Source organism: Stomoxys calcitrans, chromosome 1, assembly GCF_963082655.1.
Source record: "Stomoxys calcitrans chromosome 1, idStoCalc2.1, whole genome shotgun sequence".
Lineage (NCBI taxonomy): Eukaryota > Metazoa > Arthropoda > Insecta > Diptera > Muscidae > Stomoxys > Stomoxys calcitrans.
The window spans coordinates 126,597,906-126,669,994 of record NC_081552.1 but is presented as its reverse complement, the minus strand read 5'-3'; the positions used below and the strand labels follow the sequence as shown (position 1 = coordinate 126,669,994).

Here is a 72,089-nt window from a genome sequence, read left to right as displayed (position 1 = left end):
CTTTTTATATGTATAACTTATCTCGATATCTAGTTAGACTTTAATTTGGATACCAATTGAAATAGCAATTTAGAACCTTGTACGATTTTCTTACCATTGGACAAAAGATTTGGATTTCGACATCTTTAAAAGGCCATATCGGATAAAAGAGTTATATCGAAATCTGTGCCAATTTTAATGACACATACTGGGACGTCAAATAGAGCATCTCACGCCCAAGATTGTAGAGATATGACCAAACTTGTGGTTTTTACTGCCTTAAAAGTCCATATCCATATTGAAGGCCACCGTAGCGCAGAGGTTAGCATGTCCGCTTATGACGCTGAATGCCTGGGTTCGAATCCTGGCGAGACCATCAGAAAAAAATTTTCAGGGGTGGTTTTCCCCTCCTAATGCTGGTAACATTTGTGAGGTACTATGCCATGTAAAACTTCTCTCCAAAGAGGTGTCCCACTGCGGCACGCCGATCGGACTCGGCTATAAAAGGGAGGCTCCTTATCATTGAGCTTAAACTTGAATCGGACTGCACTCATTGATATGTGAGAAGTTTGCCCCTGTTCCTTAGTGGAGTATTCATGGGCAAAATTTGCAATTTGCAATTTGCAAAAGTCCATATCAGATGAAATATACACATTGGAGCTGTATCTAAATTAGGGCTGATTTTAATGAAATGTTGCGCACGTATTGGAACGTCAATTTAAACGTCTCATGTTAAATCGGGCGAAAATTGTGGATTCTGCATCCTTAAAAAGCCATATCTTATGAAAGATATGCATGGAAGCTATATCTAAATCCAAACCGATTTTTATGAAATTTTGCACACATATGAAGACGTCATATAAAGCTCCTCATGCAAAATTTTGTAAAATCGGACCAAAATTATGGCTTCTACAGCCTTAAAAAACCAAATCGGATGAAAGTTATATTTGGGAGCTATATCTAAATCTGAACCGATTTTTATGAAATTGTGCACATACATTGAGACTTCACAAAAACTGCTAATTTGGTAAAGATCGGACCAAAAATTGTGGATTTTACAGACATATGGAGACGTCAAATAAAACACCCCATGTCAAATTTTTAAACATCGGTAAAAAATTGTGACTTCTACAGCCTTAAACCGCTATATCGGATGAAAGATATATATGGGAGCTGTATCTAAATATGGACCGATTTTCATGAAATTGTCCACACAAATGTAGACCTCAAATAAAATGCGCAATGCCAAATTTTGTGAAGATCGGTCGAAAATTGTGGCTACTACAGCCTTAAAAAGCCATATCGGATGAAAGATGTATATAGGAGGTATATCTAAATCTGAACAGATCTTTTTCAAAATCAATAGCGTTTGTCCTCGAGCCAAAAAAGTGACATGCGCAAAATTTCGTGACAATCGGTCAACAAATACGGCCTGCACTTTGATTACAAGAATTCATGGACTCACAGACGAACATGGCTAAATCGAATCAGAAAGTGATTCTGAGTCGATCGGTAAGCTTATCAATGGGTCTAGCTCTTCTTCTTCTTAGTGTTGCAAACAAATGCACAAATCTATAATACCCAGTACCACAGTGGTGGTGCAGGGTATAAAAAGGAACGAAATAGGTGAACTTTGCACAGGGCGGTAGGGCTCGAACTTCGAAATTTGGCTTAAATGATTGTTGTTGCGAAATAAAGAGGGTTTAATAGAAACATGTAATAGCGTGCTAAGTTCGGCCGGGCCGAATCTTATATACCCTCCACCATGGATAGCATTTGTCGAGCTCTTCCCACGGGATCTCTTTTTAGGCAAACAAAGGATAAAAGAAAAGAATTGCTATGTTATTGGAACAATATCAAGTTATGGTTCATTTCGGATCATAATTGAACTGAATATTGGAGACCATAGTAGAATTCATTGTGTAAAAATTCAGCCAAATCTTGTAAGAATTGCGCACTTTAGGGGCTGAAGAAGTAAAATGGGGTGATCGGTTTACAGGGGAGCTGCATTAGCCGATTCATGCCATTTTTATATTAAAGATCATAAGAGAAGCCGTTGTACAAAATTTCAGCTAAATCGGACAATAATTGAGCCCTCTAGTGGCTCAAGAAGTCAAGACCCCAGATCGGTTTATATGGAAGCTACAACAGGTTATGAACCGATTAGAACACTTCCTAGCACAGTTGTTGAAAGTCATAACAAAACACCTCATGCAAAATTTCAGCCAAATCGGATATTAATTACGTCCTCTAGAGGCTCAAGAAGTCAAAACCCCAGAACGGTTTATATGGCAGCAATATCAGGTTATGGACCTATTTGAACTATTCTTAGCATAGTTATTGAAAGTCATAACAAAACACCTCATGCTAAATTTCAGCCAAATCGGATAATAATTGTGTCCTCTAGTGGCTCAGGAAGTCAAGACCCCAGATCGGTTTATATGACAGCTATATCAGGCTATGGACTGATTTCAACCATACTCAGCACAGTTGTTGGAAGTCATAATGAAACATTTCGTGCAAACTTTCAGCCAAATCGGATAAGAATTGAGCCCTTTAGGGGCTCAAGAAGTCAAGATCCCAGATCGGTTTATATTGCAGCTATATCAAAACGTAGACAGATATAGCCTATTTACAATCCCAATCGACCTACACTAATATTTGTGCAAAATTTCAAGCAGCTAGTTTTACTCCTTCGAAAGTTAGCTTGCTTTCGACAGACGGACGGACGGACAGACGGACGGTCATGGCTAGATCGACATAAAATGTCGCGACGATCAAGAAAATATATACTTTATGGGGTCTCAGGCGAATATTTCGAGTAGTTACAAACAGAATGACGAAATTAGTACACCCCCCATCTTATGGTGGAGGGTATAAAAAGGATATAAGTAAAGATTTGCTCTGCTATTAGAGCGATTTTAAGATATGGTCCGGTTTGGACCACAATTAAATTATATGTTGGAGACCTGTGTAAAATGTCAGCCAATTTCAAGAAGTAAAATGAAGAGATCGATTTATATGGGAGCTGTATCGGGCTATAGACCGATTCAGACCATAATAAACACGTATGTTGATGGCCATGAGAGGATCCGTCGTACAAAATTTCAGGCAAATCGGATAATAATTGCGTCCTCTAGAGGCTCAAGAAGTCAAGATCCCAGATGGGTTTAAATGGCACCTATATCAGGTTTTGAACCGATTTGAACCTTATTTGACACAGTTGTTGAAAGTAAGAATAAAATACGTCATGCAAAATTTAAGCCAAATCGGGTAGGTATTGTTGCCTCTAGAAGCTCAAAAAGTCAAGTCCCCAGATCTATTTATATGTCAGCTATATCAGGTTATAAACCGATTTGAACCATACTCGGTTGAATATCATAAGAAAATACTTCCTGCAAAAATTCATTCCAATCGGATAAAAATTGCGCCCTCTAGAGGCTAGATTTGAACCATACTTGACACAATTGTTGGATGTCACAACAAAATACGTCGTTCAAAATTTCATTCCAATCGGATAAGAATTGTGCACTCTAGAGACTCAAGAAGTCAAGACCCAAGATCGGTTTATATGGCAGCTATATCAGGTTATGGACCGATTTGAACCATACTTATCACAGTTGTTGGATATCATAGCAAAACACGTCGTGCGAAATTCCATTCCAATCAGATAAGAATTGCGCACTCTAGAGGCTCAAGAATTCAAGACCCAAGATCGCTTTATATGGCAGCTATATCAAAACATGGACCGATATGGCCCATTTACAATACCAACCGATCTACGCTTATAAGAAGTATATGTGCAAAATTTCTTGATCGCGACGATCAAGAATATATATACTTTATGGGGTCTCAGACGAATATTTCGAGTAGTTACAAACAGATTTGGATATAGCTGCCATATAGACCGATCTCTCGATTTAAGGTTTTGGACCGAAAAAAGGCGCATTTATTGTCCGATGTCGCTAAAATTTGGGTCAGTGTGTTATATTAAGCCCCTTGATGTACTTCTGCAATATGGCACAGATCGGTAAAGATTTAGATGTAGCTGCCATATAGACCGATCTCTCGGTTTTAGGTTTTGGGGCCATAAAAGGCGCATTTATTGTCCGATGTCACCAAAATTTGAGACAGTGAGTTGTGTTAGGCTCTTCGAAAAAAGACCCACTCTCCTACACATTTATGGGAGGTATATCAAAATGTGACCCGATTTCGATGAAATATTGCAGATATATTAAGATCAGTAACAAAACAATTAATGCGAAAACTTGTGCAAATCGGTTGAAAATTGTGGTAACTACGGGCATTTAAGTGCAAATCGGGCGATACACATATATGGGAGCTATGTCAAAATCTGAACCGATTTAGATGAAATCATGTAGATACGTTAAGATCGGTAACAAAACAATCCGTGAAAAATTTTGTGCAGATCGGTTGAAAATTGTAGTTACTACTGTCATTTAATTGCAAATCGGTCGATATATATACAGGGTGGCTGATGAAAGCCGCTACCAAAAAAAAATGTAATAACTTTTTTTCTATTTAATAATAATAATTTAATAATTAATTTAATTAATTAATTAATTAATTTAATTAATAATAATTTAATAATTAATTTAATAATTTAATTTAACATGAATAAAAGAAAAATGTATTCCATACACCGAAAAAAAAATGTAGCAATATTCATCATTGTAGCAATATTCATCAGCCACCCTGTATGTGGGAGCTTTATCCAAATCTGAAGCGATTTTAATAAATATTTCAGTCACGTTAAGATTAGTAACTAAACAATCCGTGAAAAATCTTGTGCAGATCATGCGATACATATTTATGGAGATACATATATTGTATATGGGAAGCTATAGCAAAATATGACCCGATTTCAATGAAATATTGCAGATATATTAGGATCAGTAACAAAATACTTCATGCCAGATTTTGTGCGGATCGGTTATATGAAAGCTATATCTATTGTACATCTTAACCGATTTTTACCAAAATTAATAGCGTGACAAACGGATTACAAGAACACATGGACTCACAGGCGGACAGATGGACGAACGGACATAGCTACATAGAATCAAAAACTGATTCTGAGTCAATCGGTATACTTATCTCCTTCCTAGCGTTGCAACCCAATGCACAAACCAATACCACAGTGGTGGTGTAGGGTAGTATTATCAATATTTATAATAGCATAGTAATTTTTTCGTTAAAAATATTATTTCAAATCTTACCGTATTAAATATGCAAACGACAACTATATTATTTTGTTAAATTTTGAACATATTCTGGAATTTCGTTGGTTGTTGTTGTTTTATATGGTCATAAATTAATTTATATGACACAAATTGCAGTAAATATTTTACCATAACCATGGCATTGTCGCGACAAGAATAATATGCTAAAAACTAAACATATAAAATCATAAATTTTCTCTACACAGAAAAAATTAAAAACTAGGCTCAATTAAGAAATTTGTACATTCAATTAAAAATATATATAAAAATTTTGAAATTTGTGGTTATTAACTCCATAAACCAATTATTTGAAAGTTGCCCATTCTTTAAAGAAACTTTTGTACTGTTTAAATAAAAATAAATAATTGATTTAATAATAAATAATAATGATGATAAATAATGACTTAATAAAAATTAATAATTGATTTTGAGCTTGAAACTTGAATCCGATTCATTGATATGTGAGAAGTTTACTCCAGTTCATGGGCAATGTTCATGGGCAAAATTTCCAAATAATTGATATTTTTCAGATGAATAAAAAACTTCTAATGGCGTATAAAACTTGCAATATATTGCTTAATAAAACATATACATACCTTATTTAATGATCCCAGGCTTCGAAAAAAAAAGAAATTTTAGTTTCCATTATTAGCCTCTCTTCATTGTTGGGGACTTGGTATGTTATTATAAACAAATGAATTTATACACTTATTGGAATTGAATCGTAATAAATTCCAAAATAAGCATTTTGCGTACAATACCACGAAATCTAGAACGGCATATGAAATCTCCCGTCCTCATTCTCTATCCAACATTTTGTCCGATATGATACGAATAAATGCTTAATGTTGTCTTCCAGTGCGTCAATTGAAGCGGGCTTGCCTGTATAGACATAAGCTTTAACAAAGCCATAAACAAGTAAAAACGTGCTAAGTTCGGCCGGGCCGAATCTTATATACCCTCCACCATGGATCGCATTTGTCGAGTTCTTTTCCCGGCATCTCTTCTTAGACAAAAAAGGATATAAGAAAAGATTTGCTCTGCTATTAGAGCGGTACCAAGATATGGTCTGGTTTGGACAACAATTAAATTATATGTTGGAGACCTGTGTAAAATGTCAGCCAATTCGAATAAAAATTGCGCCCTTTGGGGTCTCAAGAAGTAAAATAGAGAGATCAATTTATATGGGAGATGTATCAGCCTATAGACCGATTTGGACCATGAGAGGATCCGTCGTACAAAATTTCAGGCAAATCGGATAATAATTGCGATCTCTAGAGGCTCAAGAAGTCAAGATCCCAGATCGGTTTATATGGCAGCAATATCAGGTTATAAAGCGATTTGAACCTTATTTGACACAATTGTTGAAAGTAAAAATAAAATACGTCATGCTAAATCAGCCAAATCGGATAGGAATTGCGCCCTCCAGAAGCTCAAAAAGTCAAGTCCCCAGATCTGTTAATATGACAACTATATCAGGTTATGAACTAATTTGAACCATACTTGGCACAGTTGTTGGATATCATAACAAAATACTACGTGCAAAAATTCATTCCAATCGGATGAGAATTGCGCGCTCTAGAGGCTCAAGAAGTCAAGACCATAGATCGGTTAATATGGCAGCTATATCAGGTTATTCACCGGTTATGCATACTTGACGCAGTTGTTGGAAATGATACCAAAACACCACGTGCAAAATTTCAGTCACATCGGACCAAAACTGCACCCTCTAGAGACTCAAGAAGTCAAGACCCAAGATCGGTTTATATGGCAGCTATATCAAAATATGGACCGATATAGCCCATTTACAATACCCAGCGACTTACACTAATGAGAAGTATTTGTGTAAGATTCCAAGGCCGTTGTGCCAAACCGTTTCAAATGATTTTTCGACATCGAGACGAATCAAGCCTGTTGATTTTCTTAGTCGCTTATTTTTAATCAATATGTTTTTTATATGGCCAATTTGGTGAACAGTGCTGGGTTCTTTTTTCAACTGAAATTATTTTTTCTGATATGATGTTGTTCAAAGTGGCAAATTCTTCCAATCTGAGGTAAACCCGTTTTTCGTATACTTTTCCAGGTTGCTAAATAAACTTATGGGACGATAACTGCTTAGGATGTTAGCAGGTTTGTTACGCTTTTGGAAAATAGTTTAAGCGTATATTAAATAAACAAGTGAGTAGTTTCACGCCTCTCTTTGGAAGTTTCATAAGGAGAATGCTTTGTACATTATCAAACCCAGGTGATTTGGATGACTTGAGGTTTGCAACAACATGAGACAGCTTATTCGCGCAAATATGGTAGGCATTTTCGGTTGTAGTATCGGTTTACTGTAGTATCAACGGAGTAATTGTAGTTAAGGGAGAGAGTGTGGACTTTACTGAAGCTGCTAGCCAGTCTCATTTCTTTTTGGATCTATAAATTTACTCAAACATTTAATTATTTGATCATATATTTCATAATGGAGAGGGTCTCTTGTTCGCTGTTGCTTCCGTTTTAAAGTTTTCCTTTTACGTATATATTTAATGATAATTATTTAATTTAATAAGGCAGTTAAGAAATTTGAGATACATTTCTGGTTGGCGTGGAAATATTTTTGCAGTAGAGACAACTTCAACGAATTTAGAAATGTCTTTATCAATTCTGTTTTAACTATGGTGCAAAGTTAACCGTAGATAATGTAATATTCCTATCCACAATTTCACGAAAGGTATTCCAATTTGTGTTCTTACCGACGTAAATGAGCGGCTCCGGCATTTCAAATGATTCATATTTAAATGAACATATGATTGGTCGATGGTCCAATGCTCTAATATTTAACGGGAGCGAAAAGTTACTCAAAACAATATCAACAGTAAAAGGTTACGCTACTCTAGGATGTGGATATAGAGTTTGTTGGTTAGGGGAATAAATAATGAAATTTCGGGACTGTTGGAAAAGTTAAAGCTGTACACCTGGCATATTATTGCACGGGCAGTTCCGTGATACATGTTTAGCATTTAAATTTTCGAGTGAAATAAATTCTTTATTAGTTGACGTTAAAGTTTTAATATCAATAGTAAAAGTAACAGTGTATTTTAGAGAGTACGCTGTTGTTACGATAATCTTTCTTTGATTTATTTGTATTTAACCGATAAATTTTCAAAGCATGAAGTTTTGGCAACGAAATTAACAGGGCTACACCCCGGGATATGTTATTAGTTCTGTTGTTACGCAGAAGAGTATAATTTTGAAAATACGGTGATTCTCTTTAAAAAACGTTTCATTGAAACCCGCTTTTTGAATATTGCTTTCTAACAGAAGGTATTCCATTTGTTAGATATGTGATTATGTTGTGAATCTATTTGCATTCTACTGTAAAATAGAGATAGTGTTATTATTTAATGGCATAAGCATACCTTAAAAGAGACATTACAACCTGCATTTGTTGTACTTTAGTATTGCATCTGCTGAGTTTCTCAAGATCGTCTTGACATCTAGCCATGTTCTTTCGTCTATCCGTCTGACTACCGAAATCACGACTGAGGTGGAACGAAAAAAGTTAGCCACTTAAAACTTTGCAAATATACTTCTTATTTATGTAGGCCATTGGAGATTGCAAATGGACGATATCTGTCCAGATTTGGATAAAGCTCCATATTGGCTTCTTGAGCCCTTAAAGGGCGCAATTGTAATTCGACTTGGCTTTAATTTTGCACAATGATTTCTCCTACGACCTCCAACATCTGAGCCAAGTATGGTTTTAATCGGTCCAAAACCTGATATAGATTTATTGCATTTATTGAGCCGCTAGAGTGCGCAATTCTTATCCGATTAGGTTGAAATTGTACAAATGCACAACGACTTGCCGTACTACTTCCAGCATCTATACTAAGTATGGTGTGAATCGGTCCATAACCTGATATAGCTCCCATATAAACCTATCTCTCAATTTGGCTTGCACCATGTTAAATAAACCTTTCGCCTGAGCACCGACAGTGTTTCCAAAGAAATGCAATATCTCGTAAAGTTGCAGGTGGACGCAGATAATTAATGCCGCAAAATAATCTCAACACAACATATTAATTTGTGGAAAGATACTATAATAAATCCCCGAGAATCCCTCCAAGTTCCAGTTCATGGAAGTCATAATTTGTATATTTTTGGAAGTTTCTTTTTCAAGTTAATATACAAATTTTTGTGTAATTAGTTGACACAAACGCAAATTTATAACCTGTTTGATAATGCAAAAAAAAAACAAGTAAAAGCGTGCTATGTTCGGCCGGGCCGAATCTTATATACCCTCCACCATGGATCGCATTTGTCGAGTTCTTTTCCCGGGATCCTTCTTAGGCAAAAAAGGATATACGAAAAGATTTGCTCTGCTATTAGAGCGATATCAAGATATGGTCCAGTTTGGACCACAATTAAATTATATGTTGGAGACCTGTGTAAAATGTCAGCCAATTCGAATAAGAATTGCTCCCTTTGGGGTAAAAGAAAAATAGAGAGATCGATTTATATGGGAGCTGTATCGGGCTATAGACCGATTCAGACCATAATAAACACGTATGTTGATGGTCATGAGAGAATCCGTCGTACAAAATTTCAGGCAAATCGGATAATAATTGCGACCTCTAGAGGCTCAAGAAGTCAAGTTCCCAGATCGGTTTATATGGCAGCTATATCAGGTTATGAACTTATTTGACACAGTTGTTGAAAGTAAGAATAAAATACGTCATGCAAAATTTCAGCCAAATCGGATAAGAATTGCGCCCTCTAGAAGCTCAAGAAGTCAAGTCCCCAAATCTGTTTATATGACAGCTATATCTGGTTATTACCCGATTTGAACCATACTTGGCACAGTTGTTGGATATCATAACAAAACACGTCGTGCAAAATTTCATTCCAATCGGATAAGAATTGCGCACTCTAGAGGCTCAAGAAGTCAAGACCCAAGATCGGTTTATATGGCAGCTATATCAGGTTATGGACCGCTTCAACCATACTTGGCAAAGTTGTTGGATATCATAACAAACACGTCATGCTAAATTTCATTCAATTCGGATAAGAATTGCGCCTTCTAGAGGCTCAAGAAGTCAAGACCCAAGATCGGTTTAAATGGCAGCTATATCAGGTTATGGACCGATTTCAATCCTACTTGGCAAAGTTGTTGAATATCATAACAAAACACGTCGTGAAAAATTTTATTCCAATCGGATAAGAATTGCGCATTCTAGAGGCTCAAGAAGTCAAGACCCAAGATCGGTTTATATGGCAGCTATATCAAAACATGGACCGATATGGCCCATTTACAATACCAGCCGACCTACACTAATAAGAAGTATTTGTGCAAAATTTAAAGCGGCTAGCTTTACTCCTTTGGAAGTTAGCGTGCTTTCGACAGACAGACGGACGGACGGATGGACAGACGGACGGACAGACATGGCTAGATGGATATAAAATGTCGCGACGATCAAGAATATATTATGGGGTCTCAGACGAATATTTCGAGTAGTTACAAACAGAATGACGTAATTAGTATACCCCCATCCTATGGTGGTGGGTATAAAAACCGTGGCACAGTGGGCCAAATGGCAAAAAAATTGGAAATAAGTCTACAACTTTTTATCTGTTGATTTTAGCCATACAAAATGTTCTAGACATTTGTAGAGGAGGACATAGGCTTTCAGAAAAGTGCTGTTGTTGGTCCATATCTTTAATACAGGGTGAGCTACAGGGTGTCAAAGTTGACCACTTTTGACTTCTCCAAGCTTCTGGGGGCCATAACTTTTGATCTACTCAACCGATTTACATGATTTAGGACTCTAGAGAAAGAGCTTGACAAGATCTAAAAAACTTATGCATAAAGTACCATGCCATCGTGTACTGTTAAGGAGTTATGAATTGTTTAATTTTAAAATATGAAAATTTGGCCTTGGTTTTTTTCAGTGTTTTTTAAATAACTCCGTCAATTTTAAAGCTATAAACTTCATACTTCACACAAATTATGCCAGCATATGTGTGCATAAAATACAAAAGGAATCACGTGAATATCTTTGGCGGTTTAAAAATGGCATCGTTTTCAATATGAAAAATATTTTTTTTGTCAAAAAATTGCAAAATTTTTCAAAAAAGATACTCCCATTTCCTTTAAGTTTTCGCAAACTTTGGCCGTCAAAGCATTATCATTTCTTTCCATTTTCACAAAGTCGAGGTATTAAGAAAAGTTTTAAGTGCTAATTTGGCTAATTTCGATATCAAACAACACCGTTATCTTAAGACCAAAATGGCCAATTTTTTTACTAAACTTCAAAAGTTTCTCACTGGAAAAAAAGTTCCACGGGGATTCTTTCGCTTTTTTTGAACTTAAATGAAAGCTTAAAATGTTCCCAACATTTTAAGGTATGTCTCGCCATATCCTAGCCATAAATGAGATCGTAGCGATCAAAATACTGAAAAAAGTCAATTTTCAAGTAGTGCTATATTCATTGCTAAAAAACAAGTATTACGTCACATTTTATTGCAAAGATGTTAAATAAACTTTTATTTGGTAACACTTCTTCTACAAAACACAAAAAGAATCATGGAAATATCTCTATTCTATTCCATTTTATGGAACCGGCAATAAAAAAGTCAATTTTTCAAAAAAGTCGAATTTCCCAAATTTTGTTTTTGTTGTCCTAATTGCACATGACACACTATAGCCATATTTACGCAACATACCTTATCGTAAAGGAAATTTTCATACCTTTCCAACAATGTATAAAACATTTCTCAACTCGGATTCTATCTACTCTAAAATTCATTTACACTTCATTAAACTCTATATAAAAATGTCTATTTGTGAAATGGAACCTTATATGGGGCCTACACTAAAACATTGATAGATTTGCCCAGGGTTTACAATACAAATGTGTTAGAATAAAAAAAGGTCTCCTGCCAAAGTTTAAAAAAATTGGAATAAAAATATGTGTTTTAGAGCGAAAACACTTCGCATCGGCGTGCGTTTGTATAGTACCTACATCTATTTTTAATGTAAGCTGATGATTTTTGAATAAAAAGTAACCTAGAAATATACCTGCATATATATATATATTTGTGTTAAGATTTGATGCAGACAAATGTTACCTGTTTCGCTATGTCGAATTCCCAGGAAATCCACCGTATCAATGAATGTGAAAAAACCTACCCATAAAAAATTCATTGTCATTTTTTTTAACCAAATTCGAGTCCAGGTAAATAATTATAGAAGAGTAAGTAAAAAGAGGCACTTTGGACCCCTTTTTACGATTGCGTCTGATACCTGAAATGGGTCATTAATTGTGAATATATTGCATAAATATTTGAACAAAATCCAAATTTTCTTCATTATATTTTGTAGAGGCGTAAAGGACATTTATAAGTTATGGAAGTCATACTGAAGTATTCCACTCTTTCGAAAATTGTATGGGACATCAAAAATGATTCCAAATCATACACGGAGTCATTTAAGGAACTTGTTTACACTTTGGACCACATATATGGAATAAGGCTAAATAAAGACGCTTTAGACAAACTTGAAAAATTCTACAAATCATTTGAGAGAAGGTTGCCAGAATGTTCATTCGCAAAAATCAAGTTTTTCAAAATGTATGAGAAGTGGCTGAAATCGGATCTACTTATTGAAATTAAACCGCTGATTCCCGGCCGGCCTAGCAAAGCATACGACGAAGTTACGGAGAAAACCAAAAAGAAAAAACAAGAGGAACTATTGGCGGCACATCCGCCAAATTTAATAAAAGATACGTTCAAAACAGCATTGTTAAAAACACAACCAAAAAATGTTGGACGAATTGTCGATGTTTTACCATTAGCATCTCCGAAAAGGGTAAAGAGAATGGTAGAAAGTATTCCAACTCCAAAATCGACTACAGAATTCACGGAGGAAGATGCACTGGCCCTGATTTTGAACCTAGGCCTCTCAAGAAACAAATACTCAACAATGAGGAAGGCTCTTCGTGAAAAAGGATGGGGTTGTTTACCCTCAAAACATAAATTGTACAACACCAGGACGAAAATGGTGCCATCAAATATATACGTGGACGAATTAAAAGCAAGAGTGAAACTTGCTGATCTTGTTGAAAATACAGCTGTTAGAATTATTTCTAATTTTACTGAAGAACAGTTGAACACATGTAATAATTCCGAAGTGGTTTTGATCAGCAAATGGGGTTGTGATGGATCATCTGGATTTTCCGAATATAAGCAACAAACAGAAATAGATACCAACTTCGCATCAATTTTCATGGCATCATTAGTACCATTGAGAATGAGATTGTACAAGGACCAATCTTCATCATCGAAAGAAAATGCATTTCAAGATATATGGATAAATAGAACACCTGGGTCAAAATATTTATGTCGCCCAATTCGGTTTGAGTATACAAAGGAAGACCGGAACACAACACGATCTTTGGTGAACGAAATAAAGGAAGAAATTGCTGCATTACCCATGATTGTTATAAACCAATTGGGAAGAAATATAAAAGTTTCGTTTCAACTACAACTCACTATGATCGATGGAAAGGTGGCAAACGCATTAACTGGCGTTATGTCCAATTGGAGATGCAATATTTGTGGCAAGAAGAATGGGCAATTCGAGGACAAGTCTGATGAAAATTTAGTAAACGAAAATGCGCTCAATTTCGGTATTTCGCCCCTGCACTGTAGAATTCGATTCATGGAGTATTGTTTGCATTTATCGTATGACCTTAAATATCGGACTAGCCCTGGAAACCGCGATGTCTCTGCTAGAAACAACCAAGATCTTCACAAAATGAGGCAGGAAGAGAAGAATCGAATCCAGTTGGAGTTTAAACAAAAGGGACTTATAATAGATAAACCTCTTTACGGATACGGAAGCACAAATGATGGCAACTCGGCAAGGCGGTTTTTTGAGGACCCCGTATCGACATCTAAAATAACCGGTCTTGATGAACACTTGCTAAGACGATTCAAAGTGATTTTGGCTGTAATCAATAGCAAAAAGATGATAAATTCAACCAAATTTGAAGCTTATAGTAATGACACAAAAAACATTTTATCTGATTTATATTCGTGGAAAGCTTTAACACCGACAGTACATAAAGTCTTACATCATGGCAAGGAAATTGTGGAATACAACATACTTCCGTTAGGAGAACTTACAGAAGAAGCTCAGGAATCCCGTAATAGAGATGTTAAACAGTTCCGGCTTTTCAATACCCGAAAGAGCACCAAATTTAACCAAAATTATGATTTACTTCAATATTTATTGTTATCGTCTGATCCGGTACTATACAGCATCAGAACTAAATGGCTACCAAAAATATGTGACGATATAGATAAGGACGATCCCGATGCCATTCAAATTAAAGAGCTTTTAAATTTTGATACCTTAGATTATTTGGTAGAGAATAAAATCAAATAATACAAAACTAAAATGCTTTTTTATTTTGGGAGTAGCTAATATACATATAAACGCACGCCGATGCGAAGTGTTTTCGCTCTAAAACACATATTTTTATTCCAATTTTTTTAAACTTTGGCAGGAGACCTTTTTTTATTCTAACACATTTGTATTGTAAACCCTGGGCAAATCTATCAATGTTTTAGTGTAGGCCCCATATAAGGTTCCATTTCACAAATAGACATTTTTATATAGAGTTTAATGAAGTGTAAATGAATTTTAGAGTAGATAGAATCCGAGTTGAGAAATGTTTTATACATTGTTGGAAAGGTATGAAAATTTCCTTTACGATAAGGTATGTTGCGTAAATATGGCTATAGTGTGTCATGTGCAATTAGGACAACAAAAACAAAATTTGGGAAATTCGACTTTTTTGAAAAATTGACTTTTTTATTGCCGGTTCCATAAAATGGAATAGAATAGAGATATTTCCATGATTCTTTTTGTGTTTTGTAGAAGAAGTGTTACCAAATAAAAGTTTATTTAACATCTTTGCAATAAAATGTGACGTAATACTTGTTTTTTAGCAATGAATATAGCACTACTTGAAAATTGACTTTTTTCAGTATTTTGATCGCTACGATCTCATTTATGGCTAGGATATGGCGAGACATACCTTAAAATGTTGGGAACATTTTAAGCTTTCATTTAAGTTCAAAAAAAGCGAAAAAATCCCCGTGGAACTTTTTTTCCAGTGAGAAACTTTTGAAGTTTAGTAAAAAAATTGGCCATTTTGGTCTTAAGATAACGGTGTTGTTTGATATCGAAATTAGCCAAATTAGCACTTAAAACTTTTCTTAATACCTCGACTTTGTGAAAATGGAAAGAAATGATAATGCTTTGACGGCCAAAGTTTGCGAAAACTTAAAGGAAATGGGAGTATCTTTTTTGAAAAATTTTGCAATTTTTTGACAAAAAAAATATTTTTCATATTGAAAACGATGCCATTTTTAAACCGCCAAAGATATTCACGTGATTCCTTTTGTATTTTATGCACACATATGCTGGCATAATTTGTGTGAAGTATGAAGTTTATAGCTTTAAAATTGACGGAGTTATTTAAAAAACACTGAAAAAAACCAAGGCCAAATTTTCATATTTTAAAATTAAACAATTCATAACTCCTTAACAGTACACGATGGCATGGTACTTTATGCATAAGTTTTTTAGATCTTGTCAAGCTCTTTCTCTAGAGTCCTAAATCATGTAAATCGGTTGAGTAGATCAAAAGTTATGGCCCCCAGAAGCTTGGAGAAGTCAAAAGTGGTCAACTTTGACACCCTGTAGCTCACCCTGTATTAAAGATATGGACCAACAACAGCACTTTTCTGAAAGCCTATGTCCTCCTCTACAAATGTCTAGAACATTTTGTATGGCTAAAATCAACAGATAAAAAGTTGTAGACTTATTTCCAATTTTTTTGCCATTTGGCCCACTGTGCGTGGTAATGTAAGCTTATGCACCTGCTGAAATATATGCTGGGTTTGACAGCTTACGGTTGTTCTACTGGACCAAATCAATCAATGTAGAATCGATTTGTAAGATCAGTGGAATGTTTGTGAAAATTATTCATTTCGCCCATAGCGCGGCGGGCAACAGTGCGACACTTCTTAGTGAAGAAGTTTTTACAGCTACGTTATACCTTACGGTACAGTACCTCACCAAAGATGCCAGAGTTAGGAGGGGATGTGATACAGTTTGTATTGTATTGTATGAAAACAGGAACATAATTTGCATTGATACAGTTGCTGTGTTTTATTTTTATCTTATGAAGTGCAAGTCATATCTTCTGGAAATAATTTCAAAGTAAAGTTGTCCTGGATAGTTATAGGAGTGGTTTACTTTTCTCCAAGAAATTATAACATTGCATATGCTAATATTATGCAGTGATTTTGGGTTAAAAGTTTTGTGTGAAAACTGGGCTTCAGTAATAGCTTTATTATCGAAACTGGATCGGGTTTGTATCTTTATAACATGTTTAGGGGAATGATTATAATTTAATAATGCCCCCATAATATCTTTAGTATCCAATTTTGGAAGACAATACAAAAGGTAGTGTAAAACCGATTCTCTTTTCAATAAGGAGAGTGGAATTCAATTTTGTTGTCGTTGCAATTCTTGTACAGTAACACAGAATCCATATTTTTCGTTCGTCTTTGGAACATTTTGGTGCCAATGTAGGTTCTTTTGTATGTATAATCCTTTCCCAAAATATGTTGTATTTCTGGCACGATTAGTGGAGGTTTGAAAGATCTTACCACTGGAGTTATATTGGTCTCAGTTGTTTCATCCATATCTTTTTCGTCGGTAAGGCTGTTGAATCTGTTGCGGGTTGAAGAGGTAGCTGCTAATGATCCCAGGTGTATCTGTGGACATTTGACAGAACAACTTATGTCGAGATAAGACAATTTTTAAGAATTTTTGTTATAAATGTATCTTTTGAAGGTGGTTATTTCGTCTAATCAGGGTCTTTCTACCACTTCTGGTTCCAGAGCTATACATGAGGTCAAATCAACATATCTCCCCTTATTTTTTTCAATTGCATATAACACAAGAACATAAATCGAATTAGTTGCCCGTTTTTCAAAAGATTCAGAAAAGCCCCTTTGACAAAATAACTTATTTCAATGTATGCCCTATTTTTGGTATAAAGTGCTATTGACAAAACAACATATATCGATATATTTCCACTTTTTATACCCTCCACCATAATATGGGGGGTATACTAATTTCGTCATTCTGTTTGTAACTACTCGAAATATTCGTCTGAGACCCCATAAAGTATATATATTCTTGATCGTCGCGACATTTTATGTCGATCTAGCCATGTTCATCCGTCTGTCCGTCCGTCCGTCCATCTGTCCGTCCGTCTGTCTGTCGAAAGCACGCTAACTTCCGAAGGAGTAAAGCTAGCCGCTTGAAATTTTGCGCAAATACTTCTTATTAGTGTAGGTCGGTTGGTGTTGTAAATGGGCCATATCGGTCCATGTTTTGATATAGCTGCCATATAAACCGATCTTGGGTCTTGATTTCTTGAGCCTCTAGAGGGCGCAATTCTCATCCGATTTGACTGAAATTTTGCACATAGTGTTTTAGTATTACTTTTAACAACTGTGCTAAGTATGGTTAAAATCGGTCCATAAACTGGTATAGCTGCCATATAAACCGATCTTGGGTCTTGACTTCTTGAGCCTCTAGAGAGCTCAATTCTTATCCGATTGGAATGAAATTTTGCACGACGTTTTTTGTTATAATGTCCAACAACTGTGCCAAGTATGATTCAATTCGGTTCATAACCTGATATAGCTGCCATATAAACCGATCTGGGATCTTGACTTCTTGAGCCTGTAGAGGTCGCAATTATTATCCGATTTGCCTGAAATTTTGTACAACGGATCCTCTCATAACCATCAACATACGTGTTTATTATGGTCTGAATCGGTCTATAGCCCGATACAGCTCCCATATAAATCGATCTCACTATTTTACTTCTTGAGCCCCCAAAGGGCTCAATTCTTATTCGAATTGGCTTACATTTTACACAGGTCTCCAACATATAATTTAATGGTGGTCTAAACCGGATCATATCTTGATATCGCTCTAATAGCGTAGCAAATCTTTTCTTATATCATTTTTTGCCTAAGAAGAGATGTCGGGAAAAGAACTCGTCAAATGCGCTCCATGGTGGAGGGTATATAAGATTCGGCCCGGCCGAACTTAGCACGCTTTTACTTGTTTTGAATGATGCTGTTTTATGTGCTTTTTCGATCTCCTGTAAAATTGGTATTTTCTAGATATGTTGTTTGTTAAATGTCCATAGATATGTTTTCTGTGTATATCATAACTTATGTCTTAAAAATAAAAAAAACAAGTAAAAATCGGCCGTGCCGAACATTAGATACCCACCACTTCGGGTATATATGTAAACCACTTTTCATCAAAATCCGATGAAAAATACAAACCTCATGCCCCATAGCGAAATATGTTCTGATTTTGACCAAATATTTATGAGTACAAGTCATTGTTCAATTGTGTATAAACAAAATATTGGTCTTTTAAGTAGCTATATCTAAAAATAAACCGATTTGAACCATATACGACACGGATGTTGCAAAACCTAACATAAGCCTCTGTGTCAAATTTCAGTGAAATCGGATTATAAATGCGCCTTTTATAGGACCAAGACTTTAAATCGAGATATCGGTCTATATGGCAGCTACATCCAAATCTGAATCGAACTGGGCCAAATTGGAAGGACTGTCGAAGAGCCTAACACAACTCAATGCCCCAAATTTCGGCGACATCAAGATATGGTCCGGTTTGGAACGCAATTAAATTATATGTTGGAGACCTGTGTAAAATATCAGCCAATTCGAATAAGAATTGCGCCCTTTGGGGGCTCTAGAAGTAAAATAGAGAGATAGATTTATATGGGAACTACATCGGGCTATAGACCGATTCAGATCATAATAAACACGTATGTTGATGGTCATGAGAGAAACCGTCGTACAAAATTTCAGGCAAATCGGATAATAATTGCGACATCTAGAGGCTCAAGAAGTCAAGTTCCCAGATCGGTTTATATGGCAGTTATATCAGGTTATGAACCGATTTAAACCCTATTTGACACAGTTGTTGAAAGTAAGAATAAAATACTTCGTGCAAAATTTCATTCAAATCGGATTAGAATTGCGCACTCTAGAGGCTCAATAAGTCAAGACCCAAGATCGGTTTATATGACAGTTATATCAGGTCATGGACCGATTTGAACCATACTCTGCACATTTGTTGGATATCATAACAAAACACGTAGTGCAAAAATTCATTAATATCGGATAAGAATTGCGCCTTCTAGAGGCTCAAGAAGTTAAGACCCAAAATCGGTTTATATGGCGGCCATATCAGGTCATAAACCGATTTTAACCATACTTGTCACAGTTGTTGGATATCATAAAAAACTACGTCGCGCAAAATTTTATTTCAATCAGATAAGAATTGAGCACTCTAGAGGCTCAAGAATTCAAGACCCAAGATCGGTTTATATGGTAGCTATATCAAAACGTGGACCGATATGGCCCATTTACAATTCTAACCGACCTACTCTAATAAGAAGCATTTGTGTAAAATTTCAAGCGGCTAGCTCCTTCGGAAGTTAGCGTGCTTTCGACAGACAGACGGACGGACGGATGGACAGACAGACAGACACGACTAGATCGACATAAAATGTCGCGACGATCAAGAATATATGTACTTTATGGGGTCTCAGACGAATATTTCGAGTAGTTACAAACAGAATGACGAAATTAGTATACCTCCCATCATATGGTGGAGGGTATATAAAGGATATAAAAAAAAATTGCTCTGCTATTAGAGCGATATCAAGATATGGTCCGGTTTGGACCACAATTAAATTATATGTTGTAGATCTGTGTAAAATGTCAGCCAATTCGAAGAAGAGTTGCGCCCTTTGTGGGGCTCAAGAAGAGGCTCAAGAAGGATATAAGAAAATATTTTCTCTGCTATTAGAGCGATATCAAGATATGGTCCGGTTTGGACCACAATTAAATTATATGTTGGCACTCTAGAGGCTCAAGAAATCAAGACCCAAGATCAGTTGATATGGCAGCTATATCAAAACATGGACCGATATGGCCCATTTACAATACCAACCGACCTTTACTCATAAGAAGTATTTGTGCAAAATTTCAAGTGGCTAGCTTTACTCCCTTGGAAGTTAGCGTGCTTTCGACAGACAAATGGGCATGGGTAGATCGACATAAAATGTCGCGACGAAAAAGAATATATATACTTTATGGGGTCTCAGACGAATATTTCGAGTAATTACAAACAGAATGACAAAATTCGTATACCCCCCATCCTATGATGGAGAGTATAAAAATCAATTTGTGTTTGTTTGTAGATTTGTTTGCTTGTTTGTTTGTATGTTTGTGTGTTCCTTATAGACTCAGAAACGGCTGAACCGATTTTCTTGAAATTATCACAGATGGTTCATATTGACCCTGTTGTAAAAATAGGGTACTACATTTTTTGATATTTGAAGGGGGCGGGCGCGGACCCACCCCATATAGTGCCCTACAAATAAAAATTTGGTATCCAAATACCGGATGTTGTACCTAGGGGGGTGCCCCACCCTAAAACCTACCAAACATATATTTAGACCAATCACGACAATATGGGACTCACATGAAAGGTATTTAGGATAAGAAAACGTATCTGATATCCAATTGTCGGACCAAGTGCTAGGGGGACCACCCCAACCCCAAAAACACCCCTAAATCGGACATATTTACCGACCTTGGCAATATGGGACTCAAATGAAAGGTATTTACGAGTAGAATGCGAATCTGATATCCAAATGTAGGACCACGTTTCTGGGGGTCCACCCCTTCCCCAAAACACTCCCCGAACAGGACTTATTTACTGACCATGGTAATATTGGGCTTTAATAAATGGTATTTAAGTATAGAATTCGAATCTGATATCTAAATATGGGACCAAGTGTTTGGGGGGGCCGCCTCTCCCCAAAAACATCCCCCAACGGGCACAAAATTACGACCATAGCAATATGGAGCTCAAATGAAAGGTCTTTGGGAGTAAAGCACGAATCTGATATCAATATTCGGGAAAAGTGTTTATGGGACAGCTATATCAGGTTATCGACCGATTTGAACCATACTTGGCACAGTTATTGGATATCATATCAAAACACATCGTGCAAAATTTCATACCAATGGGATAAGAATCGCGCACTCTAGACGCTCAAGAAATCAAGACCCCATATCGGTTTATATGGCACCAATATCAGGCTATGGACCGATTTGAACTATTCTTAGCACAGTTGTTGAAAGTCATAACAAAACACCTCATGCAATATTTCAGCCAAATCGGATAGTAAGTGCGTCCTCTAGTGGCTCAAGAAGTCAAGACCCCAGATCGGTTTATGTGACAGCTAAATTAGGTTATGGACCGATTTAAACCATATTCAGCACAGTTGTTGGAAGTCATAATAAAACAACTCTACACATGCTATCACTTCCCGCGCCGATTTTACATAAGTGACCTCGTAGTTCTATGTGTCCCGTCATAATACCAAGAGTTACAGTGACCTCCTTCTTACTTCCTTTCAGTAAATCCTCGTCTTCTCACGATCTGGATCCCCTTATAGAGTTTTCGCCATCCGACCGTTTTCACTGTGTTGCATGCGCGTTCGCCGCCCACGACATTAAATAGGACTGCGTCGACCCGAAAAGCTTCCGATTAACCAAGTTTGTTGTCGGTAGTCCTCTGGCCTTCACCCACAAATCGTCTACCCTTTCATTCCCCCTTTCTCCGTTATGGCCCGGCACCCAAACCAAGCGGATTTAACCATCATCAGAGAAGGCGTTTATCTCCTTCTTACACTGCAAGACTGTTCGTGATGATGAACCTGTTGTATGGTCCTTATTTTGCACTTTTTCTGCATAGCAGTCCACCAAACTACTGATGCGTAAGTAAGTGTTGTGGACGCCTCACACTTATTGGGTTGCCCAAAAAGTAATTGCGGATTTTTCATATAGTCGGCGTTGACAAATTTTTTCAACGGCTTGTGACCCTGTAATTGCATTTTTTCTTCTGTCAGTTATCAGCTGTTACTTTTAGCTTGCTTTAGAAAAAAAGTGCGCGAAATTTTGTTTACATTTGTTTGTTTGGCGTCAATTTTAATATGGGTACCACATGTATTGAAAGAAATTCATTTAACAAACCGAATCAACGCTTGTGATATGCACCTTAAACGCAATGAATTCGATCCGTTTTTAAAACGAATCATAACTGGAGATGAAAAATGGATTGTTTACAACAACGTTTGTCGAAAACGATCATGGTCCAAGCATGGTGAACCAGCTCAAACCACTTCAAAGGCTGATATCCACCAAAAGAAGGTTATGCTGTCTGTTTGGTGGGATTGGAAGGGTGTGGTATATTTTGAGCTGTTCCAAGGAACCAAACGATTAATTCGGATGTTTACTGTCAACAATTGGACAAATTGAAAACAGCCATCAAGGAGAAGCGACCAGAATTGGTCAATCGTAAAAGTGCCATATTCCACCAGGACAACGCTAGACCGCACACATCTTTGGTCACTCGCCAAAAACTGAGTGAGCTTGGCTGGGAACTTTTGATGCATCCACCATATAGCCCTGACCTTGCACTATCAGACTACCATTTATTTCGATCTTTGCAGAATTCCTTAAATGGTAAAACTTTCGGCAATGATGAGGCTAAAAAATCGCACTTGGTTCAGTTTTCAGGACACACAATTTATCCATCTGTGCCTTGGCATATGGTTTATCCAGTCTCTCAGGACCGGGTTCACCTGGCCATACCGCCAGTGTGCACGTTTTGGCATCGAAGGATTTTTCTTTTTAAGGCACAACAACGTACAGGGCAGTCTCCACCGACCTTCCCTTGACATAGGAATGCTGTTTGTATTTGAGCAGTTCGCTGGATGTCCTACTCTTTATCATGGTAACCACAATACGTTCCATGGTTTGTCTTAAATAAAAAGGACGTAAGGCTTATGGGTCTGTAGGCCTTTGGTGTCGCATACTTTGCCTTGCCGTGCTTGGGTATAAACACCACCCTTGACTATTGCCAGGCTTTCGGAGTATATGCAAGTCCTAGGCATGCTGTGGAAATTTTGGTCAGATGAGGCGCCAGATATATTCCATCAGGTCCGGGTGATTTAAATGGTTTGAAGCTCTTCAAAGATTCCTTCACCTTAAATTCCGTTATTATAAACCTTCCAGGATTCCGGTGCCTCCGTGAGTCCCGTCGTATCTTGTGGAAAAGCGTTTCTATCAAAAGCCTCAACATGGCCTCCGTTGTCACTGCTCTCACTCCCATGTCGTCTACTAACTTTAAGTTTGAACATGGATTTTTGAGAGAAAACTTTTCATCTTGGCGCGTCATTATCGTTATCGACCTGGTCTCAGAAAAGCTTCCAGGAGGCATGTTTTGCCGCTTTGTTATTCTTATTGCATTCCTTGAGCCGTATGTAATTTATACACTCTTCCAATTTTTAAGGGCGTGATCTGTTAAAAAGTCTGCCGACCTCTTTTCCAATATTACGAATCTCCCCGATCATCTAAGGTTGGGTTTTCTTGGGCTGATTTCGTTTCCCGAATAGGACAACTATCTTCGAAGGGATGCTTGGATAAAATCAAATTATCTTGCCCAAGTCTTCTTCTAAGTAGTCTTCCGAATTTTGTCCAGTTGGCTTTCAACTTATTCCGGAAGCTTATCGGATTCGGCGCTGGCCATGCATTTCTAAACAATATAGTGATGATCAGAGAAAGAGTGTTCCATGGAGACCTTCCAATCCTGAACCTAGTCGAATAGATTTTCCGAACATATCGTCACATCTAATACCTCCTCCGTAATCCTATTAACGAAGCTAGCGGTGTTTCCAATATTAAGTTTTATTAGGTCGTTAGTATTCAAGGACTCTGCCAGGGCTTGGCCCCGCTTATTAGTGTTGGAACTACCCCACGAAATGTGTTGAGAGTTCGCATCGCACCCTATTAGTACCTCGTTGCCTGTCTTATTTGCTCTCCTCATCAGCCGTCGCAGCTCCGACGTGGGTGGCGGTGTCGGAGAGTCGAAAGGCAGATAAAGTGATGCCAGGTATGTTCCAACGTCTCTCAGTCTCACCACTGTTGCATCCGACGTTGACAACTCTGGGGAAAATATACAATATAATTCAAATTTTGATAACAAACAATGCAGGTCCTCGTGCGAGTACCAGTGTTAACATAGAATAATTTTAAGTTGGTATGGCTCAGTCCATAAGCTTTGCTCCGGGTCGTCCATGGCTGCTGAATTGAGGCAATATGAATCTTGTCCTTGATGATTTTCTCCATCAGAGCGTGTGTAGCAGTCTCAATGATTGGTCCTCCAGTAAATGGACATCTTGTTAGTAGGTGATGATCTCATCGTCAGCTCCCTGTCTTTTAAACTGCATTGACTTTCCTGTCACTGCACTGCCTGATGTCATCGTTTTAGGTTCTTTGCCTAGTCTAGCCTCCCCACTCTTTATAAAGTCGGTAATGGTTTCATCGTCGGATCCCGTCCGTTCGTTAGACTGTATTGGGTTTCCTATCTTAGTCTTTCAAATCCCAAATAAATGGGCTTCTTGGGAGTTGGTGATGGTACCATCATCGGCTCCCTGTTTGTTGCGTTGGCTAATGTTCTATATTAAGATCTTTACCTATTCCAGTATTCCGAATCTTGAAGTCGGTGATGGGTTCGTCGTCGGGTCCCTGTTTGTAAGGTTGTGTTGGGTCTCTCGCCACTGCACTGCCTGATATTTTAGTATTAGGATCGTTGCTTATCCTAGTCTTTCCCATATTGAGAGAGGCCGTAATTATCTCGTTGTCAGCCCCCTGTTCGTTGGGCGGTGTTGAGTCACCTGCTATTGCAAGGCATGATGATGCCCTAAAATGAGAATTTCTGCCTATCCTAGTCTTTCCAATCTTGAAAAATACAGCTTTGCTCCAGTCGTGCCTTTAGTCTTAACCAAACTAGTCGCGGAGACATGATCAATGCCAACCACAAGGAGAGTTCCTTCCTCCATCTCCACCCTGTGGAAGGCCTCCCACTTCCCTGCAACCAAACCCCAAAAAGGCTTTAACAATTTTCGTAACAGGTATTTTTCCGAGTTACGGATATTTTTTTTTTTGAGGATCGAAATAAAAACATGCTCGCTCCACTCAACGGCCACAATAATTATAAAATTGGACTAAGTGCATGGACCATTTGAGACGCAGTCACGGTCAACATTTGCATGAAATAATCTTAGGTTAGGTTAGGTTGAAAAGAGGGTGCAGATATTACTTCACCCCATGCCACTATGGACATACACCTAAGCCATTAGTCGGCTTATTGAGTACTTTAAAAACTAACAAGTAAAAGCGTGTTAAGTTCGGCCGGGCCAATCTTATATACCCTCCACCATGGATCGCATTTTTCGAGTTCTTTTCCCGGCATCTCTTCTTAGGCAAAACAGGATATAAGGAAAGATTTGCTCTGCTATTAGAGCGATATCAACATATGGTCCGGTTTGGACCACAATTAAATTATATGTTGGAGACCTGTGTAAAATGTCAGCTAATTCGAATAAGAATTGCGCCCTTTGGGGGCTTAAGATGTAAAATAGAGAGATCGATTTATATGGCAGCTGTATCGGGCTATAGACCGATTCAGACACGTATGTTGATGGTCATGAGAGGATCCGTCGTACAAAATTTCAGGCAAATCGGATAATAATTGCGAACTCTAGAGGCTCAAGAAGTCAAGACCCAAGATCGGTTTATATGACAGCTATATCAGGTTATGGACCGATTTGAACCATACTTGGCACAGTTGTTGGATATCATATCAAAAAAAACACGTCGTGCAAAATTTCAATCCATTTCAATTTCAACACGTTTGTATGGCAGTATTATCAAAACATGGACCGATATGGCCCATTTACAATACCAACCGACCTACACTAATAAGAAGTATTTGTGCTAAATTTCAAGCGGCTATCTTAACTCCTTCGGAAGTTAGCGTGCTTTCGACAGACAGACGGACATGGCTAGATCGACATAAAATGTCGCGACGATCAAGAATATATATACTTTATGGGGTCTCAGACGAATATTTCGAGTAGTTACAATCAGAGGGACGGAATTAGTATACCCCCATCCTATGGTGGAGGGTATAAAAAGTAACCTCGAAAAAGAAATTGTTATGTTAGGAATTCTGTGCTACTTACAAAATCCTAAATTATTTTCCATACCACCCCACTAAGTTGGTTCATGTCTGGTTTTGTGTCGCCACCTAAGTACCTGTGTATTTTAGCAGCGGAAGCCGGGCAATGACATAGGAAATGCTCCAACCTGTCATCATCTTCCCCTCATGCCCTATACATGCTATCACTTGATTCAGCGATTTTGCTGAGTAAGCTTGACGTGTCCCGTTATGATATCAAAAGCTACACTGATCTCCTTCTTCTAGCCTTTCATGGATCTGACGATCCGGATCACCCCATAGGATTTTCGCCGTCCTACCGACTGTTTCGCTGTTCCACAGTGTGCATGTAACACTGTGGAACAGCGTTCGTCGCCCACATCCTTAAATCGGACTCTGCCGACCCGAAAGGCTTCGGGTTAACCAAGTTTAATGACGGGAGTTTTCTGGCCTTCACTGCCAAAATGTCTGCCCTTTCCCTTTACTCTGTTAATTTTCAAACATTAAACAAACATGATTGTTTAATGAAAAGGATGACCCCAAACACTTGAGGTCATATTTTTATGTCAGATTCGTTATGCCTTCCATTCTAAACCCCATATTACCAGATCGCGCTACATGCCGCTTTGGTTTAATCAGTCGGCAGACAATCCCTCACTCATCTTCCTTCTGATATGGAAATATTAAGTGCATTATTTTCATGGCGTGGTCATTTTTAACTATCTGAAATAAATGTAAGTCTATACGAACATAAAAACATATAATAATATATTGGTTTTTCACCTTAAACATATGGAACCCACCACATAATGTAAGCAAAAATACTGCATCCTCTCTCCTTTACTCGTTTTAACTCTCCACTAACTATTTCATTCATTCATTGCATAGTGTGGCCACACAATTATTTACATTGACTCCTTTTAATGTTTACTTCAATGTTTTAATAAGTGCGTTGCCAAAGTTGTATTGCCAAAATATTAAACCGCAAACGTCTTCGTCCATAGCCGCAGCTTACGCTACTGACTGACCTTCATGACAAAGAACACCAAGTAGGGTCATTCGCATCACACCCGCAACGCAATAGTGACTTCTTTAAGCATACTCTTTTTCCAGAACATAGTAAACGGATGCTTAAGTAAAAATCGACAACAATTTATTGTGGTTCTGCTTCTTCTTCTTTTATAGAAAACAATTCCTCATTTTCATGGATTTTTTTTTCGCAAAATAAATTTTCAAATATATTACGCACATCTCTGGAAAAATATCTTTCGATTGATGCCAATTTCATTCAATTTTATTCTGAGGTTTTGCCGTAATATATACCACAAACTCGCCTATATTAAAAACACCTACTGCATATGACCTGTAGTTATAAAATTTTTGCATTGTTGTGCAGCCTCGCAAAACGTATACAAAAAAATCAACAACAACAAGTAAAAAGGAGTTAAGTTCGGCCGGGCCGAACTTTGGATACCCACCACCTCAGGTACATATGTAAACCACCTTTCATCAAAATCCGGTGAAAGTTTTTTCCCATATCAGTTATATCAAAATATGTTCCGATTTGAACCAAATACTAATAAGTACAAGTTGTTGTTCAATTGTGTGTAACAAGATATTGGACTTTTTAGTAGCTACATCTTAAAATAAACCGATCTGAACCATGTACGACATGGCGAAAAGCCTAATATAAGTCACTGTGTCAAATTTCAGTGAAATCGGATTAAAAATGCGCCTTTTATGCGGTCAAGACTTTAAATCGAGATATCGGTCTACATGGAAGCTATATCCAAGTCTGGACTTATTTTTATCTAGCTAGACCGCGCCCGCTCCATTGTGCCTTCTTTTACTTTATATGGAGCACAATTTTCCTTTGAATATTTATTTTCGACAATTAAAGAGCTTTTAGTGAAATACCATGCTACGCTTGACAAACAGTTTAACAATATAAGTGCCTTTATCTGAATCACATGTGATATTTATTGGTCTACGAATTTAAGTTTGGATGTAAGGTGTACTCCATTCTTAAAATATTTTATTTCACCCCGATATTCTCCTAATGTCTGATTTAGTGGTGTTTTCGGGGGTGAGGTCCCCCAAACACATGGCCCCAAAATTGGTTATCAAATTCGTTTTCTAAACTAAACTAACTTTCATTTGAGCCACATATTGGCATGGTCGAAAAATTGTTACCCTTTGGGGGTGTTTTGGGGAAGGGGTGATGCCCTAAATACTTGGTCCTACATTTGGATATCAAATTCGTATTCTACTCACAAATACCTTTATTTGAGGGGAATTTTGGCAAAGGGATAGACTCACAGAAAATTGGTCCCGAAAATGGGTATCAATCTTGCTCTACCCCCAATACCTTTCATTTAAGCTCCACATTGACATGGTCGATAAATATGCGATTTGGGGGTGTTTTGCGGATTAGGGTGGTGCTTCAAACTCTAAGCCCGGAACATATATCAGCAACGATATCGATATATTGTTTATTTGAACCCCATATTGCCATTTGCCTCAAAATTGGATATCAAATTCGTTTTTTAATCTCATTTAAACTTCTTATTGCAAAGGTCAGCAAATATGTCCGGTTTGGGGTATTGGCCCTAAAAACTATAAATTATTATTTCCACTCTCTGTAAGACCCAAATTGTCTTTGTGAGCAAATACGTTCTATTTGGGGGTTGTATGGTGGGACATCCCCTAGACAGTTGGTTCCTAATGTTGATACGTGGTCTAGTCGCAAATACCTATAATTTGAGCCCCATATTTCCATAGTCGACAAACATAACCGGCTTGGGGGGTGTTTTGGGGGATCGGCGGCACCTTAGTGAGTTCGCCTTGAAAATATATATCGGATTCGTGTTCTACTCTAAAAACCCTCTTATTTGCCTCATATTTCAATAGTCAGCAAATACTTGGCCCCATAGACACTTTTCCCGAATACCGAATATTGAAATTTTTATTTTTAGGGTACTATATGAGGGCAAACAAAATTTCGCTTAAATCGCACCACCCATCTCCAAGATCTGGCGTTTCTGAAAATTAGGGTAAGAGGGAGGGTCCGCCCCCCTTCAGATTTCAAAAAATGTAGTACCCTATTTTCAACACAGGATCATTATGCACCATCTGTGAAAATTTCAAGAAAATCGGTTCAGTCGTTTCTGAGTCTATAAGGAACACACAAACAAGCAAAAACAAATAGATTTTTATATATAAAATTCCTGATTTTTTTACAAAAATGTATGGTAAGTTTTTAAAAAAAAAATAATTTGTGGCAAAGTACCTAACTTTTTCGTTCAATATTCGTTAAATATAAGTTCGAAATGCAGCCCTAAAAAGAAACTCAAAAAGATATGTTGATACAAGATCGTGAAAATGGGATGAAATTTAAAGCTTTGTGTTCCAAGTATAAAATATCAGAATCTGGGGTCAGAAAAATTATTGCTTTGTATAAAATAAGGAAGTCAAATAAAAGTTTGAATGAATTTTGTGTCAGAAAACGTAAGGCGACGAATCATGAGGATGATCATATTGTAATTTCTATAGAAATTCCTTTACGACAGCTAGAGATATAAAAGAGAAGTCAGAATTAAATATTTTGACTCGAAATGTCCAAAGAATACTTAATGAAAGGGGCCAATAGAAAAAAACGATTGGATTTTGAAATAAGTATATAAATATGCCTGAATCATTTTAGAATAAAGTTATTTTCACAGACGAGTCAAAATATGAACTAAAAAATTGCAAAAGTCGGAAAAGAGTATGGTGTGAACCAACAGAAAGGCTTAAATCGAAAAACCTTATATTGGGTTGCCCAAAAAGTAATTGAGGATTTTTCATATAGTCGGCGTTGTCAAATTTTTTCACAGCTTGTGACTCTGTAATTGCATTCTTTCTTCTGTCAGTTATCAGCTGTTACTTTTAGCTTGCTTTAGAAAAAAAGTGGAAAAAAGTATATTTGATTAAAGTTCATTCTAAGTTTTATTAAAAATGCATTTACTTTCTTTTAAAAATCTGCTATTACTTTTTGGGCAACCCAATACATACTGTAAAACATGGCAGAGGAAGCCTCATGGTGTGGGGATGTTTTTCCTCTTCAGGAGTTCGTAGGCTCGTAAAAATTGACTTTCAAATGACTGAAGAGCACTATGTAAATAATTTGGTAGAAAATCTTTATAGCAGTGCTGAGGAAATGGGCTTGGGAGAGTTTATCTTTCAACAAGTCAACAACCCCAAGGACGCTAAAAAATGCTTTGGATAAAATAACGTTGGAAAGTGTTACTTTATTTTGTCACTTGAAATTCCTTATACTATATACACTAGTTTGTATTATAAATAGAAACTATAAAGTAAGAATTCAAAGTTAAGTTCATTATTAGATAAAATATTAAATAAATATTAAACATTTGAAAACCAAAAAATATATGATTCAATCAAAAATTTTAAAATATTTAAAACCGCACTTAATTTTGTCCGATAGTGTATCTGGTTATAGAGTGATTTGGACCGTGCTTGGTACATTTGTCATAACAGAACATTGTTTGCAAAATTTTGGCAAAATCGGACAAAACATTGCAGCTTGTTAAGACTCAAGAGTTCGTAGGCTCGTAAAAATTGACTTTCAAATGACTGAAGAGCACTATGTGAATAATTTGGTAGAAAATCTTTATAGCAGTGCTGAGGAAATGGGCTTGGGAGAGTTTATCTTTCAACAAGTCAACAACCCCAAGGACGCTAAAAAATGTTTTGGATAAAATAACGTTGGAAAGTGTTACTTTATTTTGTCACTTGAAATTCCTTATACTATATGCACTAGTTTGTATTATAAATAGGAACTATAAAGTAAGAATTCAAGGTTATGGGTGTTATATCAAAATCTGAACCGATGTGGCCCATTCTCAATCCCCAACGAACTTCGTCAATATTAAGTACCTGAACAAAATTTCAAGCGGCTAGCTTTACGCGTTCGACTGTTATCGTAATTTTGACCGACGGACGGACGGACATAGCCAGATCGACTCGAAACGTCGAGACGATCAATAATATATATACTTTATGGGGTCTGAGACGAATATTTCGCGGTATTACAAACGGAATGACTTGATTAGTATACCCCAATCCTATGGTGGTGGGTATAAAAAGTTGAAACTGTTACCTGCAAGGCTAAAAAAAATTATTAAAAAATCAGCAAAGATTATTTGCTCATATCAGAATACTTATTTCTCTAGGTCGTAAACAACTCATCGAATTCACACTCCTCTCTCATATACCTTTCATATACGATCCCTATAGCTATTATCAGGCTACGTGAAGGTTTTTGGGGGACACTCAGGGAGCTGTACTGATACTTGACCTAAATTGTTTATGTTCTCACTTCTAAATGACTTATATTAAAGCCAAAATGTTATGATAGAGTTAAAGGTCCGTTTATTGATATTCTAAGGAGATTTGGGAGCAAAAATACTCTACTTTATATGGCCAAAACACTTTTATTTGATACCTAAACTTTTATTTGATACATAGACTTTTATTTGATACCTAGACTTTTATTTGATACCACTACTCCCAAAACACTTTTATTTGATACCTAGATTGACGGTCCTTGAAATACTTATGTCAAAATTTGGATTTCATATGCCGATCTTGAATTTGAACCCCATATTGTCTTATTAGGTCTTTGGTCGCCTTACCCCTAATAACCTCAAATGTACTCTTTGAATATGTTAGTGGAAAGGTGACTTCCCACATAGCCCGCTTTTCCATCACAGAACCATTCTTCACTGCGAACATTTCAAGAAAATATGTTTCATTGCTTTTGAGTCTATATGGACACACAAACAAACATAATTTAATTTGTTTACATAATAAAGATATGAGCCCATCATATAATGCAAAATACTTACTTACTTACATGTCACTTTTCATGTATCACTAACTGAACGGGACCCGCTCCGCTGCGCCTTCTTTTACTTTTTATAGAATGAAATTATTCCTTGAATATATTTTCGACAATTAGAGAGCTTTTGATGGAATACCATGCTACGAAAATAGTATATGACATCGCTCAACAAACAGTATAACAATATAAATGCCTTTATCTGAATCCCACATCATCGGAGGGTTTTGGGTTAAGTTTGGATTCTTAAGAGACTTTATTTGAGTCCGATATTCTCATGGGGAGTTTTGGATTGGGAAGTCCCCAGGGTGGTGGTTGGTGAGTTTTGAGGTGGTGAGGACTCCAGAAACTTTCCGGAAGTTGGTATGAATTTCGTGTTCTACTTCCACATATATTTTATTTGAGCCCCGTATTGCATGATCGGTAAGAATGTACGTCAGATTTAGGGGTGTAAAGTGGTCCCCCAAACAATTAGGCCTGTAAAAAAATTTCAGCATCGTGCTCTACTCTCAAATACCTTTAATTTAAACTCCATATTGCCATTGGTTTAATGGGAGTTTATGGGATGAGGCGCCCCCAAAGTAATTGTTCCCAAAAAGAATATCAAATTTATTTTGTGATCTCAAATAACTTTCACTTGAGCCATGTATTACCATGGTCGGAAATTTTTGTTTTGGGGAAGGGGCGGTGAGCCAGAAACATGGTCCCACATTTGGATATCAGATTCGTATTCTACTCGCGAATACTTTTCATTTGAGTCCCATATTGCCATGATCGGTAAATATGTCCGAATTAGGGGTGTTTTGATGGTGTGGGTGGTCCTCCACGCACTTGGTCCGACAATTGGATATAAAATAAGTTTTTTATCTTAAATACCTTTTATTTGCGTCGCATATTGTCGTGATTGTTTTATATATATATACTTAATAGGTTTTGGGGGTGGGGCGGTCCTCTAGGTAATCCATCCGAAATTTGGATACCACATTTTTGTTTTTAGGTTATTATAAGAGAGTTCACAAAATTTCTTTTAAATCTCAGTGCCCATCTCCGAGATCTGACGTTTCAGAAAATTTTGGTAAGGGGGAGGGTCCGCCCCCCTTCAGACATCAAAAAATGTAGTACCCTATTTCCACCACGGGATCATTATGCACCATCTGTGAAAATTTCAGGGAATCGGTTAAGCCGTTTTGAGTCTATATGGAATACACAAACACAAATAAATTTTAAATGTATAGATAGCTGAGCGCGGCCGGCTTCGCTCCACCTTCATTTACACCACGTCAAAAATATGTTTCTTAGTCGTATTCTAAAATGTTGACAATATTTTAACTAAAAAGATTTTTCTCCAAAATTTATTTTTTCTGAAGAAATTTGTTGTATTTATATCTATTTTTATCTTTGGCAAAGATTGGCACTTATACTACCTAAAACACCTATTGTTAAGGCCCGTTTTAGGGTGGGAAAGTTAAAATATTTTTCTCCAAAGTTTTTTTTTCTAAAGAAATTCGTGTATCTATATCTATGTTTATACCCACCACCGAAGGATGGGGGTATATTCATTTTGTCATTCCGTTTGCAACACATCGAAATATCCATTTCCGACCTTATAAAGTATATATATTCTTGATCAGCGTAAAAATCTAAGGCGATCTAGACATGTCCGTCCGTCTGTCTGTTGAAATCACGCTACAGTCTTTAAAAATAGAGACATTGAGCTGAAATTTTGCAGAGGTTCTTTTTTGTCCATAAGCAGGTTAAGTTCGAAGATGGGCTATATCGGACCATATCTTGATATATAGACCGATCCGTCGATTTAGAGTCTTAGGCCCATAAAAGCCACATTTATTTTCCGATTTTGCTGAAATTTGGGACAGTGAGTTGTGTTAAGCCCTTTGACATCCTTCGTCAATTTGGTTCAGATCGGTCCAGATTTGGATTTAGCTGCCATATAGACCGATCATCCGATTTAGGGTCTAAGGCCCATAAAAGGCACATTTTTTATCCGATTTTACTGAAATTTGCGATAGTGAGTTGTGTTAGGCTCTTCAACGTCCTTCGTCAATTTGGCCCAGATCGGTCCAGATTTGGATATAGCTGCCATATAGACCGATCCTCCGATTTATGGTCTTAGGCTCATAAAAGCCACATTTATTATCCGATTTAGCTGAAATTTGGGACAGTGAGTTGTCTTAGGCCCTTCGATATTTTTCGTCAATTTGACCCTGATCGGCTCAGATTTGGATATAGCTGCCATATAGACCGAACTCTCGATTTAAAGTCTTGGGCCCATGAAAGGCGTTTTTATTGCTCAATGTTTGCGATATTTGGGACATTGAGTTAAGTTATGCCCTTTGACATACATCTGCAATATGGTACAGATCAGTCCAGATTTGGATATAGCTGCTATATAGACCGATCTCTCGGTTTTAGGTTTTGGTACCATAAAAGACGCATTTATTGTCCGATTTCGCTGATATTTGGGACAGTGCGTTGTGCTAGACTCTTCGACATTTTTCTGCAACTTGGCCCAAGTTGGTCCAGATTTTGATATAGCTGCTATATAGACCGATATCACGATTTAAAGTCTTGGTCCCATAAAAGGCGCATTTATAATCCGATTTCACTGAAATTTGACACAGTGACTTATGTTAGGCTTTTCGACATCTGTGTCGTATATGGTTCAGATCGGTTTATCTTTAGATATAGCTACTAAAAAGACCAATATTTTGTTATACACAATTGAACAATGACTTGTACTTTTTACTATTAAGTCCAAATCGGAAAATATTTCGATATAACTGCTATGGGACATAAGGTATGCAATTTTCACCGGATTTTGATGGAAGGTGGTTTACATATATACCCTAGGTGCTGGGTATCCAAAGTTCGGCCCGACCGAACTTAACGCCTTTTTACTTGTTATCTTTGGCAAAGATTGGCACTTATACTACCTAAAACACCTATTGTTAAGGCCCGTCTTAGGGTGGGAAAGTTAAAAAATAAAACCGCAAACACCTGCAACGAAATTCCTATATTTGAATTTTTTTTTATTCAAGGGACCTGAAGGTTGTCATAACAAATATAAATGCTGCATGATCAATTTTGACCACTCTGCCCTTTTCTTGGCTTCTCAAAACAAGCTCCATCGACTGGCTGTTTTCAATCGGATCAACTTAATCCAATTGAAAACAGCCGATAAATGGCGCTTAAATGTTAGTGCTATTCGCTTGAAGTGGCTTAACGCCAATAACATTGATCATCATGGCTACCTACTAAACAGTCATCATTTAGTCTTCTTTTAAATCAAAACAGATATGGCAAGCGGTTTTCTGTGGTAAAGAACTAATTTGTCAGTCTATATATTTGGTGCGGTGGCGATAGTTCTTACTTTTAAACCATGTAAGACTTTGAACAAAAAAGTGTTGCCTAACAGCACGTCGTTTGGTCTTGTCTATCGATGACCTAAAAATGATTGCAACCTTAATGTTAAGGCTTGCAACTCCTGCTATCACGCTGAACGTCATAATTTTGGGAGTATGGCGGCGTACTCCAATTATTTGGGGGCACATTGAATAAATTACACAGTCCCCTGTTAGGTCATTATGATTTATCGAATGTTTTGGGGTGAGGTGGTCCGCTAGATATATGAGCAGAATAAAGATATCAGATTCGCAGTCCACAACCCTATACCTTTAATTAAACCTCATATTGTCATGATTGGTGTTTACAGTCGCTTGATGGAGGGCGTCTATATGAGGATTGTTCGCCACACCACATGATCACAAATTTTGATGACGCACTCTACTCAAAAATATATATCACTTGATACCCATTGTTTTAATGGGTCGTATAACCTATTTGAGGCGATTTCGGGAGGTTAAACACCACCTTGAATCTTGGACACAAAGTATAATATCATATTCGTAATCTGCTCTCAAATGCCTTTCATTTGAGTTTCATCAAGCTATGATCGAGTAATATTCCCATTTGGTGGGCTTATCGGGGGTGGGGCGACCATCAATTACTTGGAACTGATTTTTTGTCATATTCGTAGTCTACTCCTGAATACGTTTCATTAGTGTTCTATATTGATATGTAAATTTTTGGGTTTGGTCGATCCCTTTGATACTTGAACCCAATTTTCAATACCATATTCGTATTCTACTCTCCAATACTTTCATTTGATGGTCCGCTTTTGATTTTGTGTTGTTTTTTTAGGGTAAAGGGGGAGGGTCCGTCCCTTTTCAATATCAACAAATTATATAGCCTATAACTCCTTCCTGACCATATTCGAAATCTACTCCCGAATACTTTTCATTCGAGGTCCATATTGTCATTATCATCCAATAAACCTGTTGGGGGGTTTCAGGGTCGGAGCGGCCCTCTAATCACTTGGAGCAAATTTTTAATAAGAAATTCTACTCTTGAATAGCTATCATTTGAGTCCCCTATTGTCACGATCGGCCAACTTTTGTTTTTGAGTCGTATTTTTTGGGTTAGTGGAAGGGTCCATATCAAAAAATTATGTAGCCTCCCAGCAAAAACTCTTATTACCAAATAACCAGAAAGGTAAACTCATTCAAAAACTTATAACTACTTATTTTTAAGCATCGTTTCTAATTATTTTTACATGGCGATGTCCTAGGAGAAAATTACTTCCGCACAAGCATACCAAAAGTTCAAAAATAAGTATACAAGTTGTCAAAAAATAATGGCATATTATCTTTGATGAACGTTGCTAAAAAATAACTACTTAGACTCAAACATGTTCGCGCCTTTCCCCACCACCACGTTCTCAATGCTCAGTTTCTTTGAAGAAGGCAAATTTTATATGAATAATTCTAGTTATGAACGAAATAGAAACTTTACCTTCATCACAGCCGATAGTTGAACCAAGAACCTACCATTTTCAAAGCATTCATCCACATTACCAGCAAAATTATTTCCCAACATTTTATTTCTTTAAAATTCCGCCCACAGCGGATTTGTGAGAAGAAAGAAAAAATTAAAAATATTTGTTATTTTAATAACGCCACAGTATTTCCCTTCTAGTGCTACTAGGTGGTGTTAGTTTGCGGCAAGCCATTCGGACTCGCCAATAAAATGGAGTTCCCATATTATTGAGCTTAATGTTATAACGGACAGCACATTTGTATGAGATAATTTTGCGCGCAGTTTCTTAATGGTATTTTTATCAATACCAAGATCATAATAATGATTTTTTTCTATTATTATAAATAAGTGCTTATTCTTGAACTTCGTCGAATAGTGTATGTAATGACATTTGTCTACCGGTAACAAAGATGGTGTTGCGGTTGATAATACGTCATATTTTAGCAACTAAGGATAATGAGTTATCCATTTTTTTAGAATCACTTCCTGATTCGATTTAGCTATGTCCGCCTGTATGCCAATGTATTCTTGTGATGAAGATACAGGTCAAATTTTGCACATGTCACTTCTTTGGCCCAGCGACAAACGCTATTGATTTTGAAAAAAAAAATCGGTTCAGATTTAGATAGAGCTCCCATATATATCCTTCATCCGATATGGCCTTTTAAGGCTGTAGAAGCCTCAATTTTGGTTCGATCTTTATAAAATTAAGCACAAGGTGTTTTATTTGGCGTCCCAATATGGGTGTGAAATTTCGTGAGAATCGGTTCAGATTTAGATATAACTCCCATATATATTTTTCATCCGATATGGAATTTTAAGGCTGTAACTAACCACAATTTTGGTTCTATCCCTACAAAATTAAGCACAAGATGTTTTCGTCAAAATCGGTCTAGATCTAGAAAAAGCTCCCATATATATCTTTTATCCGATATGGCAATTTAAGGCTGTAAATGCCAGCATTTTGGTTCCATCTATGCAAAATTTAGCATGAGGTCTTTTATTTGACGTCCTCTTATGTGTGGAAAATTTCTTCAAAATCTGTCCAGATTAAGGTATAGCGCCCATATATATTTTTCAACCGATGTGGCCTTAAAGGTTGTAGAAGCCACAGTTTTGGCCCAATCTTTACAAAACTTTGCATGAGTTGTTTTATTTGACATCCTAATACGTTCACAAAATTTCGGATTAAACATAGCTTCCATTTATATCTTTCATCCGATATGGATGAAAGCAACAGTTTTCGGCCGATCAAAATTTAGCATGACACATTTAATTTAACGTTCCAATACGTGTGCAAAATTTAACCGTAGTAGCCACACTTTAGGTCCTATTGTAAGAAAATCTTACAAGGCTCTATTCAATATTTCAATAGGTTTGCAAAATTAAAGTCTGAATAGATTTCATCATTGGTTCTAAGTATTGAAAGAAGTACGAATTCTCGGTGGTGTAGGGTATTATATAGTCGGCCCAGCCTGACTTTTGCCTTTCCTTACTGGTTTCTATATATATATATATATATATATATATATATATATATAGAACAGGCCCGGCCCGCTCTGCTGCGCCCGATAATGCTATGTTGGGAGGAGTATTCCAAATTTGGAAATTTCTGCCTAATCTCAGTTGAAAATGTATTCCAATTTTCTTGTTAATTTTTCTACTCTTAATTATCTCTAATTTAAACCCCACATTGCAATGGTCAGTAAAAGTCCTTCTTTGGGTGTGGTGGACCCTCATAGGTCTCAAAAGTGAAAGTCAATTTCGTGCTCTACTTCCAAAGACTTTTCATATAAGATTCATATTGCTGTGGTCGGTAAATATGTCCGATTTGAGGGGATTTTTGGCGGGAGGGGTGACCCACGAAACACTAAGTCTGACAATTGGATATCAGATTAGTTTTCTACTCTCAAATACTTTTAATTTGATTCCCATATTGTAGTGATTGGTCTATAAATCCGTTTGGTGGGTTTTGGGGTCGGCGGCCCTCCTAGGTTTTTAGGTTACTGTAAGTGTGCAAACAAAATTTAATCGCCCTTACCATCTCCGAGATCTGGCGATTTTGAAAATTAGGGTACGGCAAACAAAGTGCCAGGAATTGGCGGTATTCGACCGATTGATCTAAAATCATATGCTGAAACCTTTGCATCTATTAGCATAGTTCCAAACCTGTTAAAAACTGCTCTGGTAAGAACGATATGGCTGTAAAACATATAATAATTACCGGCCAATACCTATACTACCAGCTGTCGAAAAAGTTTTTGAAGAGATCGTAGTTAGAAGGCTAAATAATTTCCTCTCCAGGTATAAAACAATAAGCAACCAACAATATGGGTTCCACAAGGGAAAAACATCAAGCAACTGCTTGGTCACTTTTCTACACATATAAATAAATGTTTGGATCACTGTCTCACTGTACTCGTCACTGTCTCGTCTTACTAATTGATTTCAACAAAGCTTTCGATACATTATCCCAATATAATCAACTAGATGCGCTGGAGAGAATTGGCATACGTGCCCACTGTCTGGAATGGGTTAGAAACTACCTGGACTGTAGAAAATACAAGGTTAAAATCGAAAGTAACTTGAGTGAAGAGAAAATCTAAATTATGGTGTTCCACAAGTATTATACGCAAATGAAATGCTAAATCAAACTAAAAACACCAAGACATTTGCTTATGCCGATGATACGGCTATAATTATATCCAATAACAAATTAGAAACAACAATAGATCTTATGCAAGATGAATTAAATAACATATCCAAATGGTGCAATGATAATGGCTTGATAATTAACGCGAATTAAACCAAGCTTATGAATATAAAACAGCCACATCTCCCAAACACAAAATTCCTCAACAGCCTGTATAAAAATAAGCTATCAATTTATTTCTTGAATGACGTATGTGCTACCAAAATTGAGTTAATTGAAACTTACAATATTAGTACCTTGGAGTAATGGTTGATCACAAATTTAACTGAAAATAACATATTCACAACCTAACTAAAAAATTGCGAAGCGTTTCTTAAGTACACTTTCATTTAAATAATTGTGCACCATTGCATGTTACCAAACAGGCGTATTGCTCCTTGCCGGAATCATACATACGACATGCTATTACAGCTTTTGAAAGCTCTTCACACTGCAATCTTTTACAAAAGTCACAAAATAGGCTAATCAAAATATTAATGAAAAACAAATCTGCCAACACAACACACCACGATCGCTTTTATAATATCTCCATTCATGGTCAAAGAAATTTTTCCATTGCTTCTCAAAATCGGAATAGAAATACAGAATATACTAAAGGGTGATTTTTTTGAGGTTAGGATTTTCATGCATTAGTATTTGACAGATCACGTGGGATTTCAGACATGGTGTCAAAGAGAAAGATGCTCAGTATGCTTTGACATTTCATCATGAATAGACTTACTAACGAGCAACGCTTGCAAATCATTGAATTTTATTACCAAAATCAGTGTTCGGTTCGAAATGTGTTCATTCACCGTAACGTTGCGTCCAACAGCATCTTTGAAAAAATACGGTCCAATGATTCCACCAGCGTACAAACCACACCAAACAGTGCATTTTTCGGGATGCATGGGCAGTTCTTGAACGGCTTCTGGTTGCTCTTCACTCCAAATGCGGCAATTTTGCTTATTTACGTAGCCATTCAACCAGAAATGAGCCTCATCGCTGAACAAAATTTGTCAAAATTTGAACACATTTCGAACCGAACACTGATTTTGGTAATAAAATTCAATGATTTGCAAGCGTTGCTCGTTAGTAAGTCTATTCATGATGAAATGTCAAAGCATACTGAGCATCTTTCTCTTTGACACCATGTCTGAAATCCCACGTGATCTGTCAAATACTAATGCATGAAAATCCTAACCTCAAAAAAATCACCCTTTATAAACCAATTTCTGGAAATGCATAAAATAATGAATATTGAAGATATGTATAAAACAACCGTAATCAAAGAATTTGAAGCTGACAATCACGCCTATAACACGAGACGAAGAGCTGAAGGAAGATTTCACATTCCAAGGTTTAACAACAAATGCGGCGAAAGATCCATTGATGTCCAACTACTTACTAACCTGAACACATAGCCTATTAACATTTCAAATATTGATAATAAATTTAAAAGAATAAGAGAATTTAAAAACTTCATAACTTCGCAATGAGGCAAACAAATCGAATTCAATCTAGAAAATCAAAGTCACATTATGAATAGTTTGTAAACACTTTTTTATTTTCTACATTGTCTATGAACCCTTCATGTAAGCATATGGAAACTTATCTACTCAATACAATGCATAATTAATAAATAAAACAAAATATGTGAAAATTTAAAAAAACAAGTAAAAGCGTGCTAAGTTCGGCCGGGCCGAATCTTATATACCCTCCACCATGGATCACGTTTGTCGAGTTCTTTTCTCGGCATCTCTTCTTAGGCAAAAAAGGATATAAGAAAAGAGTTGCTCTGCTATTAAAACGATATCAAGATATGGTCCGGTTCGGACCACAATTAAATTATATGTTGGAGACCTGTGTAAAATTTCAGCCAATTCGTATAAGAATTGCGCCAATTGGGGCTCACGAATTAAAATATAGAGAACGATTTATATGGGATCTGTATCGGGCTATAGACCGATTCAGACCATAATAAACATGTTTGTTGATGGTCATGAGCGGATCTACCGTACAAAATTTCAGGCATATCGGATAATAATTGCGACCTCTAGGGGCCAAGAAGTCAAGATCCCAGATCGGTTTATATAGCAGCTATATCAGGTTATGAACCGATTTGAACCTTATTTGACACAGTTGTTGAAAGTAAAAATAAAATACGTCATGCAAAATTTCAGCCAAATCGGATAGGAATTGCGCCCTCTAGAAGCTCAAGAAATCAAATCCCCAGATCTGTTTATATGACAGCTATATCAGGTTATCGACCGATTTGAACCATACTTGGCACAGTTGTTGGATATCATAACGAAATACTTCGTGCAAAAATTCATTCAAATCGGATAAGAATTGTGCCCTCTAGAGGGTCAAGAAGTCAAGACCCAAGATCGGTTTATATGGTAGCTATATCAGGTTATGGACCGATTGGAACCATACTTTGCACAGTTGTTGGGTATCATAACAAAACACGTCGTGCGAAATTCCATTCCAATCGAATAAGAATTGCGACCTCTAGAGGGTCAAGAAGTCAAGACCCAAGATCGGTTTATATGGTAGCTATATCAGGTTATGAACCGATTTGAACCATACTTGGCACTGTTGTTGGATATAATAAGAAAACACGTCGTGCAAAATTTCATTTCCATCGGATAAGAATTGCGCACTCTAGAGGCTCAAGAAGTCAAGACCCAAGATCGGTTTATATGGCAGCTATATCTGGTTATGGACCGATTTGAACCATACTTGGCACAGTTGTTGGATATCATAGCAAAACACGTCATGCAAAATTTCATTCCAATCGGATAAGAATTGCGCACTCTACAGGCTCAAGAAGTCAAGACCCAAGATCGGTTTATATGGCAGCTATATCAAAACATGGACCGATATGGCCCATTTACAATACCAACCGACCTACACTAATAAGAAGTATTTGTGCAAAATTTCAAGCGGCTAGCTTTACTCCTTCGGAAGTTAGCGTGCTTTCGACAGACAGACGGACGGACGGACGGACGGACGGACGGACAGACGGACGGACATGGCTAGATCGACATAAAATGTCACGACGATCAAGAATATATATACTTTATGGGGTCTCAGACGAATATTTCGAGTAGTTACAAACAGAATGACGAAATTAGTATACCCCCCATCTTATGGTGGAGGGTATAATAATGCCGCAAACAACCGCAACGAAATTCCTATATTTGTATACCCACCACCGAAGGATGGGGGTATATTCATTTTGTCATTCCGTTTGCAATACATCGAAATATCCATTTCCGACCCTATAAAGTATATATATTCTTGATCAGCGTAAAAATCTAAGACGATCTAGACATGTCCGTCCGTCTGTCTGTTGAAATCACGATACAGTCTTTAAAAATAGAGATATTGAGCTGAAATTTTGCACAGATTCTTTTTTTGTTCATAAGCAGGTTAAGTTCGAAGATGGGCTATATCGGACTATATCTTGATATAGCCCCCATATAGACCGATCCGCCGATTTAGGGTCTTAGGCCCATAAAAGCCACATTTATTATCTGATTTTGTTGAAATTTGGGGTAGTGAGTTGTGTTAGGCCCTTCGATATCCTTCGTCAATTTGGCCCAGATCGGTTCAGATTTGGATATAGCTGCCATATAGACCGATCCTCCGGTTAAGGGTCTTAGGCCCACAAAAGCCACATTTATTATCCGATTTTGATGAAATTCGGGACAGTGAATTGTGTAAGGCCCATCGACATCCTTCGGTAATTTGGCTCAAATCGGTCCAGATTTGGATATAGCTGCCATATAGACCGATCCTCCGGTTAAGGGTCTTAGGCCCACAAAAGCCAAATTCATTATCCGATTTTGCTGAAATTTGGGAAAGTGAGTTGTGTTAGGCCCTTTGACATATTTCTTCAATTTGGTCCAGATCGGTTCAGATTTAGATATAGCTGCATATAGACCGATTTCTTGATTTATGGTTTTGGGCCCATAAAATGATCATTTATTGTCTGATGTCGCTGAATTTTGGAAAAGTGAGTTAAGTTAAGCCCCTTGACATATTGGGTTGCCTAAAAAGTAATTGCGGATTTTTTAAAAGAAAGTGTTCGTGTACAAACCTTTTGTTTTTTCTTTCCAAGGAATGTACAATTGGCACTTTTAATTTTCAGTTCACAAATTTATTATGTATCAAAACGATGGGTAAGTGCAATATAGTAACAAAGGTGCAATATAATTTAGGTTAAATCAATTCGTGCAATAATAGTTTTAATAATTTTAACTTTCAACAATTTAAGCAAAAAAGGTAAGTTTTAGCAGACTAGGCAACACTTAGCAAGAATTAACAATTCAGGTAAAAATTAATTTGTCTTTTTTTGTATTTTTAACTTTTCTTTCAGATGGTACATTTGGGTGAGTATTTTTGTTCAACAGTGTAAATGGCTTCTTTAATTTTTATGTATTTATGGTTTAACATATATAAGTAGGTATAGGCATGTAAGTACACAGGCAGGTAAGTGTATAGCTTGGTAAGTATATAGGTAGGTAAGTATATAGCTTGGTAAGTATATAGGTAGATCTCTTTTTTTAACATAGGACAAGTGCAATTATAGGTTAGATTTTTATATATTTTAACACTTAAAATTCAAGGGAAAGTGCAATTTTGATATGGGGTTTTCAAAGGTATTTTTTTTCACTTTAGCTTATAAAATTCATTTTCATTTTTTTTTGTTGTAATTTGAGATTTTGAACCTTGTTATTTTCCAATTTTTGTCTTTTTATTAAACTTGTTTTCTTTTCTTTGGTTTACAAAAGTTGATTTATGTACATTTTCTTTTTTATACACTTGGTTTCACATTCACATTTGTTCTTAATTTTCAAAAATTCTAATTCCCTTTTTTGTTGCTTTTGTTTGTTGTCACGGGGAGAGCGAACGTTTTGTTTAAGGTATCGATCACTAATAATTATTTTGACTTCTTCTTTTGTCACTGAAGCCGGCTGCTGATTGAATTCAGCAGACGGCAACAACAACCATGAGATGAAAAAACTTGTAACTAGCGGCTGCTGACACACACACATACATTGCATATGCATGCAGTGACAACCCGCTAGTTATAGTTATGTGCAAAAGTTTAGCACTACAGTGCTGAGCAAAAGTTTAGCACTATGCTAAACATCTTGCCCCCCCGTGACAAGTGTAATTCTTCTAAAATGTTAGCTTAGTGTCTAGGCATATTCCGGATGGGGCCGACAAAGACGTAGCCAAGAGTGGTCTGGAATGCGTTGACATCCCCAATGCCGGCAAAGACATGGCCATCCCTCTGCAGTCTCGGATAGACATCCGCGCCCAATTCTAAGTCTATTGACGTGTTGGCTCTAGGGTCTGTATCAGCAAGGGTGTCTTGCGCTAAATCACGGGTCGGGTCCTCCAAAAGTGGGTCTGAGTAGGGTCGGAAAGGCAATGCATCTGTGATGAATGCATTAATCTTAAGTGCCCAGTTGCTATTTGGGCTGCGATGCATCAATCGGAAGGTTGTAAACCTGTTGCCCTGGTATGTACACGATCGTAGTCCAAGTCGCCGGAATGTAGAATAGGCCAGCCGAGACATTGTAGATGATTGATTGATCAACGCTCGCACGGTGGCCCAAGTATCGACCCCATCCTCTGCTATTCGTACCATGGCAGTAGGCACAAAGACAAGATCCCACTTAAAGGGTGGGGATGCTGTGGGTGCAGGTCTGGCGTTGTTGGCAGGAGCAAAATCATCGGCGGGCCTCTCCATGTTTTCAAGCTGCGGTGCCCCATGCAGCAGCGTGTGATGTCGCTCCTCGCAGCGACGGCAGCCTGCGATGGACTGGCAATCAGGTGCAAGATGACTGCGCGCCAAGCAATTACGGCAATACCCCCGCCGCTCCACAGTTTCGTAACGTTGGTATGGGGTCTGGTCCCGGAATCGGCGGCATGTGCTCAGCGCATGGTCATCTTGGCAGAGACCGCAAGAGTACTGCCAGAAAGTGGGTCTTCCGCGCCGATCTACATGATCGCGGTCGCGATTTCGAGACGGATTTCGTTGGGGCCGGGGTTCCGCTCCTCGTTCGTCCCGATGACGACGCTCTTTTCCTTGAGGCCGCTCGTCTTCTGGACGGGGCAAGTAGGCTGCCATTCCTGAAAATAAAAATTTTGGAGGAGTACTTTGTTTTTTGATAACTGGGCGAAAGCCTAGTCAGGCGGAAAAAAGTTTGACCAGTTTCGTGATGGGTCTGCTCAAGGTGCCGTGAGATGTTCTAACATCGACAACGCGTGTATTTTGATCGGATCCAGGATAAGTTTTTTCCACGCGACCCATTACCCATTCGGTTGGAGGGAATCTGTCGTCTCGGATTACAACTAGGTCATTTAGCGCGATGTTCTCTTGTGGATACTTCCACTTAGTTCTACGATGTAGTTCCTTCAAGTATTCTGACTTCCACCTTTGACAAAAATATTGCGAAATTATCTTCAGTCGTTTCCATCTATTGGCGAACGAGACATCCTGATCAGAAACATCAGGTTCCGCTGGTGCAAGAAGCGAAGTACCAATTAGAAAGTGGCCTGGGGTTAAAGGCGAGAAATCATTTGGGTCGTCGCTGGCTGGACTAAGGGGTCTAGAGTTTAAACAAGCTTCTATTCGAGTCAAAATTGTGGTTAATTCCTCGAACGTAAAGTTCATTTTTGGTATAAACTTGCGCAAGTGGGATTTAAATGATTTGACACCCGCCTCCCAAAGGCCACCCATATGAGGGGCACCCGGCGGTATGAATTTCCAAACAAGGTTTTGATAAACGTTTTGTTGGGAAGCTTGATTTTGGAGAGTTTTCAAGAAGTCTAGGCGATCCTTTTTCAGTAATTCTGAAGCGCCTACAAAGTTTTTCCCATTATCAGAATAGATGCAGGCCGGACAACCCCTGCGACCGATAAAACGTGCCAAGGCTGCTAAAAACGATTGTGTAGAAAGGTCCGTAGTTGCCTCCAAGTGTATGGCCTTTGTCGCGAAACAAACAAAAATACAAACGTATCCCTTTGTGATTACACAAGCTCGACCTGAATAGTTTTTAATGTTAAAGGGTCCAGCAAAATCAACCCCTGTATTGGTAAAGGGTCTTGAGAGTAAAGTCCGTTCGGGAGGAAGGGATGCCATTATTTGTGATTGCGCATGCTTTTTGTACAAAATACAAGTTTTACAATTATGTATTACTTTTTTGACAAGAGGCTTTAATCTGAATATCCAAAATTCAGAGCGTAAAATCCGAGTCATAAGTTGATTTCCGCCATGGAGAGTTATTCGATGGGCGAAATCTACTAGAAGTTGTGTGAGTCTTGCATCGTATGGTAACAGAATGGGATGTCTCTCGTTATAAGTTAAAACAGGACACTGTACAAGGCGCCCATTAGCCCGCATTAGTCCACTTGAGTCTATAAATGGATTAAGACCTAAGAGGCTGCTACTGGGTGAAATTCTAGATTCCTCTTGTAATTCGTGATATTCAGAGGCGAAATAATGTTTTTGGGTCACAATCAGTAGACGGCGTTTTACATCTTGAATTTCCTCAGCTGTGATCTCCAAAGATGAAATCCTGAGATGCGATCGGTTGGGCCCCGTATTACGCCAGATTCGTAAAACATAGCTAATCACCCTATAGGCGCGCGACAAAGAAGAAAACCTAACTAATGGGTCTTCAAAGGTTGAAGTAGCAAAAACCTTTATCGCTTTCGCCTCCAGGTTTGTGTCTTCAGGAACTTGATAAGTTGGCCATCTGTCTTTCGGAAACTTTAACCACTGTGGGCCATGCCACCATAAACAATACTCCTTTAAGTCTGAAGGAGTGCATCCTCTACTAGCAATGTCCGCAGGGTTGCTCTCGGAGTCTACGTGGCGCCAATTTTCATTGCCAACATTCTCTAAAATTTCTGAAACGCGGTTTCCAACGAATGTACTCCAAGCACAAGCCGGTTTCCTAAGCCACGACAAAACGATTGTGGAATCAGTCCAAAACTGGGTCTTAAAATTCATAATCTGAAGATTGTTCATGGTTGCTGAAGCTAATTTTGAGAGAAGTACTGCCCCACAAAGTTCGAGTCTCGGCAAGGAAATCTTTTTGATGGGAGCAACGCGGGTCTTTGCAGCTAATAGAAAGGTGTCGGTTTGGTGGTTGTCATGTTCCACCCTAATATACAATGCTGCACCATATGCACTTTCGGAGGCATCACAGAAACCGTGTACTTCCACTTTGGAACCAGGTGTGAAGCGTATCCACCTTGGAATTTTAACCGATTCCATTGCCTCTGAATTTTTAACAAAATTCTGCCAATTTATCAACGTTATTGACTTTAGCGTATCATCCCAGTCGATTTTGTCTAGCCATACCTGTTGCATGACTAGCTTTGCTACAACAACAATTGGGGCTAGCCACCCACAGGGGTCAAACAATTTTGCTATGGCCGATAAAACTTCTCTCTTCGTATAAGACTCTCTGATTTCTAATGCCGGTTGTGTAAAGGTGAAATAATCCCCAGAAATATTCCACCGGATGCCAAGAGTCTTTGTTGAGGAGTCTTCCGAAAGCTCCAGCCAATTTACTGGAAGAAGTTGTTCTGCCGGTAAGTCTTGTATAATCTTATGATCATTAGATGTCCATTTCATGAGCTGAAATCCAGCCGAGTTCAAGGCCGCGATCAACTCTTTTCTTGAAGTTATGGCTCCATCGATCGTGTGAGCCCCGGCTAACACGTCGTCAACATACATATTCTCCCGAATAATCTTTGATGCAAGGGGGTATGTGTCCGTCACGTCTTCCGCAAGTTGAAGAAGTGTCCGGATTGCAAGGAAAGGTGCGCAGTTTACTCCAAATGTTACAGTCAAGAGCTCAAAATCCTCAACTGGGTCCTTTGGAGATTTTCTAAAAAGTATTCTCTGGAATTGTGTCTGACTAGGGTCGAGAAGAATCTGTCTATACATTTTTGTGACATCCGCATTAAATACGTATTTGAAGAACCTCCACTTCAAAATTTGTAAAACAAGATCTTGCTGCAGAATGGGTCCAGCAAACAAGTTATCATTTAGGCTCCTTCTGTTCGACGACGGACTTGACGCGTTGAAAACTACCCTAAGCTTTGTAGTGAGTCGGTCTGGCTTAATGACAGCATGATGCGGCAAATAGTAATTCGGAGTCTTTGTTATCTCCTGTGCCGTAATTTTCCTTATGTGTCCTAGTTCCAGATATTCCAGAATGGCATTGTCGTACTGTTCCTTGATCTCAGGTGTCTTTTGGAGCTTTCTTTCCATTCTGTAGAACTGTGCCATTGCGATATTCCTCGAGTTTCCCAACTCTTCACAATTCCTAAAAGGGAGGGTCACAATATATCTCCCATTAGAGTTGCGCCTTACAGTGTCTTTAAAGTTTTGTTCGCAAAACATGTCCTCTTCTGACCTCAAAATCTTTTTGGGGGCCTCCTCCACCTCCCAAAATCGTGTGAGTTTTCTTTCTATTGAGATGGTGTTGTGAAGAGAAACTCGGTTACCACCCGCAGCTTTCTGTGCAATGGGTCCGCCAACAATCCATCCAAAAACTGTGTTTTGTGCTAGTAGTGCACCGATTGATTTCATCGGGGACCCAATGTCAAAAATAAGGGGTCCTATGTCCATTCCAATTAGAAGATCAACCGGTTGGCTAATGTAGAATTTCGGATCTGCCAAATCTAGATTGGCAACATCTCGAAGTTGTGCTAGGTCTAAGTTATGAGGCGGTAAGTTAGAAGGAAGGGTCTTCAAGACAGGCGCCCAAACTTCTAACTCAAATCTAGGTTCTATACGAGAGCGTAAGGTGAATAGACAAGCCTTATTTGAAGTCTCAGCTACAATTTGGCTAAGTCCTGTAACGTGTACTAAGTTTCGTTTAGTTGGAAGACTCAACTTGTTTTTGAGTTTTTCCGTAATGAAAGTGGACTGCGATCCAGAGTCAATAATTGCCCTGGCATCGAATAGCTGTCCTCTAGATGCTATTTGCACTATAGCAGTAAAAAGTAAGGTTCCCCCAGGATGATGCTCACAAATTCGATTATCCTGAAGGGTCAAAGTTGCAATGTTATTCTGTTGTGTGTCTGGTGTGGACTGTATACGAGTTGTAAGAGCTGCAGCACTAGTACTAGGTTGTGCTGCATCTCTAGCTGAGTCTTGATTACAAGGTTGGTTCTCTTGTCCCTTATGTAGCATTGTATGATGTCGCAAGTTGCATTCGCGGCATGTAAACTTGCTCTTGCATTCCTTTACACCGTGATTCGTCGACAGACAATTGTAGCATAAGTGCGAAACTTTCACTACGTGAATTCTGTCATTGATATTCTTTTCAATAAATTTCGGACAATCCCTAATAAAATGTGTGGCCTTACAAATTTGGCAGCATTTTGTATTTTGGGTCCGAATTGTTGTATTTTGCTGTGTATTGCCGCTATTGTTTGTACCTGAGTTTTGTGTCTTTTGTGAAACATTGGTGTGAAGCTGTTGACGAACTTATTATTTTTGTAGTTATCTTGCCTATTATGGTTTTGCTTACTGAAAGACGGCTTAATATTCCCGACAGATTCGAGTGTCTTAAATTTGTGGGTCAGAAATTTATCAAATTCTGCCCATTTTGGAAGGATCTTGCAATCTTCCAGTGAATTCTCAAACTCCTCTAGAAATTGCCTCGGTAATTTTGCAGAACAAAGATAAATCAAAAGTGGGTCCCATCCTTTAACATCTACTCCAAGTGTCTCCAGTGTCTGTAGACTTGTGTTAACAATTCGCTGTAATTTCTGAACCGTTTGAGAGGAGTCTATTGTAACGTTTGGCAGGTTAAAAAGATTTTTTAACTGTTCGTTGACTTGCATCCTTTTGTTCTCATACCGATCAGTAAGATTGGCCCAAGCTAACAAAAACCCATCATTTGTAAGAGGAACATGACTTATTATTTCCCTTGCTTCCCCAGAGGTCTTCTGCGTAAGATGGAAGAGCTTCTCAACATTACTCAGCTTTGAGTTCTTGATGTAAATGGCACTGAACAGGTCCCTAAAGGTAGGCCATGCTGTGTACCCACCTTTAAAAGTGTCTGTGTCACAAGGTGGAAGCCTTGAAACTGGCGTGAAGTCCACATCCTGCAAAGATTCCCTCTCCTTCTTCTCTTGGTTCGCCTGATCCTTCAAAGCCATAATATCCGCATTTAGGGCGCCTATGGCTCGCATGTAGCATTCCCGCGCGTCTTTGTAATGAGATCGAAGCTTGTTCTTATCTATGGCGGTCTCTTCCGCCGCGGTGATATGATCGCGACTGTCTAAGTACGATTTCTTGACGTTGTCCCACAATGAATCTAACTCCACCCTTAGAGCCTCAAGACTATGTATATTATCATCGGACTTTGCAGCTGCAAATGTGTTGTCGAAATCTACTAAATCGTTGACGCTATTCGCAAATCTATCGCTCTTAGACTTTGCCTTCTCCATTTTGTTTAAAATTTCTTCCTTCAAGCTTTATTTTTATCCAAACCAAAGAATGAGAAGACAAAACAAAATGTTAATCTCAGTCGGTGTATGACCACTATTCAGAAATTTACTTTTTGAAGGGTCAGATCCCGATTTCTAGGCACAAAAAATGGAAAAATTTATTCAATTTTCGCCTTGGTGGGTTAGAAGTAGGCTTTGGAAAACGTATCAGGTATTCTACTTCACAATGTACAAAAACAGAAGATGTAAAACCAGAGTGTCAGCAATCACATCAAACAATCAGAAGAATGAGTTCGGTAGAAAGGGTCACATAAACATCAATTCCAAAAATTCCGCACAGGAAACGAAAAAGGTTCCTCAGATTTGTAATCCGAAACAAAACCACAACAAAAAACGACGCCAATAAAAATGTTTGATTTGGGTCACTTCACCATATAGTATAAGGCAAGTGCATACGTGGGGTCGCTATGAAATTCTTTCACGAAGTTACAAATTTTCAAAAATGAACTTTATTTTTTGTTAAAATATTTCTTTAATCTCGGCGAAATGTCCTCTTTACCAAACGACCACGATGGCGGTGTCTGTCCCAAAAAATGTTTGCGAAAAGCAATTGTGATAAGGTTAGTTCGTTTTATATAAAACCACGCAAAAGTCACAAAAAACAAATTCAAACGTGGCAACTTTAAGACAAGGGTCAAGGATTTTTACCGCAAAAATTTATGTATACGGGTCAAACAAATTTCCAATTTTAAAAACTGCACGGGTCAAACATACAAAATATACAGGGTCAAGCAAAGGGCAGGAACAATTCCATCCATACAAATGTAGGTGGAGATTTTTCTAGCAGCAACCAGTATATTTCGTTGGCTTGTCGCGCCAAAAACGAAAAACAAGCTTGTACTCACTTTGATCTCTTTGTGTCTGTGTGTCTGTGTAAGAGAGTGTGTGAAGCTCCTTTGGTTGCAGTGGCTGAATTAGCGGTACTGTGGTAGCGGAGCTGTAGACTCTTCTATACTCTTCTAGAACTCTTCAATGTTCAATTTTTTGTAAATTTTGTTGTTGGGTTTTACCGAACCGTACCGCGTTTGGTTAAAGTGGCTTTGAATTAATTTGTTCCGCTTTTTGCAGCACTTAAATTTCACTTGATCTTGTCTGGCTGTTGCCAGCTCAGACTCACAATGTTTTTGTTTTTGCACTTTTCACAAATTCTTGAGGTAAGTAATTTTTTACAAATTTTGCAGGAAGGTTTTTATAAAATTTGGTAAGTATCAACTCTTTCAACAAGGTAAGTAACTTTTTAACAATTTTTATATATATATATATATATATATATATATATGTATTTTTATTTTTAGATAGAAACGTAAGTGTCACCGTTTTATGGGGTATGTATATGTATATTTTTTGAACTGACTATATAATTTTCCACACAAAAAATTAAACGCACTTGTACATTTGTTGTAAAACAAATTCACTTATTCGGCTTCGAATGGACCAAAAATGTTCGTGTACAAACCTTTTGTTTTTTCTTTCCAAGGAATGTACAATTGGCACTTTTAATTTTCAGTTCACAAATTTATTATGTATCAAAACGATGGGTAAGTGCAATATAGTAACAAAGGTGCAATATAATTTAGGTTAAATCAATTCGTGCAATAATAGTTTTAATAATTTTAACTTTCAACAATTTAAGCAAAAAAGGTAAGTTTTAGCAGACTAGGCAACACTTAGCAAGAATTAACAATTCAGGTAAAAATTAATTTGTCTTTTTTTGTATTTTTAACTTTTCTTTCAGATGGTACATTTGGGTGAGTATTTTTGTTCAACAGTGTAAATGGCTTCTTTAATTTTTATGTATTTATGGTTTAACATATATAAGTAGGTATAGGCATGTAAGTACACAGGCAGGTAAGTGTATAGCTTGGTAAGTATATAGGTAGGTAAGTATATAGCTTGGTAAGTATATAGGTAGATCTCTTTTTTTAACATAGGACAAGTGCAATTATAGGTTAGATTTTTATATATTTTAACACTTAAAATTCAAGGGAAAGTGCAATTTTGATATGGGGTTTTCAAAGGTATTTTTTTTCACTTTAGCTTATAAAATTCATTTTCATTTTTTTTTGTTGTAATTTGAGATTTTGAACCTTGTTATTTTCCAATTTTTGTCTTTTTATTAAACTTGTTTTCTTTTCTTTGGTTTACAAAAGTTGATTTATGTACATTTTCTTTTTTATACACTTGGTTTCACATTCACATTTGTTCTTAATTTTCAAAAATTCTAATTCCCTTTTTTGTTGCTTTTGTTTGTTGTCACGGGGAGAGCGAACGTTTTGTTTAAGGTATCGATCACTAATAATTATTTTGACTTCTTCTTTTGTCACTGAAGCCGGCTGCTGATTGAATTCAGCAGACGGCAACAACAACCATGAGATGAAAAAACTTGTAACTAGCGGCTGCTGACACACACACATACATTGCATATGCATGCAGTGACAACCCGCTAGTTATAGTTATGTGCAAAAGTTTAGCACTACAGTGCTGAGCAAAAGTTTAGCACTATGCTAAACAGAAAGTAAATGCATTTTAAATAAATCTTAGAATGAATTTTAATCAAATATATAATTGCCATTTTGTTCGATAACCTTTTGCCATCTTCCTGGCAAATTTAATATTCCACGCTCATAGAACTTCTGGCCTTTATCTGCAAAAAACTGAACCAAGTGCGATTTTATAGCCTCATCGTTGCCATTTAAGGAGTTCTGCAAAGATCGAAATAAATGGTAGTCTGATGGTGCAAGGTCAGGGCTATATGGTGGATGCATCAAAAGTTCCCAGCCAAGCTCACTCAGTTTTTGGCGAGTGACCAAAGATGTGTGCGGTCTAGCGTTGTCCTGGTGGAATATGACACCTTTACGATTGACCAATTCTGGACACTTCTCCTTGATGGCTGTATTCAATTTGTCCAATTGTTGACAGTAAACATCCGAATTAATCGTTTGGTTCCTTGGAAGCAGCTCAAAATATACCACACCCTTCCAATCCCACCATACAGACAGCATAACCTTCTTTTGGTGGATATCAGCCTTTGAAGTGGTTTGAGCTAGTTCACCATGCTTGGACCATGATCGTTTTCGACTAACGTTGTTGTAAACAATCCATTTTTCATCTCCAGTTATTATTCGTTTTAAAACTGATCGAAATCATTGCGTTTAAGGTGCATATCACAAGCGTTGATTCGGTTTGTTAAATGAATTTCCTTCAATACATGTGGTACCCAAATATCAAGCTTTTTCACCAGTCCAAGACTTTTAATGTGATAATGAACGGTTGATTTTGGTATATTTAACTTCTCTCCTATCTCACGCTCAGTTACATGACGATCCAATTCGATTAATGCTTAAAATTTGCTTAAAATTTGTCAACGCCGACTATATGAAAAATCAGCAATTACTTTTTGGGCAACCCAATACTTCTGCAATATCGCACAGATCGGTCCAGATTTGGATATATCTGCCATATGGACCGATATCTAGGTTTTAGGTTTTGGGGCGATAAAAGATGCATTTATTGTCCGATGTCGCTGAAATTTGACACAGTGAGTTTGGTTAGGCTCTTCGACGTCCTTCTTCAATTTTGCCCAGATCGGTCCAGATTTGCATATAGCTGCCATATAGACCGATCTCTCGATTTAAGGTTTAGGGCCCATTAAAGAGGCATTTATTGTCCGATTTCGCCGAAATTTGGGACAGTGCTTTATGTTAGGCTCTTCGACATGTTTATGCAACTTGGCCCAAATCGGTCCAGATTTGGATATAGCTGCCATGTAGACCGATATCTCGATTTAAAGTCTTAGCCCCATAAAAGGCGCATTTATAATCCGATTTCACTGAAATTTGACACAGTGACTTATGTTCGGCTTTTCGACATCATGTCGTATATAGTTCAGATCGGTATGAGGTATATGAGTATAAGGTATGAAATTTTCACCGAATTGTGATGAAAGGTTGTTTACATATATACCCGAGGTGGTGGGTATCCAAAGTTCGTTCCGGCCGAACTTAACGCCTTTTTACTTGTTTTTTCTTTATTCAAATGATCGATAGGTTGTCATAACAAAGATAAATGCTGTATGATTAATTTTTACCACTATGCCCTCTCACTGTTCATGTTGGCTTCTCCAAATTAGCGCCATCTACTTGCTGGCTGGCTGGATCAACTAAATCCAATTGAAAACAGCCAGTAGATAGCGCGAATATAAAAGTTAGTGTTTGTCGCTTCGAGTGAACATAATGTGGTGGTTGTCTATAAATGACTACCTATTAAGTAGTCATCATTTAGTCTTTTTTTAAATCAAATCAAAACAATTATATATTTGGTGCGGTGGCCGTAGTGCTCACTATTAAACCATGTAAAACTTTTGAACAAAAAGTGTTGCCCAGAATCATGTCGTTTGGTCCTGTATATCGATGAGCTATAAATGGATGCAACTTTAACGTTACAGTTTGCAAGTCCTGCTTTAAATCACACAGTGTGCCATGGTCATTAGGTCATTATAATTGATGGACTGTTTTGGGGTGAGTGAGGCCGTTAGATATATGAGCGCAGAATAAAGATAACAGATTCTAAGTCCAAAACCGTATACCTTTAATTTAATCCCATATTGTCATGATTAGTGTATGCAGCTGTTTGGTGGAGGGCGTGCGTATGAGGGTTATGCGCCATATCCCATCTGCCACTTGAGAACAAATTCGAATGACGCACTACACTCAAAAATATCTATCATTTTATCCCCCATTGTTTTAGTGGGTCAAATGCGACACCTACAGGAGGCGACATTAAACTTTGTGTCCTAGATTCTTGGACACAAAGGTTAATGTCATACTCGTAATCGCCCCCAGACAAAATTCATTTGAGTCTCATACAGCTATGATCAAGTAATATTAACATTTGGGGTTCTCTTTGAAGATTGATGGTCCCCTAATATCTAGGACCTCATTTTCATGTCATATTCGTAGTCTACTACCGAATACCTTTCATTTGAGTCCTATACTGATATGTACGTCCAATATGAGTGTTTGGATCAGTCTTTGGGGTTTGACGACCCCTTGAACCCAAGTTTTTATACCATACTAGCAGAACCGGGCCCGCTCCGCTGCGCCTTCTTTATATGGAACAAAATTTTCCTTGGAATATTTATTTTCGACAATCAAAGAGCCTATAGTGAAATATCATGCTACGAAAATAGTGTATCGCTTGACTAACAGTTTAACAATATAAGTGCCTTTATCTGAATCCCATATGATCTATATTGGTCTACGAATTGAAGTTTGGATGTAAAGTGTACTCCATTCTTAAAATACTTTATTTCAGCCTGATTTCCTCTTGATATTTGATTTAGGGGTGTTTCGGGGGTGAGGTGGCTCCCCAAACACTTGGCCCTGAAAAAATATCAGCATCAGCAACCCATATTGCAATTGGTTTAGGGGAGTCTACACGATGAGGCGTCCCCCAAACACATGACCCCAAAATAGGTTATCAAATTCGTTTTCTGATCTCAAATACCTTTTATTTGAGCCACATATTGACATGTTCGAAACATTTTTACCCTTTGGGGGGTGTTTTGGGTTAGGGGTGACGCCCTTAATACATGGTCTTACATTTGGATATCAAATTCGTATTCTACTTCCAAATACCTTTATTTGAGCCCCATATTGCGATCATATTGGTCAGTAAAAAATTGCTGTTTGTGGAGTATTTTGGGAAAGGGGTTTACCCCCAGAAAATAGGTCCCGAAAGTGGGTATCAATTCCTGCTCTTCCCCGCAATACCTTTCATTTAAGCTCCACATTGACATTGTGGTTAAATATGCCGATTTAGGAGTGTTTTGGGGATTGGGGTGGTCCCACAAACACTAAGCCTGGAAAATATATCAGCAACGTGCTCTATTCTCATATAAGTATATATCACTTATTTCAACCCCATATTGTCATTGGCCTTAAAATTGGATATCAAATTCGTTTTCTAATCTCATTTAAACTCCTTATTGCAAAAGTCAGCAAATATGTCCGGTTTGGGGTATTGGCCCTAAAAACTATATATACTCAGTTCCACTCTCTTTAGGATCAAAATTGTCTTCGTTCGCAAATACGTCCAATGGGGGTTTATTATGGTGGTAGGACGTCCCCTGGACAGTTGGTCCCTAATATTGGTAACAGATACGTGGTCTACTCCCAAATACCTTTAATTTCAGCCCCATATTTCCATAGTCGACAATCATGACCGGCTTGGGGGTCTTTTGCGGGATGGGTGGCCACTCAGTGAGGTAGCCTTGAAAATATATATCGGATTCGTGTTCCACTTTAAAAACCCTCTCATTTGGGGTGGTGTTGTACGGGTGGTGTGGCCCCATAGACACTTATCTCAAATATTGATACCAGATTCGTGCTTTGCTCCCAAAGACCTTTCATTTGAACCCCATATGGCTATGATCGTAAATTTGTCCCCTTTGGGGGAGGTTTTTGGGGAGAAGCTGCCCCCCAACACACTTGGTCCCATATTTGGATATAAGATTCTAATTCTACACTCAAATACATTTTATTTAAGACCCATATTCCCATGGGCACTAAATAAGTCCTGGTTGGGGGGTGTTATGGGGAAGGGGTCCACCCCCCAGAAACATGATATCATATTCGTATTCTACTAGCAAATACCTTGCATTTGAGTCCCATATTGCCGTTATCGGTAAATATGTCCGATTTAGGGGTGTTTTGAGGGATGGGTAGTGTTGGGGGTGGCGTGGCCCCATAGACTTTTTTCCCGAATATTGATATCAGATTTGTGCTTTACTCCCAAATACCTTTCATTTGGGCCCCATGTGGCTATGGTCGTAAATGTGTCCCCTTTGTGGGAGATTTTTTGGGAGAGGCGGCCCCCCAAACACTTGGTCTCATATTGGGATATCAGATTCGTATTCTACATTCTAATACCTTTTATTTAAGCCCCATATTCCTATAGTCAGTAAATAAGTCCTGTTTGGGTAGGGGGTGGACCCCCAGAAACGTGATCCCACATTTAGATATTAGATTCGTATTTTACTCGCAAATACCTTTCATTTGAGTCCCATATTGCCATGGTCGGTAAATATGTCCGATTTAGGGGTGATTTGGCGGTTGGGGTGGTCCCCCTTACACTTGGTCCGACAATTGGATATCAGATACGTTTTCTAATCCTAAATACCTTTCATTTGAGTCCCATATTGTCGTGATTGGTCTTATTGTATGTTTGTTAGGTTTTAGGGTACCCCATCCGAAATTTGGATACCAAATTTATATTTTTAGGGTACTATATGGGAGCACACAAAATTTCACTTAAATCGCACCACCTATCTCCGAGATCTGGCATTTCTGAAAATTAGGTAGAAAATTGTAGCTAAATTAGACAAAAATTGGGGCTTGCGGGTTCAAGAAGCCAAGTCCGGAGATCGGTTTATTTGGGAGCTATACCTATATCTGAACCGATATGGCCCCTTTGCAAGCCCCAGCGATCTTCATCAATTTTAATTGTCTTTGCAAAATTTCACTCGTTCGATCGCTATCGTGATTTCAACAGACGGACGGACGGACATTGATTCTCAGAAAGTCGAGACGATCAAGAAAATATATGCTCTACTAACCAAATCGGGCCGCTCCGCTGCGTCTTCTTTAACTCTCAAATATCTTCTTGGGATGGGAATATTTCGCCCTGAATGCGGATATCAAATTCGTGCCATTGTAGCCTATGACGCTGAACGCGTTCGAATCCTGGCGCGAAAATCAACAAAGTGGTGTTTATCCTCTCTTAATGTTGGCACCTCAGACATTTCGACTTAAATATGGATATCAAATTCGTGCTGCACTTCCAAATCCCTTAAATTTGAGTCCTATATTGCCATGGCCGGTAAATATGATCCGTTTAGACGGTGTTTTGGGGCTGGGGCGGCCACCGACACTTTGCACTGAAAATAGATATAAAATTCGTTCTTTATTTCTAACGGAAATAACGGGGTGCTTTAGGGCGTACCCCAAAACACTTGGCTTCAAAATTGGATATCAAATTAGTTTTCTACTCTGAAATACCTACATACATTTAAGTCCCATATTGTCATAACGGGTCAAATAATCCATCTTCTTTGACCACTTTCGGATATGGCCTATGTTTTCCTCCAGACAAACGTACACAATCTATGAAAATTTTAAGAACATCGGTTCAGCCAAATATCATATATAGTCGTAATGGGCTAATGGCGTTTTTGAGGGTTGGCGTGAGCCCCTATACTTCGAACTGATTTTGTATGCCAGATTCGAATACCCTCCATTTGAGCCCCATATTGAAATGAAGTCCAATATGTCTGTTTGGGCAAGTTTTGGGGTTGGGGTGGCCCGATGGTACTTAGACTCAAATTTTAATACCATATTTGTATTCTACTCTCCAATACCTTTCATTTGACACCTAGTCCCGATCGATCCACTTTTGATTGTGGGTTGTGTTTTTGGCATAAGGGGGAGGGTCCGTCCCCCTTCCGATACCGAAAAATTAGAAAGCCTATATTTTCTTCCAGACCAACCTACACAATTTGCGAAAATTTCGAGAAAATCGGTTCTGCCGTTTTTCAGTTTATACGGAACAAATAATTCGAGTGCCATAAATCCGTGATTGGCTAATGTGCCCATTTTGGGCATTTTTGTAGGAGTGGGGTGACCCCCTATTCTTCGATATGAATTTGTATGCCAGATTCGTTATCTACTCCCGGATACTTTTCATTTGATACCCATATTGTCCTTATCGGTCCACTTTTGATTTTGGGTGGTGTTTTTGGGGTAAGGTTGGGGGGTCCGCACCCTTCCGTTATTAATAAATTATAATGCCTATATCAATTTCCTGATCGTATTCGTAATATACCCCCGAATACCTTTCATCTGAGTGCCATATAGTCATGATCGTCAAATAAACCTTTTTAAGGGGTTTTCGGCTAGGGTGGTCCCACAGGTACTTGGGCCCAACTTAAATTATGGAGCTCAAACTTTACTCTTGAATAGGTTTCATTTCAATCCAGTATTGTCCCGATCGGTCCACCTTTTTTGGGTAGTACTTTTGGGGTAAGGGGGAGGGTCCGCCACCACCCGATATCAAAAAATTATATTGCTTATGTTTCCTTCCAGACCAACCTTCCCAGTCTGTGAAAATTTAAAGGAAATCGGTTCAACCCTTTTCGAGTCTATACGGAACAAACAAACAAACCGACAAACAAACATACAAACAAACACAAATTGAATTTTATATCGCGTTGCCCAAAGAGTAATTGCGGATTTTTAATATAGTCGGCGTTGACAAATTTTTTCACAGCTTGTGACTCTGTAATTGCATTCTTTCTTCTGTCAGTTATCAGCTGCTACTTTTAGCTTGCTTTAGAAAAAAAGTGTAAAAAAATATATTTGATTAAAGTTCATTCTAAGTTTTACTAAAAATGCATTTACTTTCTTTTAAAAAATCCGCAATTGGACAACCCAATATATAAGACTAACTGACCCGGGCCCGCTCCGCTGCGCATTCTTTTACTTGATATTGAATAAAAGTTTCCTTGGAATATTCATTTTCGAAGATCTTTTAGTGAAATACCATGATAACTTTACTAAGAGTTTAACAATATAAGTGTCTTTATCTGAATCCCATATGATATTTATTGGTCTAGGAATTTAAATATGGATGTAAGGTGTACTCCATTCTTAAAATACTTCATTTCAGCCCGATATTCTCATGAATAATTAATTAATTTATTTAAACGCCATATTGCCATTGGCTTAAGAGGAGTCTACAGGATGAGGCGTCCCCCAAACACATGGCCCCAAAATAGGTTATCAAATTCGTTTTCTAATCTCAAATTTCTTTCAGTTGAGTCACATATTGGCATGGTCGAAACATTTTTACCCTTTGGGGGGTGTTTTGGGTTAGGGGTGATGCCCTTAATACATGGTCTTACATTTGGATATCAAATTCGTATTCTACTCCCAAATACCTTTATTTGAGCCCCATATTGCGATGGTCACTAAAAAATTGCTGTTTGTGGGGTATTTTGGGAAAGGGGTAGACCTCCAGAAAATTAGTCCTCCAAAAGGGGTATCAATTCTTGCTCTACCCCCAATACCTTTCATTTAAGCTCCACATTGACATGGTTGGTAAATATGCCCGATTAAGGGGTGTTTTGGGGATTGGGTTGGTCCCGCAAACACTAAGCCTGGAAAATATATTAGCAACGTGCTCTATTCTCATATATCTATATATCATTTATTTGAACCCCATATTGCCATTGGCCTCAAAATTGGATATCAAATTCGTTTCTTAATCCCATTTAAACTCCTTATTGCAAAAGTCAGCTAATATGTCCGGTTTGGGGTATTGGCCCTAAAATCTATGAATATTTAGTTCCACTCTCTTTAGGACCCAAATTGTCTTGGTGACCAAATACGTCCTATTTGAGGATGTTATGGTGGTGGAACGTCCGCTAGACAGTTGGCCCCTAATGTTGTTATCAGATACGTGGTCCTCTCCCAAATACCTTTAATTTCAGCCCCATATTTCCATAGTCGGCAAAAATTACCGGCTTGGTGTGTTTTGGGGGATGGGCGACCCCTCAGTGAGTTGGCCTTGAAAATATATATCGGATTCGTGTTCCACTTTAAAAACCCTCTTATTTGAGCCTCATATTGCAATAGTTAGAAAAAACTTACTTTTTGGGTGGTGTTGTGGGGGTGACGTGGCCCCATAGACACTTTTCGCGAATATTGATATCAAAATTGTGCTTTATTTCCAAAGACCTTTCATTTGAGTCCCATATTGCTATCGTCGTAAATTTGTCCCCTTTGGGGAATGTTTTTGGTGAGAGGGGGCCCCCAAACATTTGTCCCATATTTGGATATCAGATTCGTATTCTAAATTCAAATACCTTTTATTTAAGCCCCATATTCCCATGGTCAGTAAATAAGTCCAGTTTGGGGGGTGTTTTGGGGAAGGTGCGGACCCCCGAAACGTGGTCCCACATTTGGATATCAGATTCGTATTCTACTCGCAAATACCTTTCATTTGAGTCCCATATTGCCATGGTCGGTAAATATGTCCGATTTAGGGGTGTTTTGGGGCTTTGGGGTGGTCCCCCTAGCACATGGTCCGAGAATTGGATATCAGATACGTTTTTTTATTCTAAATACCTTTCATTTGAGTCCCATATTGTCATGATTGGTCTGTTTGGTATTTGTTTGGTAGGTTTTAGGGTGGGGCAGCCCCCCTAGGTACTCCATCCAAAATTTGGATACCAAATTTTTATTTTTAGGGTACTACATCAGAGCACACAAAATTTCGCTTTAATCGCACAACCCATCTCCAAGATCTGGCGTTTCTGAAAATTAGGGTAAGGGGGAGGGTTCACCCCATCGTCAGATATCATAAAATGTAGTACCCTTTTTTCACCACGGGGTCGTTATGCACCATGTATGAAAATTTCAAGAAAATCGGTTCAGCCGTTTCTGAGTCTATAAGGAACACACAAACATACAAACAAACAAACAAACCTACAAACAAAGACAAATTGATTTTTATATATAAGAAATAGGTGAGCCCGGCCCGCTCTGCTGCGCCGGATTATGCTATGTTGGAGAGAAGTACTCTAAATTTGAACATTTCTGCGTAGTTGTAATTGAAAATGCATTTTCGTATGGATTTTTCTACACTCAAGTACCTCTTATTTAAACCCCACATTGCAATGATCAATGAAATTTAAGACGATCTAGACATGTCGGTCCGTCTGTCTGTTGAAATCACGCCACAGTCTTTAAAAATAGAGATATTGAGCTGAAATTTTGCACAGATTCTTCTTTTGTCCATAAGCAGGTTAAGTTCCAAGATTTAGGGTCTTAGGTCCATAAAAGCCACATTTATTATCCGATTTTGTTGAAATTTGGGGCAGTGAGTTGTGTTAGGCCCTTCGACATCCTTCGTCAATTTGGCTCAGATCGGTCCAGATTTGGATATAGCTGCCATATAGACCGATCCTCCGATTTATGGTGTTAGTCCCATAAAAGCCACATTTATTATCCGATATCGCTGAAATTTGGGACAGAGAATTGTCTTAGTCCCTCCGACTTCCTTCGTTAAATTCGCGCAGATCGGTTCAGATTTGGATATAGCTGCCATATAGATCGATCCTCCGATTTATGATGTAAGACCCATAAAAGCCACATTCATTATCCGATTTTGCTGAAATTTGGGACAGTGAGTTGTGTTAGTCCCTTTGACATATTTCTTCAATGTGGTCCAGATCGGTTCAGATTTGGATATAGCTGCCATATAGACCGATTTCTTGATTTATGGTTTTGGGCCCATAAAATGCTCATTCATTGTCCGATGTCGCCGAAATTTGGAACAGTGAGTTAAGTTAAACCCATTGACAAACTTCTGCAATATCGCACAGATCTGTCCAGATTTGCATATAGCTGCCATATAGACCGATGTCTAGGTTTTAGGTTTTGGGGCCATAAAAGACGCATTTATTGTCCGATGTCGCTGAAATTTAAGACAGTGAGTTTGGTTAGGCTCTTCGACGTCCTTCTTCAATTTTGCTCAGATCTGTCAAGATTTGAATATAGCTGTCATATAGACCCAACTCACGATTTAAGGTTTAGGGCCCATAAAAGAGGAATTTATTGTCTGATTTCGCCGAAATTTGGGACAGTGCTTTGTGTTAAGCTCTTCGACATGTTTATGCAAGTTGGCCCAAATCGGTCCAGATTTGGGTATTGCTGCCATGTAGACCGATATCCCGATTTAAAGTCTTGGCCCCATAAAAGGCGCATTTATATTCCGATTTCACTGAAATTTGACACAGTGACTTATGTTCGACATCCGTTTCGTATATAGTTCAGATCGGTATGAGGTATTTGAGTATAAGGTATGAAATTTTCACCGAATTTTGATGAAAGGTGGTTTACATATATACCCGAGGTGGTTGGTATCCAAAGTTCGGCCCGGCCCAACTTAACGCCTTTTTACTTGTTTACTCTCAAATACCTTTAATTTGAGTCCCATATTGTAGTGGTTGGTCTATAAATACGTTTGCCGGGTTTTGGGGGTGGGCGGCTCTCCTAGGCATCCCATTCCAGAATTTGATACCAAAATTTTTGCTTTTAGATCCTTCCTATATTCCTATTTTTATACCCTCCACCAAAGGTGGGTATGTTTGTAACTACTCGAAATATTCGTCTGAGACCCCATGAAATATATATATTCTTGATTGTCGCGACATTTTATGTCGATCTAGCCATGTCCGTCCGTCCGTCTGTCTGTCGAAAGCACGCTAACGTCCAAAGGAGTAAAGCTAGCCGCTTGAAATTTTGCACAAATACTTCTTATTAGTGTAGGTCGGTTGGTATTGTAAATGGGTCATATCGGTCCACGTTTTGAAATAGCTGCCTTATAAACCGATCTTTGGTCTTGACTTCTTGAGCCTCTAGAGTGCGCAATTCTTATCCGATTGGAATGAAATTTACACGACGTTTTTTGTTATGATATCCAACAACTGTGCTAAGTATGGTTCAAATCGGTCCATAACCTGATATAGCTGCCATATAAACCGATCTTGGTTCTTGACTTCTTGAGCCTCTAGAGTGCGCAATTCTTATCCGTTGGAATGAGATTTTGCTCGAAGTATTTTGTTATGATATCCAACAACTGTGTCAAATAAGGTTCAAGTCGGTTCATAACCTGATATAGCTGCCATATAAACCGATCTGGGATCTTGACTTCTTGAGCCTCTAGAGGTCGCAATTATTATCCGATTTGCCTGAAATTTTGTACGACGGATCCTCTCATGACCATCAACATACGTGTTTATTATGGTCTGAATAGGTCTATAGGCCTATACAGCTTCCATATAAATCGATCTCTCTTCTTGAGCCCCCAAAGGTCGCAATTCTTATTCGAATTGGCTGACATTTTACACAGGTCTCCAACATATAATTTAACTGTGGTCCAAACCGGACCATATCTTGATATGGCTCTAATAGCATAGCAAATCTTTTCTTATATCCTTGTTTGCCTAAGAAGAGATGCCAAGAAAAGAACTCGACAAATGCGATCCATGGTGGAGGGTATATAAGATTCGGCCCGGCCGAACTTAGCACGCTTTTACTTGTTTTTATTCAAAGGTCCGATAGGTGGTCATAACAAAGATACATGATGATTAATTTTTACCACTCTGCCCTCTCTCTGTTCATGTTTGCATGTTTTTAATTGGATCAACTAAATCCAATTGGATCAAACAATTTCAGTTAAAGACTGCCCGCTAACGCTGATTTAAATGTTAGTGCTACTCGTTTACAGTGGATTATATGGTATATTGGTTGTCTATATACCATACCATATAACTACCTATTAAATAGTCATCATTTAGTCTTTTTTTTATACCCACCACCGAAGGATGGGGGTATATTCATTATTTCATTCCATTTGCAGCATACCGAAATATCCATTGCCGACCCTATAAAGTATATATATTCCTGATGAGCGTAAAAATATAAGACGATCTAGTCATGTCTGTCTGTCTGTTGAAATCACGCTACTGTCTTTAAAAATAGAGATATAGAGCTGAAACTTTGCACAGATTTTTTTGTCCATAAGAAGATTAAGTTCGAAGATGGCACATATCGGACTAAATCTTCATATAGACATCTTCATGAGTTGTGTTAAGCTCTTCTATGTCCTTCTTCAATTTGGCCCATATCGGTCCAGATTTGAATATATCTGCCATATAGATTATTCTTTCGATTTAAGGTTTTGGGCCCATTAAAGGCGAATTTATTGTCCGACTTCGCCGAGATTTGGGACAGTGCTTTGTGTTCCCTTCGACATTTTTCTGCAACTTGACTCAAATCGGTCCAGATTTGAATATAGCTGCCATGTAGACCGATATCTCGATTTAAAGTCTTGGTCCCATAAAAGGCGCATTTATAATCCGATTTCCCTGAAATTTTTTACAGTGACTCATGTTAGGCTCTTTGGCATCCGTGTCGTTCATGGATCAGATCGGTTTTTTTAGATAGAGATTTAGAGATATGCACAATTGAACAATTGAATTGTACTTATTAGTATTCGGTCCAAATCGGAACATATTTCGATATAACTGCTATGGGACATAAGGTATGAAATTTTTACCGAATTTGTATGAAAGGTGGTTTTTATATATACCCGAGGTGGTGGGTTTCCAAAGTTCGGCCCGGCCGAACTTAACGCATTTTTACTTGTTTTTAAGTCATATTGAATTGCCATATTAAACGATTTTCTATGGTAAAATACTAATTTGTTAGTCTATATATTAGGTGCGGTGGCGATAGTTGTAACCATGTAAAACTCTTGAACAAAAAAGTGTTACCCAGCAACATGTAGTTTGGTCTTGTCTATCGGTGAGCTAAAAATCGTTGCAACCTTATCGTTAAGATCTGCAACTCCTGCTTTCACGGTGAATGTTACAAATTCGGGGCTATGGCGGCCTACACATTAATTAAATCACACAGTGTCCCGTTAGGTCATTATAATTGACCGACAGTTTTAGGGTGAGGTGGTCCGCTAGATATATGAGCAGAATAATGATATCAGATTCGCAGTACACAACCTTATACCTTTAATTTAACCTCATGTTGTCATGATTGTTGTATACAGCCGTTTGGTTGAGGGCGTCTATATGAGGGTTGTGTGCCACACTGCTACTTGAGCACAAATTTAAATGACGCACTCAACTCAAGAAAATCTATCACTTGATTCTCCATTGTTTTAATAGGTCAAATAACCTATTGGAGGCGATTTTAGGAGGCAAAACACTACCTAGGTTCTTGGACACAAAGTTTAATGTCATATTCGTAATCTGCACAAGCTATGATTGAGTGGTATTCCCATTTGGGGAGCTTATCGGGGAAGGGGGGACTATCAATTACTTGGACCTCGTTTTTATATCATATTCGTAGTCTACTCCCGAATACCTTTCATTTGAGTCCTATATTGATATATACGTACAATATATCTATTTGGAGCAGTTTTCGGGCTTGGGCTACCCCTTGGATACTTGAACCCAAGTTTTCATGCCACATTCGCTTTCTATTTTCCAATATCTGTCATTTGATATCCGTATTGTCCCTATCGGTCCACTTTTGATTTTGGTCGCTTTTTTGTGGTAACGGGGGAAGATTCGCCCCCTTCCAACATCAACAAATTACATAGCCTTTACCTCCTTCCTGACCATATTCGTAATCTACTCGCAAATACCTTTCATACAAGTTCCGTATTGTCATTATCGTCCAATAAACCATTTAGGGGGTTTTGGGGTCGGGGCGGCCCCGAATTACTTTGACTCAATTTTTAATATGGAAATCGTACTCTACTCATGAATACCTTTCATTTAAGTCCCATATTGTCCCAATCGGCCCGCTTTTATTTTTGGCTGGTACTTTTGGAGTAAAGGGGAGGGTCTGCCCCCAATACGATAACAAAAAATTATATAGCCTATTGCTACTTCCGGACCACCCCCCATAATTTGTGATAATTTCAAAGAAATCGGTTTAGTCGTTTTTGTGTCTATACGGATCAAACAAATTTACAAACCCACAAACAAACAAACAAACATACAAAGAAACAAACCAACAAGCAAACAAAACAAGTAAAAGCGTGCTAAGTTCGGCCGGGCCGAATCTTATATACCCTCCACCATGGATCACGTTTTTCTCGGCATCTCTTCTTAGGCAAAAAAGGATATAAGAAAAGAGTTGCTCTGCTATTAAAACGATATCAAGATATGGTCCGGTTCGGACCACAATTAAATTATATGTTGGAGACCTGTGTAAAATTTCAGCCAATTCGTATAAGAATTGCGCCAATTGGGGCTCACGAATTAAAATATAGAGAACGATTTATATGGGATCTGTATCGGGCTATAGACCGATTCAGACCATAATAAACATGTTTGTTGATGGTCATGAGCGGATCTACCGTACAAAATTTCAGGCATATCGGATAATAATTGCGACCTCTAGGGGCCAAGAAGTCAAGATCCCAGATCGGTTTATATGGCAGCTATATCAGGTTATGAACCGATTTGAACCTTATTTGACACAGTTGTTGAAAGTAAAAATAAAATACGTCATGCAAAATTTCAGCCAAATCGGATAGGAATTGCGCCCTCTAGAAGCTCAAGAAATCAAATCCCCAGATCTGTTTATATGACAGCTATATCAGGTTATGAACCGATTTGAACCATACTAAGCATAGTTGTTGGATATCATAACGAAATACTTCGTGCAAAAATTCATTCAAATCGGATAAGAATTGTGCCCTCTAGAGGGTCAAGAAGTCAAGACCCAAGATCGGTTTATATGGTAGCTATATCAGGTTATGGACCGATTTGAACCATACTTTGCACAGTTGTTGGGTATCATAACAAAACACGTCGTGCGAAATTCCATTCCAATCGAATAAGAATTGCGACCTCTAGAGGGTCAAGAAGTCAAGACCCAAGATCGGTTTATATGGTAGCTATATCAGGTTATGAACCGATTTGAACCATACTTGGCACTGTTGTTGGATATAATAAGAAAACACGTCGTGCAAAATTTCATTTCCATCGGATAAGAATTGCGCACTCTAGAGGCTCAAGAAGTCAAGACCCAAGATCGGTTTATATGGCAGCTATATCAGGTTATGGACCGATTTGAACCATACTTGGCACAGTTGTTGAATATAATAACAAACCACGTCGTGCAAAATTTCATTCTGATCGGATAAGAATTGCGCACTCTAGAGGCTCAAGAAGTCAAGACCCAAGATCGGTTTATATGGCAGCTATATCTGGTTATGGACCGATTTGAACCATACTTGGCACAGTTGTTGGATATCATAGCAAAACACGTCATGCAAAATTTCATTCCAATCGGATAAGAATTGCGCACTCTACAGGCTCAAGAAGTCAAGACCCAAGATCGGTTTATATGGCAGCTATATCAAAACATGGACCGATATGGCCCATTTGTTTTTTTGTTTATGTGTTCCATATAGTCTCAAAAACAACTTAACCGAACGGCTGAATCGCCCAAACCCCACAACTCCTCCAAGCAGACAAATTGAACATTCATAACAATATTGGGCTCAAATGAAAGGTATTCGGGAGTAGATTACGAATATGCCATACAAATTTAGATCGAAGTATAGGGGGTCACCACACACCAATAAATCTTATTATACATAGTTGTTGAAAGTAAGAATAAAATACGTCTTGCAAAATTTCAGCCAAATCGGATAGGAATTGCGCACTCTAGAAGCTCAAGAAGTCAAGTGCCCAGATCTGTTTATATGACAGCTATATCAGGTTATGAACGGATTTAAACCATACTTGGCACAGTTGTTGGATATCATAACAAAACACGTCGTGCGAAATTCCATTCCATTCGGATAAGAATTGCGCCCTCTAGAGGCTCAAGAAGTCAAGACCCAAGATCGGTTTATATGGCAGCTATATCAGGTTAAAAACCGATTTGAACCATACTTGGCACAGTTGTTGGATATAATAACAAAACACGTGGTGCAAAATTTCATTCTGATCGGATAAGAATTGCGCACGCTAGAGGCTCAAGAAGTCAAGACAAAAGACCAGTTTATATGGCAGCTATATCAGGTTATGGACCGATTTAAACTATACTTGGCGCAGTTGTTGGATATCATAACAAAACACGTCGTGCAAAATTTAATTCCAATCGGATAAGAATTGCGCACTCTAGAGGCTCAAGAAGTCAAGACCCAAGATCGGTGTATATGGCAGCTATATCAAAACATGGACCGATATGGCCCATATACAATACCAACCGACCTGCACTAATAAGAAGTATTTGTGCAAAATTTCAAGCGGCTAGCTTTACTCCTTTGGAAGTTAGCGTGCTTTCGACAGACAGACGGACGGACGGACGGACGGACATGGCTAGATCGACATAAAATGTCACGACGATCAAGAATATATATACTTTATGGGGTCTCAGACGAATGTTTCGAGTAGTTACAAACAGAATGCCGAAATTAGTATACCCCCATCCTATGGTGGAGGGTATAAAAAGAAATCCATATAATGAGAAGTGGCCCCACCCCCAAAAACCCAATTGGGCATATTAGCCGACCCCGGGACTCAAATGAAAACAATTAGGGATTAAGAAAATTAATCTGCCAGCCTCAAGCACAGCACCAAAACGGGCTTAAATGAAAGGTATTTGGGAGCAGAGCACGAAATCGATATCCATATTTGGGCGAAATGTCCATCCCAACCCCCAAAAACACTCGCCGTCGAATGGATAAATGGATATATAGACCAATCACGACAATATAGGGCTCAAATAAACTAGGACTAATTTACCGACTATGTGGATATGGGGCTTATATAAAAAGTATTTGAGTGTAGCTCGAAGCTTATATATTCTTTAAGCTATCTAACTCCCAAAATACACCCCAAACCAGATATATTTACACACTACAATAAAGGAGTATCTTTCTTTGGACTAAAGGAGAAGAGCTAAAATTTGCCCATGAATATTTCATAAAAGAACATTGACAAAATTCTCACATGTCTATGAGTGCTGTCTGATTCGTGTTTAAAGCTCAATAATAAAGGGCCTCCTCATTATGGCCGAGTCCCAACGGCATCCCGCTGGGAGACACCTCTATGGGGAGAAGTCTTTACACGACTTCTAGCATGGCATAGTACCTCACAAATATCGCCAACATTAGAAGGGGACAGAATTTGAACCCACGCATTTAGCATCATTGGCAGACTTGCAATATAGGACTCAAATAAAAGGTATAATAGCGTTAAAGTAATATCGGCTAGTAATATCTACATAGAAAATAAAAGTTTGTTTTGGTTATTTCCAATTTAATTGTAGGTATGATAAAAACTCACGCAAGATTTAAGCTAATTGTAGCTACCCAATCTAGAATACATATCCCAAGTGACTAAAAAGGCTAATTTGTTCAAATATGAATTTTGTGCTATCCTGCGAAAGCCACTGAGAACATACTAGCGAATGGAGATTCTTTAATTGAAATTTTGATTGAAGGAACGAAATGGCACCCCAGGGATGTTTGTTGGTTTGATACAGGCCAACAATTTTTAATAGGAAATTACAAACAAAAGCACCTCAGATATGTTAAAGCATCCCAAGGAAACGAAAGGAGCACCAATACAAAGCACTTAATACCTTTGGCTTCTGTCACTACTTAAGTTTTTAGATCTGGAGGAACTTAAATTTTATTTCGTTAATCAAAACTTTTGTTATATGTCTCCGACGACATTATGGGATACTATTGTTTCTCATCGACGCATTTAATAATCTATGTCAATTGTCACCGGGAATAGAGGCGGCGGAGCAATCTATCATTAATTTATAACGAATGGGTTAAAACTAATTACAACCACAAATTAATGTTTACCAAAAACCATGGGCTACAGTCATATTTCAAGTCTAAATGGGTTGGTAGTGTTATTACGAACATCATCCAAAG

The 72,089-nt window shown here is 38.0% G+C and overlaps 1 protein-coding gene across 9 annotated transcripts; it reads right to left on the bottom strand.

The window, feature by feature from the left end:
* Positions 1 to 44,088: 44,088 nt before the first annotated feature.
* Positions 44,089 to 54,040, bottom strand: LOC131994141 (uncharacterized). 9 transcript variants are annotated; one of them, XR_009396479.1, is made up of 4 exons: positions 53,700 to 54,040; positions 52,382 to 53,153; positions 44,790 to 46,127; positions 44,089 to 44,243 (listed from the first exon to the last, which is right to left on the bottom strand). XR_009396479.1 is itself a non-coding variant. In XM_059360509.1 (3 exons), the coding sequence occupies exon 3, from the start codon at positions 46,123 to 46,125 to the stop codon at positions 45,181 to 45,183; it is 945 nt and encodes a 314-aa protein (XP_059216492.1). In that variant the 5' UTR covers positions 46,126 to 46,127; positions 52,382 to 53,153; positions 53,700 to 54,040; the 3' UTR covers positions 44,604 to 45,180. The 9 variants fall into 9 exon arrangements, 1 of the variants encoding a protein (XP_059216492.1); XR_009396473.1 differs by lacking the exon at positions 44,089 to 44,243 and adding an exon at positions 44,268 to 44,542; XR_009396476.1 differs by lacking the exon at positions 44,089 to 44,243 and adding an exon at positions 44,268 to 44,486.
* Positions 54,041 to 72,089: the final 18,049 nt, after the last annotated feature.

What these genes read in the sequence shown, in the direction of transcription:
- LOC131994141 (XM_059360509.1), bottom strand. Translation starts at nt 46,125, where the DNA reads ATGGCAGCCTACTTGCCCCGTCCAGAAGACGAGCGGCCTCAAGGAAAA.